At 55.6% G+C, this 68,418-nt stretch overlaps 3 protein-coding genes and 1 long non-coding RNA gene across 5 annotated transcripts; 3 read left to right on the top strand and 1 right to left on the bottom strand.

Moving 5' to 3' along the window:
- Positions 1–1,813: 1,813 nt before the first annotated feature.
- On the top strand, positions 1,814–13,311 carry TMLHE (trimethyllysine hydroxylase, epsilon). The gene is made up of 8 exons (XM_021544248.3): positions 1,814–1,938; positions 5,347–5,583; positions 6,516–6,692; positions 8,001–8,280; positions 9,300–9,419; positions 9,767–10,003; positions 10,667–10,805; positions 11,646–13,311. Exons 2-8 carry the CDS (start codon positions 5,421–5,423, stop codon positions 11,775–11,777), a joined length of 1,248 nt encoding a protein of 415 aa, XP_021399923.2. The 5' UTR covers positions 1,814–1,938; positions 5,347–5,420; the 3' UTR covers positions 11,778–13,311.
- Positions 13,312–20,737: 7,426 nt separating this feature from the next.
- LOC110477976 (uncharacterized) lies at positions 20,738–21,808 on the top strand. Its single transcript, XR_002466682.3, has 3 exons — positions 20,738–20,844; positions 21,061–21,133; positions 21,650–21,808. It is a non-coding gene; the product is annotated as an uncharacterized LOC110477976 (long non-coding RNA).
- An 8,828-nt stretch (positions 21,809–30,636) lies between these two features.
- LOC110477975 (tumor necrosis factor ligand superfamily member 10) lies at positions 30,637–37,893 on the top strand. The gene is made up of 5 exons (XM_021544247.2): positions 30,637–30,963; positions 33,152–33,298; positions 33,559–33,595; positions 34,122–34,229; positions 34,788–37,893. The coding sequence occupies exons 1-5, from the start codon at positions 30,688–30,690 to the stop codon at positions 35,219–35,221; spliced, it is 1,002 nt and encodes a 333-aa protein (XP_021399922.2). The 5' UTR covers positions 30,637–30,687; the 3' UTR covers positions 35,222–37,893.
- A 3,736-nt stretch (positions 37,894–41,629) lies between these two features.
- LOC110477961 (H(+)/Cl(-) exchange transporter 5) lies at positions 41,630–67,419 on the bottom strand. 2 transcript variants are annotated; one of them, XM_021544226.2, is made up of 13 exons: positions 67,334–67,419; positions 57,932–58,081; positions 52,363–52,514; positions 51,221–51,320; positions 49,703–49,887; positions 49,116–49,238; positions 48,478–48,684; positions 48,110–48,190; positions 46,366–46,908; positions 45,563–45,749; positions 44,042–44,440; positions 42,348–42,564; positions 41,630–41,998 (listed from the first exon to the last, which is right to left on the bottom strand). In XM_021544226.2, the coding sequence occupies exons 2-13, from the start codon at positions 58,062–58,064 to the stop codon at positions 41,908–41,910; spliced, it is 2,418 nt and encodes an 805-aa protein (XP_021399901.1). In that variant the 5' UTR covers positions 58,065–58,081; positions 67,334–67,419; the 3' UTR covers positions 41,630–41,907. The 2 variants fall into 2 exon arrangements, with proteins under 2 accessions (XP_021399901.1, XP_021399903.1); XM_021544228.2 differs by lacking the exons at positions 57,932–58,081; positions 67,334–67,419 and adding an exon at positions 55,306–55,412.
- Between the last annotated feature and the right edge of the window lie 999 nt (positions 67,420–68,418).

Here is a 68,418-nt window from a genome sequence, read left to right as displayed (position 1 = left end):
GGGGGCGAGGGGCGGCGGTGGCCACCGCCGGGCCAAGGCAGCCCTCCAGCGGGGACCCGCCGCCTGCCCGCCGCGCAGTGTGTGCCGGTTTGGATGCAAATCAGCGCTTTGTAACCCAAAAGGTGATGTGTGTATCCCCGGCACCGCATCAGCCGCAGCGGGGAAGAACCGGGACAGGGACAGGAGAAGGGAGGACCGTGACGGGGAAGGGGTAGGCAGGGACAGGGACAGAACAGAGATGGGAGCAGGGACAGGGACAGGGATGGGGCAAGTAGTAGCAGGGACGGGGATGGGGTAAGGCAGTGACAGGGATGGGGAAAGGGACAGGGACGGGCACGGGCACAGGGACAGAGACAGGGATGGGCACAAGGACGGGGACAGGGACAGAGACGGGGACAGGGACAGAGACGGGGACAGGGACGGGCACAAGGACAGGCACAGGGACAGAGGCGGGCACAGGGATGGGGATAGGGATAGGGACGGGGACAGGGATGGGGAAAGGAACAGGAACGGGCACAGGGACGGGGACAGGGCAGCGCCGCTCCTCTCGCTGTCCCTGTGCCCGCCTGCCCGCCAGGGGGCAGCACTCGGCCCGCTCCGTGCCCAGCCCGTCCCGCTGCCGCTGTCCGCACGCCGGCGGCGCCCGCGCGTCCCGGGGCGTGCGCCGCGCTCCGTCCCTGCCCCGAGCTCCATCCCCGCCCCGAGCTCCGTCCCTGCCCCGAGCTCCGTCCCTGCCCCGAGCTCCGTCCCTGCCCCGAGCTCCGTCCCCTGCCCCGAGCTCCATCCCCTGCCCCGAGCTCCGTCCCCTGCCCCGAGCTCCATCCCTTGCCCCGAGCTCCATCCCCTGCCCCGAGCTCCATCCCTGCCTCGAGCTCCATCCCCGCCCCGACCTCCGTCCCTGCCCCGAGCTCCATCCCCCGCCCCGAGCTCCATCCCCTGCCCCGAGCTCCGTCCCCCGCCCCGCGCTCCGTCCCCCGCCCCGAGCTCCATCCCCGCCCCGCGCTCCGTCCCCCGCCCCGAGCTCCATCCCTTGCCCCGAGCTCCATCCCCCGCCCCGAGCTCCATCCCTTGCCCCGAGCTCCGCTCCTGCCCCGAGCTCCATCCCCCGCCCCGAGCTCCGTCCCTGCCCCGAGCTCCATCCCCCGCCCCGCGTTCCATCCCTTGCCCCGAGCTCCGCTCCTGCCCCGAGCTCCATCCCCCGCCCCGAGCTCCGTCCCTTGCCCCGAGCTCCATCCCCGCCCCGCGCTCCATCCCCCGCCCCGAGCTCCATCCCCCGCCCCGAGCTCCATCCCCCGCCCCGAGCTCCATCCCCCGCCCCGCGTTCCATCCCTTGCCCCGAGCTCCATCCCCCGCCCCGAGCTCCGTGCCGCCGCGGCGCTCGGAACCGCGGTCTCCCGGCCCGAAGCCGGGGCGGTCTCGGGCGGCCCGGTCCCGTCCCGCCCCGTGGTTTGCGGGCGCTCCGCCCCGCGTGTCTCCATGCCGGCGGCGGCCCCGCCCCGGCCCCGCCGCCGCCCGCGGGCTCCGGGGCCCGGCCGCGCCGCTCCGAGGCCCCGCGGAGCCGCCGAGGTGCGTCGGGGGCCGAGGCGGTCGCGGTGCCCCCCGGCCCCCGAGCTCGGAGCGGGGCTCGGGGGCTGCGCTCGGGCCGCCTCGCAGAGAGACCGTTTGCAGCGCGGCTTTTTTCCTTGTTTTTTCCTCTTTACAGCGCCGCCGATAACGCCGCTTCCCCCCGGCAGCAGCGGCCGGTGTGCGGAAGCTCCGAGCGGCTTTCTCGGCCTGGTGGGCGCAGGGAGGCGGAGGAGGAGGAGGAGGGAGCGGCGAAGAGCCCGGAGCAGCGGCGCTGACCTGCGGGATTCCCTCCGGCAGAGCCTCCGTGGTCCCTGCAGCATCCCCAGCCCCGCTCCGTCATCCCGCAGCTCCGCCCGCGTTCCAGGCTCCCAGGTAATGCCCGGCCGGGCTCACACGGGAATTACGGTCCCAGCGAAAGGCAATGAAAGGCTGCAGCTCGTGGGCAGAGCTGTTTTCCCTCATTCCCTGCAAAAAAACAACCCCACCCTGCTAGGGAGAGCTGCCTGGCTTCTCTTTGCCCAGGTAGGACCCAGAGCATGGAGTGATTTAGCAATAGGAGTTTACTGGAGTAACTCCTCTGGGGGGGTTCTACCATCAGGGCTGGCTGCTTTGCTGATAAAAAAAAAAAAAAAAAAAAAAAAAAAAAAAAAAAAAAAAAAAAAACAGAATTAGAATTTGTTTCTGTTGAGCTGTGTGGCCTGGAAAGGCTTTGCTTGGGAGAAACGCAAACAGGTTCTGGGAATGGGATCTGGTGTCAGGTGGTCAGTGTGAAACGTGGGGTGAGCAGATAATTCCCTTTGCTTCCAGGAAAATGAAGTAGCTGTGAAGCTGGCAGTGCCTGGGATGTCTTTATTAGCTCCTTAATTTCATTGAAATCCCACGTGGGGAAGGTCTGGAATGGGAATCTGGTTCCTGACAGCTGAGATCTGATGGAGTTGTCTGCAGGGTGAGGGCAGGAGCTCAGCAGGGAACAGCCAGTCTGCTTTTTGTCTCCGTGGTAATTAATTGTAATTAACTGAGTCAGCTCAGGCTGTTAAACTCTGCATGTGTCCTGTCCAAGAGGTGCTGCCGTCCTGGGGGATCTGGTTTGCCACCTGGGTTTGTGCTCTTGGCTCCTCTGGCTCTGGCAGAGTCCTCAGGCCAGCTCAGCCTTTGCAGAATTCCTCTTTTTCTTGATGTTTCTTCACTGCAGAGAGAACTGTCAGGTTAAAGGATCCCAGAGGATCAAAAGCCAAATTCCTTTCCCTCACTTAGGACTGTTGTCCAAAGTCCCTCCCTGTTCCATGTGGAACAGTAACTTTGGTTCCAGCCAGGTGCTTCCAGAAGTAAAAACTGAGTGAGTGTGAGCAGCTGAACGTTTGAGGTGTTTTTAATAGAAAACACCACATTTTTTCAGAGGAGCTGGACAATCAGGCTGGAGGGCAGCAGGGTCATCCCTTGCCCCAAAGGGTTTAGCTAAAAGCTGGTGAAGGCCTCCAGATTTGTGGGGTTTCTCCTTTCTTAGATGTTCCCACTGCTGAAACTATTTGGTCACTCACATTTTCACCATCTCCTTTGCCCAGAATGGGGAGTGTGGCTTTTCCTCAGAGAGGTTAAACACGGTTTTGTTTCCTTAAAATGTTTCTTGTGAGACAAACTGCAGTGTTAGGGTTAGAGTTAACCCCTGAGAAATCCAGCCTTCCTTTGTGCTCCTTCCACAGCATCTCCTGTCCTTTCTCTCCAAAGACTGATGGGAATTCCTCAGAACACAATGGATTTGAGGTTTCTGCTTTTCCCTCCAGTACTGTTCTCTCCTTCACCCTGTGGGTCCTGTGTCACCCATGTGTGTTTATGCACTGAGTATTTAATGTCTGCTCCCTCCTGCCCTTTCCCTTTGAATTCCAAGGGAAATTTTGTCTGGAATTCTCTCATTTCACTGCTGCCCAGGTGTCTGGACATAAAGGATAAAGGTGAGGTAGCAGGAGGTGCAGGAAGAGAGTTTGCTGTTCACATAGCTCATCCAGCTGTCAGCTCTGGTAAAACAACAAAAATTATAAATCCTCCCTCATCATACAGATTTTTGGGGGTTCAATGCCTCTTAATTTTAGTATCTCTTGGAAAGATGTAATTTAAGGCTCTTACTGAGCTGCCTGTGGTGTTTTCTTCTAGGAAGAGCAACACAAGATCTCCCTGATTAGGTTTAATTATCTGGGTCACTTCCCATTACCTGTGTTAATTCCCTGCTCGGTTTTGATATTGGGAGAGGAGGAGATGAAAGAAATGTGTGTGGAAAGATCAAGGCTGGAGCTGCCCCAGGCACAGGCCATGTGCTAAGGGATCTGTGGGTGAGCCTTTTTGTGGTATTTTGGGTCCTGTTTGTGTGTGCAAACAAGATTTATTCTGTTTCCCACCCCTCACTGGGATAGTGGGTCCAAAAGCCAAACTGGACAGTTTCCCTCTCTCAGATAATCTTAGGCTTTGTGAGTCGTTGGTTCAGGGATTTAAATAATTTCTTGAAGATTTTAAAGCTGATAAACATTGGGGCAGCTCCTGGGTTTTGTAGCTGTAGGTTTTCTTCTCTTGGTTATGAGATTTGCATGTCAGATGGGGCTCATTCCTCTTCCTAGAGCAGATTTTCAAAGCTGGGCAGCAGGAACAGGAGATGGATATCTTGGAGGCTGGAGCAGGGGGTTTGGTCTCTTCTCCCAGGTACAAGGGATAGGACAAGAAGAAACACCCTCAAGCTGTGCCAGGGGAGGTTTCGATTGGATGTTGGGAAAATTTCTCATGGAAAGGGCTTTGTGGCTGAAGTGTGGCTCAAATGTTCTCTTCAAAAACATTCCCACTTTTTCTCACTAGGGATGTCTGCATTCTTTTATCCCTGCTTAACAAGTTGCTGGTTGGGAATGTGGCACCTCTGTGGATTTGGTTGTTATCAGCAGCTTTTGAGGTCTCTGCAGAGCAGAAGCAGCTTGGACAGCCAGAGCTCCAGTGTCTGGACTCTCCAGATAAGAAAATGAAGGAAAATCAGAAGTCTAGGATAAGAATTGCTTTCTGAGCCTGTGTCTTATCCAGAGAGACCACATTTTAGTGCACTTCAAAGTGCTGTTAAAATCCTGCTGAGTTTAGACCTGGCCCTCAGAAATTCATAAACATAATGGGCATTTAGACTGAGGCATCATCTCTTAAAACTTGTCAGGTTTTTGCCCTTGCTCTTTGCACTGAAGAGTTGTTACAAATGTCCCTCAGAGAAATCGCCTTCTAATCTCTATCCTAAAATTAATCACGGTGGTTTCTCCTCCATGCCAGCTGTGTCCTTCACCAGCAGCAGAGATCTTCCTCCTCCTCCTCATTGTTTTGCCTGCTTTTTCTAGAACTGACCTAATTACTGGGTTCCTCTGTTACTGATTCTCTAACCAAGGTCACTTTGCTTCCCTGATTGCTGCAGTTCCATCCAGGAATGGTGAATTCATAATGGGAATGCTGGAGGGGGGAGAAGACCTTCAGAGATGAGGCTTTGTCACTGCTTTGCACAAGAGTGTTGAACACAGCTGTCTGTCTCGGAATGGCTTTGCCTGGTAAATCACAGAATCATGGAATGGCTTGGGTTGGAAGGGACCTTAAAGCTCATCCCATTCCACCTCCTGCCATGGGCAGCCTTCCATGATCCCAGGTGGCTCCAAGCCCCATCTCCAACCTGGCCTTGGGCACTGCCAGGGATCCAGGGGCAGCCACAGCTGCTCTGGGCACCCTGCCTGCCCACCCTCACAGGATCCCGGCATGTCCTTTGTGTCTCCTCAGGGCTGTGTCCTGCTGGGGTTTAGGACAGAGGATCACATCTGAGTCACCTTGTCCCCTCTCTCCTGACTGCCGGGATGTGGTGGCAGAGGCTGGCGTGGCTGCGGCGTGGGAGCTCCGGACGTCGCTGGCCGTGGCTGCCCCGGGGCCCCAGGCCCATCCTGGCTGCCCCAGCACGCTGCCACCCCACGGCCCCGGCGTCCCCACAGTGTGCCTGGCAGCTGCACCCAGACCATCTCGGTAGGTGTGCTGGGGAGGGTGCTCCTGCTCTGCCTGGGGACAGCAGGGAGGGGTTCCACCCTTGTTCCCTGCAATGATGGATGTTTTCCTTCTGAAATAGCCCGTGTTAGAGGGATGCACACTGGGGGCTGTTTCATGTTCCCTGCTGGAATTCCCAAAGGCAGGATGGAGCAGCCTTGTCTTCTATGATAAGTGAGGCACTGCTAAATAAGTAATCAAAGCCAGGGATTCCTGAACAAAAACTGAGCCATGCCCTGTCAGGCACCATTTTCTGTGCCATGCTCAGGCACAGCCCCCTCAGCTCCGGTGTGTTCCCACCTTGTGCAGGGTGTTGGTGTTACAGTGAGCTCATGGGCACTCTGTGCCCCCTTCCCCGGGACCCTGTGACTCTGATCAGACAACCCTGGACCCCTCCTTCCTGCCCCAACGGGGCTGGGGGAGAGCCAGGGAAGCCCACCGTGTCCAAAGTCTGTATAGACCCCTGACATTTCCTGTTTGTCCTCTTTTGCCCTGCTCTCCCCTGGACACCACAGAATAAAGAGAGCTGAACCAACATACATCGGGGTAAGAGCCTCTTTTGGAAATCTTTGCCATTTCCTGATATTCCTCCCCTCACAGCCTCAGACCTCTGGGCTAGCCTGATATTCAGAGGGCTGTGTGAGGGGGGAACGTCATGTTGGCAGCTGTGGCCAGTGAGATCTCAGTACTCCGAGTCACTTGCAAGCAAAGGGAATTGCTCAGCATTTTTACACAGTGGCCCCAAAGCAAAGGAGTCGGGCCTTTGATCCTCTGCCATGTCCTCCTCACGTGACAATTTATGTCAAGGGGTACCACTGTAACTGGAATGATAAGGTGTGGGCTCTGGGCTTCAGTTCTTGCCTCTGTTTGTCCTTCTGTTGCCCCAAAGCCTCCTCTGCTCCCATCCCTGGCAGAGCTGAGGTACGGCAGCACCGTGATGCGCCTGGACTTCGTGTGGCTGCGCGACCACTGCCGCTCCGCCTCCTGCTACAACGCCAAGACCAAGCAGCGCAGCCTGGACACGGCCAGCGTGGACCTGGGCATCCAGCCCCAGGCCGTGCGGGTGGATGAGACCACGCTCTTCCTCACCTGTGAGTCCTGAGCTGCTGTGCCTGCTGATGGACAGCATTGCCCCCAGATCTGCCTGGCTGGGAAGATACTGAGCCATGAGCAGGTTTTAAACACTGCACTCACTCTGAACCCGTGCTTCCAAAGAAAGGCTCAGCAGTCTCTGTTGTTCAGTCTCAAGGCAGTTTATTGCAAGTTATCTAAAAGATTTTCTCCTTGGGCTGCTGTGGTTTGCTCAGCAGCTCAGGTAGAGGCACACACACACCCTGACATCCTCTCTGTCTGCTGTCTTCTTCTTCTCTCCCCCTACCCAGGGCTGCTGCTATCTTTTATATGATATATTACATGTTCCATGTTTACAGTTTTCCCCCAATACCTACTACCTATGTTACAAAGTGCTTTTCTACTCTAAACCAATCCATAAGTGCCAGCATCACCAAGAACGTGGAGGCAAGGAAGAAGAAGTATGAAGAACAGGATCAGCCCACTTTCCTCCATCTTAGAACTTCTGACTCCCATGTACAAAGTAAAAACCCCCCTGTACAGGTGCTAAAACCCCCCTGTACAATACTAAAAAATTTTCCCCTCTACTTTGTAACTACTTTTACTATACTATCTAACCCTTTGTGACTGCTTGTTCCACCTCCAAAGTTGGTAATTCATTCCATGGCTCAAACTCAAAATCACAGCTGTTTGCAGCTGCCTGCCAGGGTCTAAAATGCTTCTGACCAAGGCCTGGAACCTCCAAAAATGTCTGAGAGACATTTTGAGTTCCAACATGAATGCACCTCTGCATCAAAGTGGTGTGGTTTGCCTGCCCCAGCCCTTCGTGTGTGTATGTCTGGGCTGGTCAAACTCCCCCAGCAGTGCAGGTGGTGAACAGATGGAACGTGACATGGTTGCTTCTCTTTTCCTTCCCTGACTTGTGTGAGCAGCTGTCAGCCCTGCTCACCATGCCTGCTCTCTATCCTTTCTCCTCACTTTCCCAGCTGCTTTCTTCCTTTTGGTGGGGCTTACCTTGATTTGAGGGCTTGACTTCAGAGCTTTGATTGTCCTTAGAGGCCTGTCAACAAAAGCCAAAACCACTGCAGATGCAACAGTTGGCTGGGAATTTGGAGAGGGTTGCAGCAGCTGCCTTGGGTTTGGAGTTGTGGCAGCAATGACAACGCCTTTAGGACTCGTGGCCTTTCAGGTCACATTTTGGATGGCAGCAGAGTGCAAAGGACCCATCCCCAGACAGATGACAAGGGTGAGGCCTGTCCTGGGCTGACAGGTGCCACGATGTCGGGCTGGTCAGTGGGATTTTGGTGACTCTGTTGTCCCTGTGCCAGGGCCAGATGGACACGTGACACGGTACGGGCTGGAGTGGCTGGCGAGGAACAGCTACGAGGGACAGAAGCAGCAGGTCATGCACCCCCGGATCCTCTGGAATGCTGAGATCTATCAGCAAGCCCAGGTCCCCTCCATCGACTGCCGGAGCTTCCTGGAGACAGACGAGGGGCTGAAGGAATTCCTGCAGAACTTCTTGTTGTACGGGATTGCTTTTGTGGAGAATGTCACTCCCACCAAAGAGGACACGGAAATCTTGGCAAAGAGGATCAGCATAATCAGGTATTTGGGCTATCCTGAGAAGTATAAACTTGTTTTCTTTCTGTTTGGAAAGCTGCTGCCCCTTTGTCCTGTGTTTTGTGTGGCATGGCCTGGTGTGCAGACAAATGCTCTGGCTGCTCCCCTGGACCTGGGATGGAGGATCCCACTGTGGGATCCACCCTCCTTTATGGAGGAGCTGTGAATCACTCAGTCATTGAGCTGCCCCCGAAGCATCCGATGACTTTTGTGACAGTGGGACCGTGCAGAGAGGAGGGACTGAAGGAAGTGGCTGGCTGGGAAGAGCAGGGCTTTGCGAGGAGAGACATTTCCTGTTATGACTTTGGGGGTCATGAGGGCAGCCTGGCCCTGGGAGCCAGGGAGATCAAAGACCAGTTGGAGCTCTTGCTAGAGAAAAACAGTGAGAGGTGTTGGTGCTGGGTTTGTGTAAAGCACCACCAGCATGGTAGGCCAGGAGCTGAGCCTGGGGCTTTATCCAAGCTGTAGAAACAGTTTGATTTGCCTGGGGCTGTTGGAAAAGGAGGGATTCTTCTTAATGAACAGTCACTCCAAATAGAAACAAGGGACTCCAGGGAATATCCAGCCAGCTTTTGTCTTCAGGCACCCTCCCCCTGGCCTTACCTGGTGTCCCTTCCCTCCTGTGCATGTTGGAGGGGGGAGGCAGTGAAAACAGGATATTGGGAAGAAGAAATGGAATTACTGGGCAAACCTGTGTGGATACAAGTAAGGGCTGGCTGCACTTAGGCAAGTCCTTGTGTCACCTCCATGACTGGGCATGATGGTTGGTAGGAAACATCAGTGGTTGTGGAAGGGAAGACTCGTCACCACCAGCTTTTTGGGGAGGAAAGAGAGGAGCTGAACACAAGAAGAGGGATTGGAAGCACCAACCCTGATAATCTGAATTTTTTGAAGTTGTTCTGCTTTAATGACTGTACATTGGACAGAGGGGAATAACTCAAATGTAGGGGAGGTTGTGCCTTACCCAGACACTGACCTATAATAACTGCCCATCTCTTTTCCAGAGAGACCATTTATGGCAGGATGTGGTACTTCACCTCTGACTTCTCCCGGGGAGACACAGCCTACACCAAGCTGGCCCTGGACCGGCACACGGACACCACCTACTTCCAGGAGCCCTGCGGGTACGTGCTGCTGCAGGGACACCTTCACTGCCCCAGGCTGCTCAAAGCCCCATCCAACCCGTCCGTGGACACTTCCAGGGATGGGGCAGCCACAGCCTCTTTGGGTTTGGATTTTGGGTGACACATTGTGCTGCAGCTCCTGAAGTCCCCAGACTCGTTTCACTAGGTTTGGGAAGCAGCACAGGCAGCGCTGCCTCCTCACCCAGGAAAACGTGTGGGATTGGGTCTGGAGAAGCAGCAAGGATGGGGTGGTGCATCCCTGCACACACACTGTGCTCCTGGGGAGCACCTTGTGCCCGGGGGACAGGCAGCCAAGGCCATTCCTCTCGGATTCTGTCCCGGTGCAGCATCCAGGTGTTCCACTGCCTGAAGCACGAGGGCACGGGCGGGCGGACGCTGCTGGTGGACGGGTTCCACGCGGCCGAGCGGGTGCTGCGCCAGGCCCCGGAGCACTTCGAGCTGCTGGCCAAGGTGCCCCTCAAACACGAGTACGTGGAGAACATGGGCGGCTGCCACAACCACATGATCGGAGTGGGGCCGGTGCTCAACGTCTACCCCTGGAACAACGAGCTTTACCTCATCAGGTAATGGCCAGGAGGCCTCTGGGGTGGAGAGGGCGTTGTGGTGGTGGTTCTCCAGAACGTTCCATGGGCTGAACACCAGTGTATCTTTGATGAGCAGGGTTGTAGCCACAGGAACACACCCCGTGTTCCTCCTGCTTTAGAGGAAGCTTCAGCACTGCTGATACAAAGATGGTTGTCGGTGCTGAGCTTTGATTTTTTTTTTACTCCTGGCATTCTCTTTTCAGCTCCAAGCTCTCATCCCATTCTATTTGAGATGCAGAAGAGTTCATCCCTTCTCTGAAGAAGCCCCTAGAAACTATCCTGGCACTCAGGGAACAGGGAGAGTGCAGAATGATCCCTTGCAAAGGGAACTTGGGCTGATTTTTGAAACTCCAGTTTGCCTCAGTTCTAGAGGTTGTGCGGCATTGCTTTGCACTTTCATTGTAAGCAACCCTCAGTCTAGCCATGTCCTTCCATGGAAAACCAGGAAGAACAAGTGTACACTTGATAGTAAACTCCTCTTGCTCTCAGTGCTGTTTCCTAAAGTCCTGTGCTCACAGCACAGCCTCACGGGTCACCTCTGCAGCCTCCCTTAAATGCCCACTGATCCCACAGGCTCCTGAGGTTCTCTTGGAAGCACCTGGAGCCACGCTGGGCAGTCTCTTGTCTCTCCTCTCCATGCAGGTACAACAACTACGACCGTGCCGTGTTCAACACGGTGCCCCATGACGTGGTGCGCCGCTGGTACCGGGCACACCGCGCCCTCACCGCCGAGCTGCGCCGGCCCGACAACGAGCTCTGGGTCAAGCTGAAGCCAGGCAAGGTGGGACCTGCAGCTGCATCCTCTAGGACTGGTCCAGGGCGGCACTGGGGGCTGTGGGTTTGGCACAGGGAGAAGGGCAGGGTGCTCCGTGGGTGTGCTGGTGTCTGGGCACTGCCATATCCAGCAGTTTTCCTCGTTCTGGGTGCTCCAGGGTTCACAGTAGTGGCTTCTGCGTGTGTGTTTTCCTGCTGTCCTAAAGCAGTATGAGATCCCAGGTGAGGCAGAGATGTTTAGTTCAAGCTCTGCCTCAGAGGAAAGTTACTCCCAGTTTCCAGCCACTGAAATGAGAATCCTCAGGAGCAGAGAGGCCAGAACGCTTAATGTTCAGGCTTTCACTTCTTCCAGAAGAAAATAGAGTTCTGAGGTTATGTTTGAGCTCTTACATGGGTAAGTGACACCTCAGAGGCAGGTGGTTGGGGCTGCTCCCTCCCTGGAAGTGTTCAAATCCAGATTCCGTGGGGCTTGGAGCAACCTGGGATAGTGGAAGGTGTCCCTGCCCATGGCAGAGGGTGGAACAAGATGGGTTTTAAGGTTCCTTCCAACCCAAGCATTCTGGGATTCAATGATAAGTTGGCCACTGTCTACTGCTGGTGAACTATTTCGTCTCCAGTAGAAAGGCAAATCCCAAAATGTGTTTCTGGGCTGTCTCCATAAAGAGCTGGTGAAAGAGCTGTGCTGGATCCTGTGGAACAGCTGGCTGTAGCCTCACCAGTGCCAATGTGGAACAGGAGGCTCGTGCCCACTATGCTACACCCTTACCTGCTCTTCCAGTGTCCAGAGGCTCCTGGCCGTGCCTGCTGTGGTTGCTGTCCTCCTGATGACCTTTTTCCTTTCCTGCAGGTCCTGTTTGTGGATAACTGGCGTGTCCTGCACGGCCGGGAGGCTTTCACGGGGTACCGGCAGCTCTGCGGGTGTTACCTGACCAGGGACGACGTGCTGAACACTGCCCGCCTGCTGGGGCTGCAGGCCTAGCCCACCCTCCAGAGAGCCAGGCAGCCCCCAGTCCCACCTCGGGGAGAGGCAGGGCCCTCCCAGTCACACTTTTGGGAGATCCAGCAGCCCCTCAGTGCCACCCCTGGGAGAGGTGGGAGCCCTCAGCCCCACTCCACACCAGGCCAGGTGAGCTGGTGCCTCCCCAGGTGCTCCAGGCCCTCTGTGCTGGTGCCTCACCATGACACAGACACTGCAATACCTCAGACACCTCCACCCTCTCCAAGCAGCTCCCAGGACCTGCTCAGGCGAGGGGGCAGGTGGAAATCAAAGGTTGTGGTACCATTTTTTGGGACCGCACTGATTCTTTGAGCACAGGCAGCTCTTGCTGTCTGTGCTCCCAGCCAGGGTGGCTCAGTCATGGTTAATCCCACCACACTAAGTGCTCCTTCAAGCAAGTGCCTTCAGGATTCCCTGTTTGGCCTTTTTTTTTCAGCTGCCAGTTTTAGGGGACTTCTAGCAGAGCAGAATGGAAATCTCCGGGATCTTGTCTCTTATCACTGATCAAGCAGCCAAGCTGCCTGACAGAGGGCCTGGTGTACTTTGAGTGTTTCTGGGCAGGTTTAGGTTAGAGAAGGAAAAGGGAAGCACCAGGATCTGCATGTTGGGAAGCAGAGATGACAATGTTAGATGAGGGATGGAATTCCCACTTTTCCTTGACTTCCAGTACTGCCATGCTGCTGTTCCCTCTGCCTGTTTCACTGCACTTGAGGGCAAGGCTCAGCAACCCCAGGATTTCTGACAAACTTCCTCTTCCATCCTTTCTTAAGGCATTGGTGTTAGGTCATCATCATACTCTGTGGTGCACGAAACTCACTCTTTGGGTGCATTTTTTTTCCTAAAATTCTCCTCTAAATGTAACTCAGAAGTGCCTTTCAGCTCCTGGGAGCTGGGATCTGGCACGCTAAGTGCCGCAGGGTAAGGAACAAAAGCAAATCCTGCTGTTAGACATTTTTCATTCTGCCATATCTTTTGGGGTGTTCCCTCTGCTCCGACGTGACCTTAAAGCCAGGCTGTGTCCCTTCACCCCTGACTGTGCTGTGTGAGGTGCTCTGTGCCCTCAGGGCAGGGGCAGTGCAGGTGCACAGGTGCTGAACTCGCTGCTCTTGTTTAATCCAAACACTGAATGTAGAGATCATGGTGCCACGACTCTCCTGAAATCTGCTCTTGCTGTGGGCTGAGCTCCCCGGTGCTCCCAGTCCCAGTGTTCCCTTCCCAGTGCTTCCCATTCCCAGTGAGCCCCTGGGAGTCAGCAGGGCTCAGAGGGATTTCTGAGCCCAGGCTGGGCAGATGGTGCCAGGGCAGCTGCCCTCTGTCAAGTTAAGCTCCATTAGCAGTCTTGGATCCTGCTAGGAGCCAATTTTAAAACTTAGCAGGAAAATTAAGCCCCCCTCCAGCCAACCCCTTTCTGCAGTGGAAGAAAAACACTAGGAGAGGTTCTGAGTTGGAGTCACAATTTCCTGAAGAAATTGCAATGATCACAATGATATTAATAAAAGATTCTACGAAATGAGAATGGTTTGCCCACAGAAAGGGTGTTTACCATCAAAAAGTGTCACCAGGTCCCTGGGACAAAGGTGAGAGGTGGCGGCTGGGACCTGTGGGGAGACTCCCATTGGAGTGAGCCCAGCAAAAGAAACTGGATCCCTCCTCTTCCAGTTTTGGAAGGGGACAAAGCCACTCCCACAGCCAAGAAAGAAAAATGGTTCTGCTTGCAGTGTCAGAGCATTCCCTGCTGGAAATGGCCCTCCTCCCGCGGTGGGGACAGCGCGGCTGAATGTCCTCGGGCTGGGCTGAGCCACCGCGGCATCCCCCACTGCCCTCCCTCATCCCTGATCCCTCATCCTCATCCGTGTCGCTGTTCGGACCTTTCCCTGGCCACACGATGGCACAAGACGCCAGAAATTGGTGTCTCAAAAACCCATCCCAGGCGGGCTCGGGGCTCCCGGCGGTGCCGGTGCAGTTCGTGCCGCTGCTCTCTCTCTCTCTCCATCCCCCTGGAGAAGCCCAGGAATCGCTGTTCAGAGCCTCCGTGGCTGTGAACGTTTTTTAGGAGCGGTGGGATGTGGTGCCCGTCGTACCAGAGGGTGAAGCAGAGGGCGGGGTGATGTGGGAGCATTGGAGGCTCGGTCTGGGGACCTGCGGGACGCTGGGGCTGGGCTGAAGGCAGGTGAGGCCAGCGCGGCTGATGGAACCCGGAGAGAGGCTGGAGGTGTTGCTGTGGCCCGGGATGCTCCGTTCCCATCTGCACATCCCGGGTTTGGTGTCCTTTTTGGCTGGGGCTGTCTGTCCCTCACCTCGAGTGGGTCCCCTCTCCCACACGCCCAGACCTTCAGCTGGCTCCACTGCCCCGTCCCTGTTTGCTGGCTTGTCCCACAGGGACCCCAATTCCTCCCTTGGAACCCCTCCCTTTCCTCTTGCCTCTGCACTTCAGCCCCTCCTTCAGCGTTTGGGGCTCCCCAGAGTCCTCAGCCCTACAGTGAAACCAAGTCCTCCTCACTGACCTGCTGGCCACATTTTCCCTCCAGTATCTCCCAGAGCTTCCCATTTCCCCCCAGTGCACTCCAGAGCCCTTTGCTCACTCCCAGCTCTCAGAATTATGCAGGTGCAGCTTTCAGTGCATCGCCCTTGGTTCCCTCTGGTGCCACCGAGAGCCTCTGGACCTTCACAGGACTCGAATAAAACAGGGGGAAGCTGCTTCCAGCACAGCTGACAAGTATTTCCATTTTTAGCTTCCCTCCTCATTTGGGGCTTGGAGCAACCTGGTCCAGTAGAAGGGGTCTCTTCCCATGGCTGGAGGGTAGAACGGGGTGGGTTTTAAGGTCCCTCGCAACCCAAACCCGTCTGGAATTCCATTATTTTGAGACAGATGTAACCAAATTAGGTCCCCGGCTCCTGATTCCAGGAGCATCCCTCCCGTAAACTGAAATTTCCTTTGCAGAAAGCCTGTGGGACGTAGGTGATCCCAGCACACCTCACGGGGTGGAGGGAAAAGCTGCTCACTTTTTCAAGGTGTTTTAGAACCAGACTGAACCCCTGCTCCCCCCAGAACCGGGCTGGGGGGGGGGAGTTCCAATTCTGCTGCAGGCTCTGGGAGAGGTTGAGCTGTGGGGAAGGGATGGGGATAGATCTAATGGCCTCGGGGCATGAAAATAACCTGGGATATCCCCCGTAATTTTTATTCCTGTGGGAATAAAAATTCCCTGCCCTGTGCAGACAGAGCCCCGGGCGGCCCGGGAGCCGCCGATGGATCCGAGCGCGGAGCCGGAGCCATCGGCAGCTCCTTTTCCCCCGGGGGAACGGGGACAGGAGCGGGAGCTGCCGCTGCTGCCACTCCCGGCGAGAGCCTGGGAGGGGAATGGGCAGGAAAACAGGCTGGGAATAGCCGCGGCACCGGGAATCCATCCCAGGGCTGCAAAGCCACGGTACCGCCTCACCTGCTGCTCTCAGCAGAGCGCGGAATTGTGAGGAGATTTTTTTATTTTTGTTTAAAATCGGGGCAATCTGGGGCTGTTTTCCCTCGGCAGATGCTGCTGTGCCAACCCGCGGAGCTGCTGGGCACTGCCTGGGTGCTCCTCGCAGGTAAGAGGGGTCCCGGGCTGGGCTGGGCTCCTCGCCTCCTCCAAATCCCTCTGGAGCCGAGCGTGGGGAGCTCTGTGCCGGACTTTTTAAGTGGGTAAAATGTTTAACCTACAAGGCAAACGCGTGTTTGTCCAAGGAGAGAGGAGGTGGAAGAGCCACACACAGCTCCGGGCATTAAAAGTCTGCTGCAGCCAGATTTATAGTGGGGCTGATAGATGTACTCAGACATAAATATCAGTATATATGTTGATATCTGTGTTCGTGTTAAAGATGGATGTGTAAAAAATATTTGGTGATTTTAAACCCACAAATTTTATTTCAGTTAAACTCACGTGAGTATTTTCACTGTGCTCCTTTAAATAGCCACTGGCTGCCTTGAAACACAAATCATGGGATAACAGGAGGGTTTGGGTTGAAAAGGACCCTAAGTTCATCCCATTCCATCCCCAGGTTGCTCTGAGCCCTGTCCAACCTGGCCTTGAACACTTCCAGGAATGGGGCAGCCACAGCTTCTCTGGGCAATGTGTGCTAGATCCAAATGCACAAAGATTTTCAGGATGGGCATCTAAAATGGAAGCCCATTACCCTACAGCTTGATTTTGGGATGATGTCAGTGAGCTCTCAGTGTCTGTAGGAAGAGTTTTGGCCATTGCAGCTGCAGAAGATGGAGCATTTTCCTCTTTCCTTCAACTCATTGTTCTGTTCTCTGTAAATAGTGTTTTCTCAGCAGAAAAAGGAAAATTTTCAGAGAATTTTTTTCAGAGAATAAGAATTTTTAATCATTAAATTGTCTGAGGAGCAGGAGGGCATGAAAACAGCTGCCTTTCAAGGTTATAAGAGTTAGAAATTAAAATCACCTGATGAACTTGACTTTTCCTGGATTGTCACACTTATCTTCCCTCCCAGCTGTGCAGCACCATCCCCAGTGGGAGCAGCAGGAGTTTCCAGGGCAGTTTTCCTGGCAGGTGCAGTGGGAATGCAGGTGAACAGGTGCTTATCGGGGCAGGAGCTGGGACAGGGCCGAGAGCAAACACAGCCTGTGAGGATCCCTGGCCTCTGCCCAGCCCCGGAGCCACGGGGCCGGGGAGCCTCCCCCTGCCTCTCCTCTCTCCTGGAATCCTCTTTGCCAGGGATGGGGGGCTGGCAGCTGTGACCTTCCCACAGCAGCTCCTCCATAAGTCCTTGAGCACCTGCCTGAGCCCAAATTGTTACAAGCCCAGAAATTTTGGGATGGTAACTGCATCCTGCACTGTGGGGGGCACGTGGGCACCTTCAGCCCCAAACAAGACCAGGAATTTTGTGGCTGTCACATCCTTGGAAGTGTTCAAAGGCAGGCTGAACAGGTTTGGAGCAGCCTGGTCTAGTGGAAGGTGTCTCTGCGGATGGCAGAGCTGGCATGGGCCAGGCTTTGAGCTCCCTTCCAACCCAAACCTTTCCAGGGTTCTCTGAATTGGGAATGAGCCATGGAAATTAGGTCAGTACAACAAAACCTCAGAAGCTCATTCCGCTGCTCTGCCATGGGCAGAGACACCTTTCCCCAGAGCAGTTGCTCCCATCCCTACCCCTCTCCTCCCTCCAGGGCTGCTGGTGCTGCTCCCTCCAGCTCTGGGAGCTGTCCACAGAGCCGTGGCTGTGGGATCCTCGGTGCTGCTCCCCGGGCTGGATAACACCCACAGCGATTCCATGTGCTGGGAATTCCTCAATGGCACCGGTCCCCACCCCATCCTGCAGCACGAGGGGGGGACCCACACCCCAGCCATCCACGCTCCCTATGCAGGACGAGCTGTTTTCCATCCATCCAATGGATCCCTCCTGCTGGAGGATGTCCAGCAAAGTGACAGTGGCACCTACAGAGTGACTGTCAGCTCAGGAGACAGGAGGAGCCTGGAAATCCAGCTGGAAGTCCTCCGTGAGTGGTGGGTGTGGGAGGGAGGAGTGGGGTGATGGATCCAAGCACCATCTGTCTGTACATGGAGCAAGAGCCAGGGCAAAGGGGCTGCAGAAGGGATTTGAGCAAAGGCTGACAGGCCAGTCCTGAGCTTGTTGGCACCTGCCATGTGTGGAGACAGCACCGAGGGACCTTGCAAAGAGGTTCCCAACCTGTCCTGGGGGAGCAAATCTGGAAGTGCTGCCCAGTGAGACCTTCCAGGGGCCTGGCTGGGTCAGTGGGACAAGTCCCATCCTGGAAAGGCAATTCCATCCCTTGTTTCTCACACAAGGGATGGAGGGACCGGTGGGAGGATAAAGGGATGACAGAGTGACTGGTAGGATGATGGAGGGACTAGTGGGGTGATGGGGGTGATGGAGGGACCAGTGGGAGGATGGAGGAACTGGGGGGGTGGTGGAGGAACCAGAGGGATAACAGAGGGACTGGTGGGTTGCTGTGACTCTGCCACCTGCAGGGTCCCTCCCCCCAGCACTTTGCCAGGAGACCCCTGGCAGAGCCAATGGAGCTGAGGTTTCTGGAGAGTCACCACCCTCTCAAGGCCAGGCTGTCCTGTTTGCTCTCTGCAGGCACCAGCTGCCACCACAGAGACAAGAGGCACTTGAAACAGCCCACAAGTCCCTCCTCAGCACTGCTGCTAGCAATTCCCTTAATTTGCTCTGGCTTATCTCACCAATCATGCCATGGCCATAATGCCACCACGGCCCTTCATCTCCCACCTCTCCATCCAACCACACACAATCTGAGTGGGATCTGCTGCCTTCTCTGCTATTTTCTCATTTCCTGATGCATTTCAAAATGCTCTGTACTTACCCACATCCATTAAAGCAGTGATTCAACTGCAAAAAGCACAATCCTGGAAAGCACAGCAGCAGGATGGACTTCCCAAGGGAAAGGCACCGTGACCACACCGTGGCTGCTGCTGTGGTGGCAATTGCAGCCCAAGGGCTCATCAGGGATGCTCCAGGTCACATTCACTGGCACAGATTCCCAGAGAAGTTGTGGCTGCCCCATCCCTGGCAGTGTCCAAGGCCAGGCTGGACAGGCCTTGGAGCAGCCTGGGATGGTGGAAGGTGTCCCCGTCCATGGTAGGGGGTGGAATGGCTTTAAGGTCTCTTCCCACCCAAACCATTTTGTGATTCTATGTCTGAGAGAAGCACTGGGGTCTCTGTTCCCTTTCCAGAGCCTGTGTCCCGCCCTCAGCTCCGGACCAGCAGCCTCCTGGCTCGGGCCTCCGGCCAGGTTGTCTGTGAGGTGGCAGAGGGCAGAGTGGACACCATCACCTGGAAGAAGGATGGGCAGCCCCTTCTCCCAGACAGAGTTCCCCAGCTGTCCAGCAGCCGCAGTGTTCTGTACCTGAGGCCAGCCAAGAAGTCAGACTGTGGCTCCTATTCCTGCAATGCCAGCAACGGGATCAGCTGGCAAGAAACCTCCCTGGAGGTCACCATCGAAGGTCTCACCTCCCACTGCTCCTCCTGCCCTCCACCCTTCCCTGGGGACGTCTCAGTGGTTCCATCCGCTCCCTCAGCCTCCATCCCCGTGGTCTGGCTGGCCTTCCCAGGAGGCAGTGCCCACACGCTGCTGCCAGGAGCTGGCCATCTTGGGATGAGCAGCAGCAATTCCCTGCCTCTGATCCCACCAAGGCACAGTCCTTGGCAGGAGATTGGCCATTCCCTCTTGGGGCAGGTCCAAAGCTATGGCAGGACTTGGGCAGGAGGGTGGCTGGGAAGATTTGAGGAGCACCCACCCCAGGCTGGACATTGCATGGAGCGTATTTGGCCACCAGCTGGCAAATAATTGGAATCTGTCCTGGTGATGGAGGATCCCTGCGGCCACCAGAGCCAGGGGGTTGGTCCTGTTGATGTCCTGTCTCTTGCCCCTCGGGGTCGCTCTTTTCCAGGTCTCTCCCATCGCTTGAAGCACACCCTGAGGATTGCGGTGATCGCTGTGGTCTTCGCTGCTGTCTCAGCGTGGGGATTAATTATTCCCGTCTGCCAGTCCGAAAAGCTCAGGATAAGTGAGCTGGGGGGAGCGGGACCCCATTTCCCTTGTGTGGCAGGGGAGAGCAAAGAACATTGCTCTGGGAACCCCCAAATCCTGGGATATCCTACAGCATCTGGGTGGGGATGGACTGTGTCCCACCCTGAGGAAGGGGTGATGGCTGCCACAGGATTCCCAGGGGTCACAGTGGTCACCCCGCTCTGCTCTGGGTTTTTAGGGGGGGAGCTCTGGAGGTGGCTCAGCTCCTACACCTGTGGGCTGGTGTGCATCGCCTGCATCCTGGATGGCACCGCTGGCATCCTCTGGATGTGGGAGGAAGGTCAGAGGGGGCTGTGGAGAGGTTTGGAGGGAGGGGGGACAAACCCCATGGGAGGGTCCAGTGGGGCCCAGAGAGGAAGGCAGTGAGGGACAGGGGAGTCACACCACAGAATGTGGGGGACAGACCCATCCAGAGAAATACATGATCCATGTGTGGTGTCCATATGTGATCTCCATGTGTGCTCTGCAGGTCTGGAGGAGCTGGACCACCATGTGCATTACACACCCCCCTGGACAATTAATACAGTTATTCCCCTTTTCCCAGAGCCCTTTCCCAGGATGAGTCCCAGCAGCACAGTAAAATGATCAGAGAATGGAGAGGCTGCAAGGAAAGGCTGGAAGTCAGAGGAGGGTGGGGAAGGCATGTAATGCAGAGTTCCCAGGTGTTGAAGGGGGTGGGCAATGGAACATTGAGGTCTCTGCCTTGTCCTGTTGTCTTCCAGGCCCTTCTGTGGTTGTCATACTGCCCGAGATCACCCTGAGCTACCTCACCGTGGTGACCTTCCTGGTTGCCACCACCGTGATTTTCCAGCCTACAGATTTCAGCCACCTGAAGTGCAAAAAGGGTGAGCGGTCCCACCAAGGATGGACCAAACTGGTCCACAGGGAGGTTATTCTGCCCAAAACGTCATCCCTAACATTTTAAAATGAGAACTCCTGTGCTGACCCAGGCTGGTAGATCCCTCACCAGTGCCTGGGTGAGGCCAGCCCTGCACCCATACCTCATCTACATCTCTTTTTCCTGTGCACCTCTGCAGCACAGCGCACCATGGGCTACGCTGCGCCGGGGGCCGTGGTGGCCGTGGTGCTGAGCAGCACCTTCCTCATCAAGAGCATCTACCACCGCCACGGTGAGCAGAGACCCTCCAGGGACCACCCCAAGAACACAGCTCATGACATCCCCACATCCCTTCAATTTGGCTGTTAGGCCTCCAAAAACAAGCCCAACAAACCAGGAGTTTCGGGGAAGTGAAATCTTGGCAGGAGCAAAATTCGGTTTCAACATCCTCCACCTATTTTATTTTCTAATTTTTTTGTGTGTGTTTGTGCTTTCATGGTGGCAACCTGCCTTCCTCCTTTCCCTGCCCCTGCTGTTTTCTCGGGCAGTAGAAGAAGGATGCACGGAGTTCATGGACGTGACCATCCTGGTGTGCAGCGCAGCGGCCGTGTCGGCCCTCCCGCTCCTCGCCATTGGCCTCTGCTGTAAGTCTGCTCCTCCTTCCCCTTCCAGCCCCTCACAACGCCTCGGTGTCCCCACACCAAGCAGCAGCCACAGGAATTGTTTAAAAGTGGTTTATTTGGCTTTTGTGAAGCCCCCGTGTTAAATAGTTCCCACTGACTGTTTCCCTCCCCTGGGAAGTCCTAAATACAGCACCCCATCCTTGGTGCCTCTCACACCTTCTCCTGATTTGGGGACAGATTTGTCTTTTACACGTCACACGACTCAGGGCTGGAGCAAGGACTGTGATGACTGTTGGATGGACAAAGCCAGGTAGGTCCTTTGTTCCTATTTTCCACATAAATTCCTCTTTTCCACATGAATTTGTACATCTTGAAGCAAAAGAAGCAGGATATGGAAACTATCCTGTGTTTTAGGTTAAGACCCAGACCCCAAGAAAGATCCAGCCCAGCTGTGCCCTGCAGCCCCTATGTTCTTGCTGGGTTTAGGGGGAGGCTCTGGTGGGGTCCCCATCCAGCAAAGCACTTGAGAGCCCACTCAAAACTCCCACTTATGGCCTCAACCTGAAGTTTTTAAACCTTAATTCCTCCTGGATTCATGGATTAACAGAATGGTTTAGGTGGAAAGGGAATTCTATGATTATCCAGTTCCACCCCCTGCGCTGGGCAGGGACACTTCCATGATCCCAGGCTGCTCCAAGCCCTGTCCAGCCTGGCCTTGGACACTTCCAGGGATCCACAGCTTCTCTGGGCACCCTGTGCCAGGCCTTCCCACCCTCAGATGGAACAGTTTGGATGCTCAGCATGTCCTCCCTCCTCTTCCTTCCAGGTCCTTTGAAATGTCTCAGCCAGGCACCAGGGACACCATTCCCAGCTGAGATCCATGTGGGTGCCTCTCACTTGGCTAAGCCAGTCCAAGCCTTCCCCCAGGTTTAGGGGGTTCAGGGGTCTCAGTTTGGGTTCCTCTGTGATCCTCATAATAAATGTCCATTAAATTAACCTGATTCTGCCTTTTTTAGTAATAAATCAGACCCAGGGGAGGCCAAATAAATGCACATTTCCCCCTTTCTTTCTGCAGAAAACCAAAGCCTGAAGTAGAGAAGCCCCTTTAGCAGCAGCTGCAGGAGTCTTTCACTTGTTCATTTAATGTTTGTTTACAACAATTTAGAGCTATTTGTGTAAGATATACCTGAAACTAGCATGAAATAACTTCTCTGGGAGTAACCCTGTCGTAACTTTAAATAGATTCCAGCTTTACCAGTAGTAAAGGCAGAGTAAGGACATGAAGGCACAAAAACCATAGTGGGAGGAGGTGGATGCTGTCAACAGCTCTTCCTCAGGTCCATCCCAGGGCGTCTGACACACTCTGGGATTTATTTACTCAGAAAATCGTACTCAGCCTGTGCCAGTGGCTGTTTGTCCTGGCTGTCACAACGCACTGAGATGTTTCCTGCAGCCCAAAGGAGCCTTTTCCACCCACAAACAGCTGCTGAGCACAGCCCTGCACCCAAAGGCCCCCAGAAGAACCCCAAACCTCCCCAAAAAGCTCCCCTGGGGCAGCCCCGACCCAGCTCCTTGGAAGGCAGCTCAACCCAGGCACTGCCAGGGCAGCTGCCAGGCTCCCATGACTCAGGGAATGGGGCCAGGTTAAAAATACCCTCACCCAGACTCGGGGCAGAGCTGCTGGGCTGTTCTTAACCCCAGCTGAGTCCCTGAGGCTGTCACTGCCACAGGAGCAGGTGAGGGAGGGGATGGGGATGCAGGAACCCCACAAGGGGAGCAAAGGATGTCCTCAAGAGGAAGGGATCATCTCCCAGAGCTGGACGCCAGGACAAATCCAGCATTCCCAGCCCTGCCAGCAGCCACGCCCCACCAGGGGCTGATTCCTACCCCACTGCTACCCCAGGCTCCAAGGGGGCATTTCCCACCCCTAAACATCACAGCAATACCCTCTGGGATAACATACACTCTTTATTAGCAGCAACAGACATCAACAAAACACAAAGTCTCCAAAAACAGTCACAGACAACTCCCCAAAACGCTTAGAAAAGTATTTCTTGCAAAACGTGTGGCTACCTTTTACACCCTCAAGTGCAACAGAGAACATGACAACCTGCCCTGCAGCTTCCAACAGGGTTAGAATCTCACTGATTCCACCCAAACTCCTCTGCTTCCTTTAATGGTTCCACAAAGCCCCAGGCTGAGATGGCCCCTTGCTAACAGCCCCTGAATCCTGCAGAGATCCCTCCCACAATTTTCCAGGTTGCCTTTGAGAGGTCCCCAGCCTGCTCCAGAGGTGCTGGGGACTGGCTCAGGGAGGGCCCTGGACCTGGGATTTCCCCCTCAGATTAAAAGGGGGTGAAAATGTCCTGAGGTGACCAACAGTGAGGTCCAGCACCTGGGGTAGCATCCACTCCTCTCCAGGCTGGGGATGCCTGCTCTGCCTCCTGGCTCAGCTGAAGGAGTAACATCCCCTCCACAGCAAAGCCCAGGAGGCTGCACACCCAGCACAATCCTGGCCTTTCTCCTCCCTCCAAGGGTCACACGGAGCAGGATGCCCAGAGCCTCAGCCCCTGAGCCCCCTGGCAAACCCCTGACACAGCAGGGCACCAGGAAGCCCCAGGGAGGCAGGGCTGGCACTGGGGCACCTCCCAGCAGCCTCACGACTGTGAGTTTGCCCAGCAGGAGCAGCAGCTCTTTCCAGAGCCATGAGCCCATCCAGGCCTCTGGAGGAAGCCAGGAGGATGGAGGAAGGGAGCAGGTACATCCCTCTCCCCAAAGATGCACAACAGGAAGAGCAGGACAACATATAAAACCAAACCAGTCCAAACCAGTGTTAAAAAAAAATGTTTGCAGATCCTGGCAGCTTGAACACTTCACAGGCAAGCCCCGGAGAGGCTGGGATGGGATGGGATACTTGGCACTCCCAGCAGTATCCATCACCTGGAAAGGGCTACAGCAGGACTGACCCAGTTCTACTGCAAGGAGAAGAGAAGGCTCCAGTCAACAGCCTGAGTGTGTTTGTGGTCACAGAGAGGGAGTGATTTCTGAGAAAATCTCAAGAATCATCCGCTTCTCAGAAATCTCTGGAGTGTTCAAAAGCCCACCCATTATTCAGAGTTAAGGTAACCAGGAGTGTCAGGGTCTGGGTGGAAGAATTAGAAATATTTCCAGAGTGGGGATTAAATAGAGGGGACAGCAGGAGCCTCCAGGGTGGGAGAGCAGCCTCTTACCAGAGGCTGGAATAGCACCCTGAGCTCTCCTACTTCTCCAGCTCACTTGGATCCAGCCAAGGATAAATTTGGGCTTGTAGAGAGAAAACTTTGGCTGGAACAAGGGGGCTACCCCAAGAGGGGGCTGGAGGCATCTTACCAACAGTTGTCACATGAGTTCTCCCTTCTCTGGTACCAGACGAAGATACCTGGGGACAAAGCAGCAGCATCAGAAAATCCCAGAATCTCAGAACCATTTGGGTTGGAGGGACCTTCAAAGCCCATCTAGTTCCAACCCCTGCCATTGGCAGGAACACCTTCCACTAGCCCAGGCTGTCAGAGCCCCATCATCCACAGAGACCAGCATGACCTTCTTGGACTGGGGACACCCTGCTGGAAACAGCAGCTGTGACAAAACCCAACCCCTGCCCACGGGATGCCAGGGTGGGGAGCCAGGTCCTGGCAGGGATGTGCCATGTGGAACCCTCTCACCCATCTCTGGTGGCCACAGCACTTGCCATGGCACCCACCAGCCAGAAACAGGGCAAAGAGCCACCTCAGCACCCACCTGCGAGCGAGCCGATGACGACGCAGGTCAGCATCACAGGCAGCACCACACTGGTATAGTCTGCAAAGGGGAGAACAGAGCCTCTGCACCAGAGCAAATACAACCTGAATTTAACCCACCCACAGACTTCCAGGAGAGAGAATCCCTTTCTTCGGTGGTCCCCCCATTTTTCTCCTGGGCAGGGGAAGGAATGCACTCACGGTGAACCTTGAGCAGGAAGGAGGTCTCATTCTGGCTCACGGCGTTGCTCACCACGCAGGTGTAGTAGCCACTGTCGCTGATGGACGTCCGCAGGATGCAGAGCGTGGTGTTCTCCACAAACTTGATGCGCTCACTTTCCGTGAGCAGCACCCCATTTTTCATCCACCAGTAGGCATCTGCCTTCCCTTGCAGCACGTTGCAAACCAGTTTGGTGTTGCTTCCTGCCTTCACCCAGGAGTTGCCCACAATTTTTGGCTGGGACAGCGGCTCTGGGAGAGGCAGAGGCAGCGTCAGCAGTCAAACCCGTGGCGATCCCAGCTCCAAGCCACGGAGGAGAGCTGGCCGTGGCACCACTCACCCACAACGTGCAGATGGAACCAGGTGGTGGCCTCCTCCAGGGCCCTGAGGCGGTAGAGGCGGCTGTCCCCGCGCTGCAGCACCACCTGCAGCGACAGGTTGGACTCGTTGAACGTCACGCGTTTCTCGTAGAGCTGGGACACGTTTGGGGGGTGATGGAAACCATAGCTGAGGATGACACCGTCCTCCGAGCCCGCTCGGTACTCCCAGGCCACGGCCCTGCTGCCCCGCAGCGCCGGGGCCGTCAGCAGCACGGTGCAGCCCACGGCCGACACCAGGCTGCCCGCGGCCGGGCGCAGGTCGGCCGAGTAGCAGGGAGCGAGCGTGCGGGCTGGAAGAGAAAGCAGGAGTCACCCCAGAGCTGCAGGGATCCCACTTCATCCACCTGGGAGGTGCTGCAGGAGCCCTTCCTGCCTCGGCTGCGGAGGGAATTATTTATAGAATCATGAATCATGGAAGGGTTTGGGTTGGAAGGAACCCGAAGGATCGCTCAGTTCCATGGGCAGGGACACCTTCCACTATCCCAGGCTGCTCCAAGCCGTAATGTCTAACCTGGCTTGGGGTTAGAACACTGCCAGGGATGGGGCAGCCACAGCTCCTCTGGGAAACCTCTGCCAGGGCCTCACCTCCCACACAGCAAAGATCTTCCCCCAATATCCCATCTAACATCCCTCCGGCAGTGGGAAGGCATTTCCCCTTGTCCAGCCCCTCCATCCCTTGTCCCAGGCTCTCCTGGAGCTCCTTCAGGCCCTGGCAGGAGCTCTGCGCTCTCCCTGGATCCTTCTCTTCTCTGAACGCCCCCAGCTCGCCCAGCCCGGCCCAGAGGGGCTCCGTGTTCTCCTCCGGGCTCCCTGCAGCAGCTGCGGCTCGCTCCTGTGCCGTGCCGTGCCGGGCCAGCCCTGCAGCTGGGCTCTCACCTCAGGGCCCACCCGATGCCCCCTGCCCACAGCTCGGCGGGCCCTGCGGAGCTGCTCACCCCCCACACCCCAAACCCCTCAGCAGCGCCATGGAAATGCTCCCTCCTGCTCTGGGGGGCACGGACGGAGCTGCGGCACCCCCGGGCACAGCCCCCCGCCGGGAACCCGCGCTGAGAGCCGGGAAAAGCCGCAAGTCCCTGCCCGACCTTCCCCTGAAAGCTTTGCCCCGGGATTAAGGCGTGCCCGAGCCCCGGAGCCGCCGTCGCTCCGTGTGGGATCAGGCGCCAGGAGCGGCTCCCCAACGCCGGGAGCGGCTCCGTGAGGGCGCCCGGGAGGTGCCGCCCGCCTCCCCCGCGGCCCGGCTCGGACCTCGGGCACCCGGGCCGGGACCCCCCGGCCCCGGGGCTGACACTCGCCTGTGACCCCCGGGGCGGCCGCGGCGCTGCCGGGGGCGAGGAGGAGGGGGAGCAGGAGGGGGACGGGGAACATCTGCGGGGCCGCCGGGCGACAGCTCCGCCGCCAGCCTCGGGCAGCTCCTCTGGGCGGGACCGCGCGGGGCTGCCCGCCTCTCCTGCTGCCGCTGCCCTCCTCCCGTCCCCTCTGCTCCCCTCCCCTTCCCTCCTAACCCTCCCTTTCTTTATTGCCCTCCTCGCCTCCTCTCCTCCTCTCTTCCACTCCTCCTCCTCTTCTTCTATTTTCCTCTCCTCTCCTCTCCTCTCCTCTCCTCTCCTCTCCTCTCCTCTCCTCTCCTCTCCTCTCCCCTCCCCTCCCCTCCCCTCCCCTCTCCTCTCCTCTCCTCTCCTCTCCTCTCCTCTCCTCTCCTCTCCTCTCCTCTCCTCTCCTCTCCTCTCCTCTCCTCTCCTCTCCTCTCCTCTCCTCTCCTCTCCTCTCCTCTCCTCTCCTCTCCTCTCCTCTCCTCTCCTCTCCTCTCCTCTCCTCTCCTCTCCTCCCTCTCTCCCTTTTCTTTTCCTCCTCCTCTCTTCCTCCTTCCCCTCAACCCCTCTCCCCTTTCCAGGACTTCCAAACCCAGCACACACAGCCCCCCAAGGCACTCCCTCCCCCCGTCCGTCCTGTCCGTCCTCTACCTGTCACGGTGTAAAACCCCCAAATCCCAGCTCGGGGACACTGGGGGAATGGCCTCACCCTGTTCCCTCTGCTCAGGATCCAGCTCAGCCACAAAACCTGGGGGTTAGCCATTTCCTGGAGCAGCTCTTTCAGCTCCTGGCAGGGCTGTGGGAAGGACGGGAGATGGCTGAGATGCTGCTCTTGCAGGAGATTCACCTCGGAATGCTCCAGGCGGGATCGGAACAATGGTGTTTTCCTTCCCCAGGAGTCTGGGCAGTTTGGGAACTGTTGGGATCTTTGTGGCAGCAAAACAGAAATCCCATGGGGAGGCTCTCCAGGAGGAGAGGAGGACGAACAGGGACACAGGTGTGGCCAGGGTGGAGCCCACGCAGCCATCCCAATCCCACTAGAGGGAGCGAGGAGATCAGCTGTGCCAGGAGCCGCTGGGACCGGCGAGCCCAGCTCAGGGAAGGAGCTGCAGCAGAACTTCCCTCTCACCGTCTCTCATTGTCCTGTCATTGCCTGTCATTATCTGTCATTGCCTGTCATCCATCGCCGGAGCCGGGACGCTCCTGCCCGGGATGTGGATGTCTCGGGAGCTGCTGTCCTGCCTTGGGATGTTCCAGAGGCTCCTGCTCCTCATCCCTCCTGGGATTTATGGGGCTCCTCCACCCATCCTTTCCCTGCCAAACTCCCGCCAGCAGCGCAGGGAGCACCCCTGGGTCCCCACAGAGCCTTTGTGCTCCTCTTTTCCCTCTCTCCCTACACCTTGGCTCCCAACCTCCACCAGCCATAGGCCAGGAAGGGCTGTGAGGACCAGCTTGTGCCTGTCCAAGCCAATGTCCTGTCCCACCTGGGTGACCACCCATCCCTCCATCCTCCGTCTGGCACGTGTGAGGCTGGAGCAGCTCTGGAGCAGCTCCGATGCCACCGGGCAGGGAATGTGTCCACCTACTCTGTGCTAACAGGGACAAACAAACGCTGGCCCCAGCCCACGGGCAGGAGATAGCCAGGGAAGGGCTGGGGTGCTCTCAGGGTTGGAGGGAGGAGGTTGGATGCCTGACCCTCCCACTGGAAATATGGTGTGATGAGGAAGAGGCTTTTCCCAAAAAACACCTCAGCACAGGAACTGATAGATTCCAATCGAAAGATAATCTGAGGGCACATTCCAGGGAGGTTACGGCAGCTCCTGAGCCGCACGCGATGATTTCACGTCGCAGGGGTTGCTGTTTCCTCAGGGAGGACCGTGCGGGCAGCCCTGCTCCTCCGAGTCATCAGCTGCCGGAGCCAGCGCCGGGCTGGGCTGAAAGGAGCAGCGCGGGGAGCTGAGAGCCAGCCCTGGCACCTCCTGCACTGACCCAGCTCAGGGGGTCTGCCTGGGCCATCCCAGGAAACGTGGAAAACAATTAAAATTGCACGTTCCACCACCCTGCCTGAAGCAAAGTTAAGCAAATCCAAGGGACAGGCTGTGAAATCCCAGACACAGCTCCATGTCCGTGTCGGCATCTCCTGCCGAGTTTCCCCCATCCCAGCCTCACAGAGAGCACTGGGAAACCTTAGCAAGCCCCTCTCCTGCTCCCCTGCACTCGCTCTGCATCACGGGGCACTGAGGAAACAGATTTCCAGGCTCTGCCTGACCCAGCTCTCCCAGTACACAGACCAGGAAACATTAGAAGTGAAAAACAACTCCTCAGCCAGGACTGAGGCATGCTTTTCACCCTGGCTCTCACCCAATTTTCTCTGCACAGCTCCAGTTCTGGTCCTGCCCTGACTCACAGACAAACCTTCTCTCTCCAAGAGGGCAGCCCCAGGCTCTGGAGTTCTGATTGCTCCTGCTTTCCCTCTGCTCCTCAGCAGAGCTCAGCCATGCCCCTGTCCCATCCCAGGGAGCAGCACAGAGAGCTATGGTCCCAGGTTCCTTCAGCACCAACATTTATGCCCCAAATAGCAAATAATAGAATTGTGGAATGGTTTGGCTTGGAAGGGATCTGAAACCCATCCTATTCCACCCCCTGCCATGGACAGGGACACCTTCCACTAGACCAGGCTGGCAGCTGTTCCCCAGATGTGCCCTTTGCAGCTCTTCCCCCCTCACCTGGCTCGGCAGGTCCTGAGCCCTTTTCCTGAGAACAACCGGGAGAGTTGAGTTATCACAGGATTTTCTAGACATAATTAATCACCTCCCTGCCAGATCCCAGACTCCAAGGAAGACATCTGGCCTGGGGAAACATCTCATACCAGGATATTGATGGGGCTCTGGCACTGGGTAGACACTGAGCTGGCAGAGAGGCAGGGAAATCAGTCCTGGGCCTGGCAGATGCTTTGGATGGGAGATCCCCTGCTCTGAACCCCAGGGGCTCAGAGGAGCCCTGGCTTCATGGGGCTTCTGGGGACTCTGCAGGGTCGGTGGGGAGGGGATGGCCCATAGGGCAGCCACCTCCATGATGGTCTGGGGGCTGCTGAGCTGGCTGGAGTCTGGGCTGAAGCCACCCACCCTCCCCAGGGCCCAGGAGACAGGAGGGAGCGGCTCTGTGGGGAAACCAGTGCCTCTGTGCTTTCTCAGGTCTCACTTTCATTTCACAGGTAACAGCACCAGGAGCCACAGACTCACCTGAGTGCCACAGCAGCACCAGGGAACAGCAGCTTGTCCCACCTTTCTGCTTTCCAACCTGCTCCACACTTGGAGCACTCACATGGGAATGTGAGCCAGCAGCAGGACAGAGCCTGGGGCTCAGCAGGGATGGGCAGCCCTGTGCCCAGTCTAGGAGGGCAGGGGGGGCACAGCCCTCCCAACAAGGCCTCCAGGAGATGCTCAGCAGCTCTTTCCCCCTGTGCTGTAAACATGCACCTCTCTGAGCCTTTGCTGGTGGCCAGAGCTGACATGAGGTCCATCATCTAAACCCAGCTCAGGTCGTGTCCCTCCAGCCCTGAGACTCTCTCTTCTCAGCCCAGGGACACTGGGGTCACCCTAGCAGTTCCCACACTGTCCTGTGATGGTGGCGTGAAGCATATTCATAAACCATGGAATGGCTTGGGTGGGAAGGGACCTTAAATGTCACCCAGTGCCACCCCCTGCCATGGACCACCTTTCACTGTCCCAGGCTGCTCCAAGCCCCAGTATCCAACCTGGCCTTGGGCGCTTCCAGGGATCCAGGGGCAGCCACAGCTTCCCTGGGCACCCTGTGCCAGGGCCTGCCCACCCTGCCAGCAGAGAATATGTTCCCAAATATGTTCCAAACATCCCATCTAACCCTGCCCTCCGGCAGAGTGAAGCCATTCCCTGTGTCCTGTCGCTGTGTACCCCTGAAGCGACACTCTGGGGCTCCCTGGGGACACGCTCCGTCCCCGCGGCCCCGCTGCCCCCCGAGTAGCAACCCCGGGGCCACCATCGCACCCGGTGTCCCCCCGGTGGCCACGAGAGACGCCGCCCCTTGGGCCACAGGCCACCTCCCCAACCCCGCCCCCGGCCCGCCCCGCCCGTCCGTCCCGCCGCGCTCGGGCCCGGGGCAGCGGCACCGGGACCGCGGCACCGGGACCGGGCCGGGCCATGGCCCCGCACCCGCCCAGCGCCGGGCAGTACCTGCGCTCCGACAGCGGCGGCTCCGACACCCCGATGCTGGCCGAGGGTCCCGCTGCCGGGCCCGCTCCCGGTGACTGTCCCGGTCCCGGTGCCGGTCCGGGCGGCGGCCCCGGTGCGGCGCGGGGGCAGCGGCGGCGGCGCTGCGGACCGCTGTGGGGCAGCGTGGCCGTCATGGCTATCCTGGCGCTGCAGATCGCCTCCACCACCGGCCTCTTCGTCTACTTCACCATGGCCATCTCTAAGGTGAGCTTTGTCCCGGGACCGGCGGCGGGGCTGCGGCCCCGGGAGTCCCGGCGGCTGCGGGAGGGCTCTGCCCGCTCCCTCCCCTCGCACGGCAGCGACCGGTGCGGGCTGCGGGATGGTCACTGCCCCAGGGAGCCGCGGGTCCAGATGTGGATTGGGGGGTGGACACTGCCCCAGCTCCCCAGGGAGCCGCGGGTCCAGATGTGGATTGGGGGGTGGACACTGCCCCAGCCCCCCAGAGAGCCGCCGGTCCAGATGTGGATTGGGGGGTGGACACTGCCCCAGCCCCCCAGGGAGCCGCGGGTCCAGATGTGGATTGGGGGGTGGACACTGCCCCAGCCCCCCAGAGAGCCGCCGGTCCAGATGTGGATTGGGGGGTGGACACTGCCCCAGCTCCCCAGGGAGCCGCCAGTCCAGATGTGGATTGGGGGGTGGACACTGCCCCAGCTCCCCAGAGAGCCGCGGGTCCAGATGTGGATTGGGGGGTGGACACTGCCCCAGCTCCCCAGGGAGCCGCCGTTCCAGATGTGGGGTGGGGGTGGGAATTGCCCGAGCTCCGCCCGGAGCTGCAGATCCAGCTGTGCAGGCGTGGGCGGAGAGGTGGACACTGTCGCCGATCCAGATGTGGAGACACGGCGCCTTTGTCCTGGGCCCCGCCTGGAGCTGATGTTTGAACTGGGAGAGGGGGGCTCTGCCCTGGGATCCCACCGGAGTCTCCAGCCCCAGATGGGGGTGCAGGGGGACTTCCCTGGGCTCCAGGCCCCACTGAACCCTGGTTCTGGCTTCATCTCTCCCTCCTCCATTCCCATCTCCTTCACACTCCAGGACCCCCAAATCCTCCTCACCCCCTTTGTGAGACGCTGGGAACCCCATTCCAGCAGCTCTTTGCTTATTCCAGTGCAGCCCCACCAACTGTGCTGGGATCCCGCCATTCCCACCTCCCACGGGGTCAGGCGGGCAAAACCACTCCCAAACTTAGACGTGATGGCTCCGATCCTTTCAACAGCCTCGCCAGCCCCTCCCCTCCTCTGCTGATTCCGATCCACAACAACCCCTCAGCAGCGGGAGGGAAACGCCGGTCAGGAGATTTCAGGAGATCCATGGGTAGAGGGAAATTCGGGACTGGCAGCAGCTCCATGCAAGCCACCCTCATCCCTGAGGGTGCGCCAAAAAAAAAAAAGAAAAAGAAAAAAAAAGGAAAAGAAAAAAAGGGTCCTGTAGTGCCAGACATTCCATAAAACACACCAGAGACGGGGAAGAAGGAAAAGCCCTGCCACGGAATAAACAGCCTGTCTGGATCCAGCGGAGGATCCTCCGGAGTGGGCTCCAGCCCTCCTTCGGGCTTTGTCTCCATCCCTGGGTCACATGAGGTCCCGCTGTGAGGGATTTACATGAAAGGCGGGGAGAGGAGGGGAATGGAGGGACAGCCGCGGGGAAGAGGCGGAGGGAGGAGGAAACCACTGTAGTGGATCAATTTGGACTCATTTCAGCGGCCGGTGACTGCATGTGTGCTGGGAGTAGGGAGTCAGTCTCCTGCAGCCCCTTTAGGCCCTGGAAGGGGCTCTGAGCTCTCCCTGGAGCCTTCTCCAGGTGAACACCCCCGGCTCTCCCGGCCTGGCTCCGGGGCAGAGCGGCTCCCTCCCTCGGAACCTCTCCGTGCCTTTCTCTGGAGCCTGTCCAGCCGCTTCCCGTGCCGGGCTGGCCCCGGTTCCGCGGGCGGGCGCACGCCGCAGGCGGCCCGGCGGAGCTGCGCGGGCGGCGCTGCCCGGACACGCACCCGCCGCGGGCATCCCAAGGGAACAGCCCCATCCCGGGGGATGGATCCCCTGCCTGGGCAGCGCCCGGCACTCCCACCTGGCGGGCAGGTGTGTGCAGGATCAGCCTGCGAGCCCTCCCGCGGGGAATGGCCAGGGACAGGGCCGGCCGGGGGACCAGGAGGGCAGAGATGAACCCAGTCCTTTCAATATGACCTCACAGGATCGTAGTGGTCCTATGGATCCTGCGGATCCTGGCAGGCCTGTGGATCTAGAGGCTGAACTGATCCCAGTATCCTGGTTGTTCTCTGAGTGCCCGGGTGCTGGAGGAGCCGGGCTGAAGGCAGCTGCCCCTGCTCACACCCCAGCAGGATCCCCTGGGGCTGCTCCCTCACTCTGTCCCAGTTTGCCATCACTCTCTGTTCCCATCCCAGCTGAAATCCCAGGCTCCGGGCAGCGCAGAGGAGCTGCGGTGTCTGCAGGCGCTCAACCAGCAGCTCGAGGGTTCCAGCCTGGAGAAGCTGAGCAGCAGCCAAGGCTGCCTCAAGCTGGCCAGCACCATCAAAGACTATGTGGACTCGGTGAGCCTGGGACCAGGGGAGGATGGGAGAGATCTTGGTTGTCCCCATGCCTCAGTTTCTCTATCTGCCTCACCACAGCAGCGGGAGGGGGGAATAGCCAGGATGGTTCAAGGTGGGACTCAAGCCCTTCACAGCGAGGAGGTGGTGAGGCCCAGAGACAGCATGACAGGGAAGGTGATGGAGGCTTGGAGTAGGAGCTCAGGCATGGGGAGCCCCCGTGTCACCTTTAACCAGGGAACTTTCTCTTCTCTGTGGCACAGGTGACTGAGAACATCATCCGCAGGAGTGTGGTGAAGGGTGAGTCCCTCCTGGGCCCGAGCCTGATCCATGGGAACTGTGATCCATGAGAGCTGTGACCCATGGGAGCTGGGATCCACAGGAGCTGAGATCCATGGGAGCTGTGATCCAGGGAGCTGGGATCCAGAGAGCTGTGATCCCCAGGAGCTGGGATCCAGGGAGCTGGGATCAACAGGAGCTGGGATCCAGGGAGCTGGGATCCAGGGAGGCCAGCAGGGGATGGCTGGGGCAGTCACTCCTGGGGCAAACTCCGGTGCTGTAAGCTGGGGCAGGAGAGGGGAGAGCCAGGATTGTCACTTGCCGTGACAGGCACACGTTCTGGGAACGGGCTGGGGGACAGCCACGTCCGTTTGTCCAGAGGCTGGGGAAGCAGGGCCGTGGCACACATAGATGTGGTTGATGATTGACGAGACATTTCCATCCCTCAATAATCTTTTGCTCTGGTGGGTCAGTGGGGCATTCCCTGCCCTGGCATGGGGCCGGGTGTGCCCACACTGTTCTAACAGCATCTGTTCCTTTCCTGCAGAGGCCTGGCGGAGCTACTTCAACACCTCAGAGGGGCAACGTCCTCCCAGAATAACTGGGAAACCCTCAGCACATCTCACCCTCCGCCCACAGAGCCTGGCTCAGGATGGTGAGTTGGGGAACCCCTCTGGGCACTGCTGGGTCTCCAAGATGGGAACATGGGAGAGATCAAAGGGCAGGGGACCAGGATGGGGGCAGCTGATGGGGAGAGGTGTCTCCTGTTCAGTCCAAGACCACCAAGCTCCACCCTCTGAGCTGGAACCTACAGCTTCCTGAAGGGAGGTTGCAGACAGGTGAGGGTCAGTCTCTTCCACCGGGCAGCAGCTGGCAGAACAAGAGGACACAGTCTCAAGCTATGTCAGGGAAGGTTTAGGAAAAAATTTTTCACTGAAAGAATAATAAAATACTGGAATTGTCTTGCTAGGGAGATGGTGGAATCACCATCTCTGGATATGTTTAATAAAAAGACTGGACTTGGCACTTGGTGCTATAGTCTGGTTGTGGTGTTAGGGCATAGGTTGGACTTGCTGATCTTAGAGGTCTCTTCCAACCTCATGATTCTGTGATTCTGTGATGACTGGGAAGCAGTCAGAGCCACCCCCTCCCCTCTGTGTGACGCTGTCAGGTCTGTCAGGTCGCTCCCCTCAGTGACTGTCCCTTCCCTCAGGACGCTCCCAGCGCTCCGGGAACCTGTCCCAGTCGTGCCGCCACGCCATCACGCACTGGGGGCACAGCAGCCTCCTCTCGCACGTGCAGAACATGACGTACCGCGCCGGGCGGCTGCGCGTGGAGCAGCCGGGCAAGTACTACGTGTACTCGCAGATCTACTTCCGCTACCGCGGCGCGGGCCGCGACTCGGGCCCTCAGCTCGTGCAGTGCATCCAGTGGCAGCCGGCCCACAGCCCGCCCGTGCTGCTGCTCAAGGGCGTGGGCACCAAGTGCTGGGCGCCCGAGGCTGACTACGGGCTCCACGCGCTCTACCAGGGCGGACTCTTCGAGCTCAAGGCCGGGGATGAGCTCTTCGTCTCTGTCTCCTCCTTGGCCATCGACTCCAACGATGCAGCAGCCAGTTACTTCGGGGCCTTCCGGCTCGACCTGTGACAGCCCCTCCGCTCCCACCCGGCCCTGGGACAGCGGCAACACCCCGGGGTGGCGCAGGGCTCTCATGGCTGCGCTGTCCTTCGTGGTGAGGGATGAGCCAAGAAGGGCGCAGGGCAGCTGCTCCCCGGGGGAGGCAGCTGTGAACCAGGAAGGGTCTCGGAGGGCCCACAGGGGACATGCACAAGGAGGGACATCCTAGCCCTGGTGGCACAGCACCTCACAACGGCTCCCCGCAGCAGGAAAGGCACCAGGGCCACATCTGCCACTGCAAGACAAAGTGTCCCCGTGGCAGGGTGACACCCGTGAGTCTGACCCCACCTTGGGCAGGGCTGTGGGTGCCAGGACCGGGGGCTGGAAGCATCCTGGGGCACACCTTGTGGGGATGGGTGCAGTGTCCGCCGCTGGAAGGGAATGAAGGAGTTTCAGTTTGGGAGATGAAAGCCTGGGGCAACAGCACCAGTGGTTGCAAGGAGGGCAAAGGGCAGGACCGTGACACCACAGCAGCCACCAGTCCTGGCACCACACCCGGCACGTGGCACTGGGGCACGTGGTGACCGAGCCAGGCTGCACAGGACCAGGAGCTCAGCGTGGCTGCTGACCCAGCACCCCTTCCCATGTGGATTTTGTCCCTCCCAGCCCTCATGGACAGCACAGTCCCCACTTCCTCACACCTCCAGCCCTGGCAACCCCTGCAGGATTCCAGCTCTGGATGGGCTCCATGGTCACAGCAAGACCTTGGAGGGACCAAACCAGCCCTTGGGTGATGTGATGGAGCCACTCCAGAGGCCAAAGGTGGGTTCAGGCAGGGCAGAGCAGGGCCCAGCTGGCTCAGCCCCCTTTTCCAACTCCCCCTGTACTCTCTGTATCCTACTAAGCCTGGGGGGATTCACACAGTGGCAGCATGGGCTGCCACGGGCATGGGGCTCCCAGGGAGGATGGAATAAAGCCTTGTACTCCAGTACAGGTCTGGCCCCTTTGCACCCAGGGTGGGCCTGGAGCCAGGTGGAGCAGGGCTGGGGCACTGCCAGAGCTCCAGACAGAGCACAGCAAAGTCTCCTGCTCATCCTGCACCCACAGCACCTCTGGGGGCTCAGCACCTGCCAGCCCCCACTGCAGTCCCAAGGGGATGTGTTCCTGCTTCTCAACACAGAGCCTTCATTCCAGCTGGGCTCAGCTCCTGCAGAGACCCCATGAGATCTGAGCCCACCCCATCTCCTCCCCTGCACCCATCAGCTCCCAGGGGTTCCCAGCTCCTCTCTCTGAGTTTGGGATTGCTGAGCCCAGCCCAGGACACAGCCAGGGTCACCGATGGGCTGTTCCTGGGCAGCTCCTGCCATCCCTCCTGCAGCTTCCCAGGCCTGACTCCAGCCCTCCACATCCAGCCAGGGCTGGGGGCTGAGCCAGGCAGTTCCCACATCCCCCCCAGCCCAGCTGCTGGGCATTCCCACTCTCCAGCCCCCATCCCCTGCAGGCTCCCAATCCAGGGGGGTTGGTACAATCCCCACAGGGCACGGTGCCACCCTGGCACCTGCACACAAGCACCTGGACCGGCCCCAGTGCAAGGGAAGATTCCCCAGCTCATCCAGAATCTCATCCAAAGCCAGAGGGCACCAAGAGCAGCCTCCTGCAGCCTCCAAAGGGGTGACAGGGCTGATCCCCCCATGGCAGGGCTGCAGGGCCCCATTTTCCCAGTCCCCTTGGAGGGATGGAGGGAGCTGAGCTGACCCTTGGCTCTGCAGCACTTGGTCCTGGAGCACGCTGGGCTCTTGGCCAAAGCAAAAAAAACACTCCAAACCCCTCCATTCTAAACCCATCCCTTTTCCTCCACCTCTCATCCCCACTCCTGCTGTCCCAACCACCTCGGTGACCCACAACAGGGCTCTTGAGGTCCTCAGGTCTCAAACACCCCCAGGAGCTCGGAGCTGATCCCACCTCTGGCAGCAGCCATGGGAGAGCAGGGCTGAAGCAGGGACCTGGGTTTACAAGAAACGCAGCAGGTGGTTCCCAGATTTCCTTTGAAAGGGAGTTTAACGTGGACACAGCCCAAGGGAGCCGGCAGGGGCTGTGTTTGCCATGGAGGAAGCAGGGAAAGCAGCGAGTGGGGAGAGCCGGGCTCGGCGCCAGCGGGCAGTGGCCCACCCTGCTTTCCTGGAAAGGAGAAGGCTCATGGGTGGGTGGATGGGAGAACTCCAGCAGCATCAGGGTAAAGAGCAGCCTCACCCTGTCTGGAGAGAGCCCAGCTGGAATTCCTGACTGTCAGGAACTGGCACAGGTTACCCCGAGAGCCTCAGCAGCCCCTCTGCCTCCTCCATCGTTCTCCCTGTCCCGGTGCTTCCAGAAGAAGGGCTGGACACCCCCAGCCTGGCCAGGGCTGGGCTCCCACCTGGACACATGGATTGGCCACCAGCAGGAGAACCCAGCAGCATGAAAACCCAGCCTCCACAAAAACTGCCTGAGGCACCTGTGCCAACAGTACCTGTCCCAGGACGTGCTCCAGGAAAGAAAGAACAAAGTATGGAAAGACTTGGATGAGGACACACCACTTCTCTTTGACTAAGGAAACAAAATCTGCTGTGCAAATGGAGCAAAGTATTGAAGATTTCTCATAGAGCTTTTCTATTATTGTTAAAACTGTTTATTAGAAATAACAACTCACTATTTTAACTTGTGCATTGCTGACAAGTTCACTGTAACCTCTGCTAGAAAGCAAAGTCAATGGTCCCTAAACCAACCCTGCAGCCCCTCACACAGCCCCCTCTGCCAGCACCTCCCTCAGGCTGGGGAGAGCCACAAGAATAAACAAGTCCATTATCCCTTTGTGACCCTGTCCCCCAAAACTGAGGGCTCCAGCTCCCCAGGCAGCACATCCCTACAGTGTCCCTGCAGTGACCACTCCGGAGCCTCCTGGCTCTTCCCTAACACCTCAAGCTGAAGGAGGACAGGGTAAGAAGGGATAGTGGGGAGAAATTCCCTGCGAGAGAGGTGAGGCCCTGGCACAGGGTGCCCAGAGCAGCTGGGGCTGCCCCTGGATCCCTGGCAGTGCCCAAGGCCAGGCTGGATGGGGCTGGGAGCAGCCTGGGACAGTGGGAGGTGTCCCTGCCATGGCAGAGGTATAGCCAGACAAGCTTCATGACCCTTCCAACCCAAACCATTCCAGAATTCTGTGATTCCCTCCTGCTCTAACCCAGCCTAGGACGTGGGGAGGGTGACTGCAGCACTAATAAAATCTCCACACTGACCTGATTTCCCATGGCCTCGCCCTGCGGATTCAATCCAGACAAAAAGTGCTTCCTGCAGCCGCTGCCAAAGGACCCTCTTATCTCCATTGCCGAGGAGCTGCTTCTACCTCAGCCCCAGGGCGTTCACGGCCCTGAGCCTTCATCTCTAAATAAATCCTGAGCCAAAGGCTCCTTTTTTTCCCCTCTTTGTTGTCATAAACCAGCTCATTGCTACTTCCAAGTCTCAATCCCTGCCCAGACACGATCTCGTTTTACTTTCAAGTCCTCAGCCTGGCTCGAATTCACAGAAGGGAGAGGAAATCCACACCGAAATCCACGTCACCCCGGCAGGAAATCATTCCTTGGGACACTGTAAATAAAGCACACAAAGAGATGCAGCGGGGTGTGCTGTGAGCGCCCCTCGCTCTGCCCCAGGGCACCTCACCAGCCACAGCTCCCCCCAGGCAGGAATTCAGCCTGGAAAAAAAGAGAGAAACAAAACAGAAACCTCTTTCCTACAGCACAAAGGATTCACGGAGCCGTGGGATGCTCCTTAAACCCTCAGGAAAGCATTGATGCTGGGGCGCTGTGAGCGAGCAGGAGGCTCAGCTCATCCCTTGAGGAATCCCGGATGGTTTGGGTGGGACGGACCTTTAAAGGCCAATTTAGTGCAATCCCATCCCAGCTGCGCTGCTCCCAGCCCCTTTTCCGCGGCCCCACGGAGAGCCCAGGGGAAAGAAGGGGATTTCTCTCCTTTCCCGGTCAGCCCGTGGCTCCCCGCAGCAGCGGGGCCGTTCCCCCGGTTCCCTCCCGGTCCCGCAGCCCCGGCTCTGCCCGCGGGCTGAGCGCCAGGGAAGCGCTCAGCCGGGCCTCCCGCACCGCTCACACACGCCTTTCTTCTCCTTTTATTCCCCCGTGAGACTAGCTGGAGACCTCGGGAAGGAAGAATTCCACATTGAAAGAAAATACCTCATTTTGTGTCCTGTTCAAACTCCCTGAACTAGTCCACAAAACTAAGGAATCAGACTGGTTTGGGTTGGGACCTTAAAGATCAGCTCAAAGTCGGCTCCCTCCAGTCCCATCCTGCCCTTCCAGCATCCCACTGCCTTGCCCCAGAGAGGTCCCCAAAGTCATGGGCCATAAATGGGATATTGCAACCCCCTCTCAGTCTTTCTGGGCCACTCATCCAGTGGATGGACCTCCCTAGCTCCATCCATCCTGCATCCCTGTCTGTCTGCCCAAGAGAGCCGCAGGGCTCCTGGAGTGAAGCAATGGAAGAGCAAGAACTGGGCAAAGCCCTCCTCGGGAGCTGGAAGTTTGGCACCGTGTGGACCCCAGATCCTGCCAGCACACAAAGTGAGCCTGGCCCTGCTGGGCTTTTCCTGCCCTTCCCACTCCCACCCTCCTGGACTGGACTTTGTCCGGACAGCATCCCCAGGAAACCTCTCCCACGGTAAAAAACCATCCATGGGACAGACAGCAGCAGCTGAGGAGAGCCAGGAGCTGCTGGGCAGGTGTTTGCTGCCCAGGGCTCCCATCTCCATTTGGCAGAGCAGCTGCAATTCCCTGTGACAGCTGCTCCCTGCCCTCCTTCCCCAGGAGCAGCTGGAATGAACCACCAGCCAGCTGCGATGGTCCATCTGGGAGAACCTTGCACACGGGTTTTGCTTTTGGCACCTTACCTTTGCACTGGGCTGCTGCAGCCTTCCCACAAGGAGAGGAATCCTCTCATGGATCATAGATCTAATTGAAGCAGGATCACATTTCCCAAGCTGGGACCCTCCTGAGGATGGTAAGGTGAGCAGAAAATTGAAAAGCTTTGTGTTCCTGGTATCCCAGGTATCACAGGAAGAGAAGCATACAGGACAGGCATTCCCAGAAAAGGAGCTCCCAGGAGATTGGGAGAAGGCAACTTCTTCCCTGAACACAGCCCCAGCTCCCAGGAGCATCCACCTGCCCTCCAAACAGAACAAAAAAGGGCATTTAAAGGCAAAGCTGCTGCTGGCACGGGCTGAGGTAAAACATGAAGAATTCCAACCATCTCCTGCTGCACAAAACCACCACAGACCACTCCAGGCATTTATTTTCCAAGCAGAAAGAACTGGATCCATCAGTGACATCTCAGGGTGAAGCAGCTTTGAGCTGTACAAGGATTGAGACATCAGGTGGAAGCAGCAGAGCAGAGACTGGCTGCTGGATGGCTTTGGAAGATCAAGAATCTGGCTTCTGCTCCTTGGAAAGACAAGGAATTTGTTTGTATCGGAGAGATTTTGAGAGGGACGCAGCCAAGTCAAGCCAGAAGTCCCCACTCCCCACAGACATGAAACTGAGGCCAGGATGAAGAGATCAGTCTCCCAAATCCAGAAGCCTCCCAGATTCCATTAAATGGGCACAGTTTTATTAACAGGAAAATCATTAGGTCAGCACTGGACAGGGACTGAGGAGCACAGGGGGCTGTGGTGGAAGGGGTTTCTTGCATAGTTGTTGGCTAAAGGAGACCTGGGAATTCCCTGCTGGGAATCCTCCAGCTGGGATGCAGGGACAGGAGGGAGCATCTGTGTCCCAGGCATTGGGCTCTCCAGTGGGACAGGATGAGGAGGAGGCCACCTGTGCCATGTCCAACACCACCGGGGTTTGGGGAAGGGCAGGAATTTAGGATTCAGCCTCTGGCATTTTAGTGACATGCCCTGGGGAAATCAAGGAGGAGGAATCCTTGGGAACAGATCAGAGAAAAGGAGCAGGATGGGAAGACACCTGTGAACTCTTCCTACCTCCTCCTTGGGGTTCTCCTGACAAGGAAGTGGCAGAGTAATTAATACATTCACTAATTAATCAAAACCAACATCTTCCCCATTAGAAACTGCGCCAAATTTTAAGGAGATCTGATTGGGGCGGGAGGGGACGACTGGACATGTGTGGTTTGCTGGGGATTTTTTTTCCTTCTTTCAGCCAAAAAGCCTCAGCCAGACAAATTTTTTTTTCTATCCCCTATTTTTGCTTCCCAAGGTTGTGATTTTTCCCAAGTGGACAACTGGGACCCTGAGCTCAGCCCTGTCCCTCTGCCACCACCTGAATGCTGTGTGCAAAACCATCCTGCTCCTTCCACACCTCTGGAAGTGCACAAATACCTTGGCTTTTCCTCCCCATGTTCGTAACAGCAGTTCCAACAAAAGAAGAGGAGGAAATACAATTCTCTAACATTTTGCTTTTACTCCTTCATGGAATCTTTCCAATGCAACTTCACAAAAGCAATGTAAATAAAGTCTCTTTTTTTCTTCTAAAAAGAAGATCATGTTCCACAGATTCCGTAGTGCAATTCATTATCTGGTAGAAAAAAACTATCTTCTTCAGCTCCATGGAGGAAAATGCTGGAAACAGTTCCATGGTATCAATAAAAATAGGAAAGTCTACCCAGGATGGGCTAGAATGTTCCAGGTATGTGGGACACACAATCCCTACAGTCTGCCTCTAGTTGAAGAGGATGGAATCAGGGTCCTGGTTGGCCATCTGTGCAATGTGCTTTAGTACATCCTTTTTGGTAATGATCCCCAGCAGCTTCCTGGAAAATGAAAAAACGCTTTTAATGCGCCAACACCATCAGAAGGGACCCCAGCAGGGCTGCTTGAGCCCCTTGCAGCTGCTGAAGAGCCTTTTGGGATTCCAAGTGACACCCCACAGAAAGTACTGCACCCTCTGAGGGTGGTAAAGCACTGACACAGGCTCTCAGAGCAGCTGTGACTGCCCCATCCCTGGCAGTGTCCCAGGCCAGGTTGGACAGGGCTTGGAGCTGGGCTTTCACAGGTGCCTTTGCCAGGCAAGAACTGCTCCAGTATCCAGCCCCAGCTGGATTCCAGTCCCCTCTGCCCTGGGAGCAGAGCAGTTCTGACCCCAGGCCCCAGGGCTCCTACCCATTGTGAGTGACCAGGCACTGGCGCAGTCCCAGCTTGCGGAAAATGTCCACCACGATCTCCATGGGCGTCTCGTCTGTCACCGTGAAGGGACTGAGGTCCAGGATGCTCCTGAGCTTCAGCACAGACGGGGAGCTCGGAGGCAGGGGGGGACAGTAGTCAGTGAAACAAATAACTGAGGTGCTCACGATCCCATCCTGCTTCTTCCGGGCGTTTTCTGCAAAGAGAAGTATCTGAATCAGTATCAGCACTCTTTTCCAAACAGAGGAGTGTTCCCATTCCTCAGCTCACATTTAATGGCCTTAGAAGTCCTTTTCTTCCCTTTGTCAGAGCTGTTCCCACCCAAGAAGGGTATGATGGATTTCCAGCCTTTCTTCTAAGGGAATCATGGAATCATTAAGGTTGGATAAGATCCTTAAGACCATCCAGTCCAACTGCTGACCGGCACCACCACCATGGTCACCACGAACCCATGTCCTAAAGTGCCACATCCACACTTTTTTTTGAACACTTCCAGGGATGGTGACTTCAGGACAGTCTCTGCCAGGACTGGACAACCCTTTCCATGAAAAAAAATTTCCCCAATATCCACCCTAAACCTCACCTGGGTACAACTTCAGGTCTTGTCCTGCCACTCGTTACCTGGGAAAACCTCCAAGATCTCCCAAGTTCCACTCCAGGACCAGCACATCAGTTTTGCCCAAAGCCAAACTGATTGTTGCATCTCACTGTTCTCTGGTCAGGCAAATACAAGTTCTGGAGACCTTTTAACTTTCCAGTTTTTAGACGAGGTAAATAAAATGCGTTGTACTTTTATGACTCACTGATTTGGGTCCCATGCAGAGCAGCTGAAGGACTATTTTTAAGCATTCAAGGACTGGCACAGGCTCCATGGACATCATCAGGGTGAGGAATGGAAAACAAGTCAAGTACTGGCCATCCCTCAGACCTTCACAGAGGTACTGTGGGTACCTGCCACACTACAATCTGGTATCAGCATTCCAAGGCTTCCTGGGAAGGGCCAGGTCTGGCAGCCCAAACACCAGGCTGGATGTTCAGAATACTTCAGAATATTTGGGATATGTGATCATGAAAACCCAAATCCCATCCTGTGCCTCACTGTGCACAGCTTGGGGACAGGACCATTCTTAATGAATCCCTGGAGATTCCAAGGAACCTAAGTGAAGAAATTCATGTGTGCCACAGAAGGCAGGCAATGCACAAAATATCCTGATGTCCTGGTTCCTGTATTTTATTCCATACTGTCCCAGACAAGCAGTGACAGGACAAGAGGACAGTCTCAGGCTGTGCCAGGGGAGGTTCAGGTTGGACATCAGCAGGAATTTTTTCACAAGAAAGCTTGCTAACATTGGAAGAGGCTGTCCAGGGAGCTTGAGTCCCTATCCCAGGAGGTGTCCAGGGAAGGCCTGGATGTGGCACTCAGTGCTCTGGGCTAGTGACAAGGTGGGGATCGGACACAAGTTGGACTCAGTGATCCTGGAGGGCATTTCCAACCTAAATGATCCTGTAACAAGCCACCCGGTCCTTCACATCCAAGGTAAGCAGAGCCCACCCACACTGCTCAGGGATCACCAGCTGGCCCAGCCACCAGCACCAGGAGTGTGTGACCTGCCCAGGTCAGTGACAGCTGGCATTAATGCCAGCACCTTCACCCGGGCAGTGCCACCCCTTACCAATGGAAATGATGAGGTCTCTCCTGAGGACAAACCCCACCAGGCGCTGGGACGTGCGGGACACCACCACGGGGTAGCCGCTGTAGGTGGTGCTGCTGACGATGGTCTCCACATCCTCCACGCTCATGGAGTCCTGCGTGATGACCGTCAGGGGAGGGTCGTTCTTGCGCGGCCGCATCACGTCCATGGCCCGTGTCTTGTGCGAGAACTCCTCCTTGGCCTCCAGGAAGGGGTACCCGTTCAGGCGGATGTGGGCGTCGTAAATCCCCTCCCGGCCGATGGCGTCGGCCACCCACTTGCTGGTCATGGCTGCTGCCATCAGGGGCACGATGTACTCCAGCCCCCCGGTGAGCTCGAACATGATGACCACCAGCGACACGGTCATCCGGGTCACCCCCCCTGCCAACACAGCACGGCTCGGGTCACCCTGGCACAGTGGCACACCAGTCCCCACCTCGAGAGCAGGGTGGTGCCAGCACAGCTGGACTGCCCCGTTCGGCAGCACCAAACGCAATCAGAACAGCACCAAAACTCTGGCCCTGCCGCAGCAGCAGGCCCTGGCACGGAGCTCAGGGTCTCTGCAGGGTTTTGTCTTGCATGTTTTAATTATGCTTTTGAGATTCAAGTCCTAAAACTACTCCCAGATATTTTACAGGAGGTTTGTTCCAATATCCTTTCCCCAAAGGGGCACAGACCATTCAGTGCTGCCCAGCAGCAAATAGAACCATTAATGAAGTCAAAGTGTATTTATCTTCCACCAATTACATGCAAACAATTCCAGAAGGGTCTGGGTTTGAAGGAAGCTTGAAGTCTATCTCATTCCAACCCCTGTCACAGGCAAGGACACCTCCCACCAGACTGGGTTGCTCAAAAAAGGTGTATCCCCTCTAAAAAGGCCAAAGATGGGGTTTGTTGGCATGTTTTTAGAGGAGAGTTTCTCCCCATAAAATAGTCCATTAGGACTCCTGTACTATTCCATGGATGAGGGCACTGGGAATTGTGAAAGTGAAGTTCAGTCACATGCACCCAGTCTCTCCAACTCGGCCAAGAGGAAGAAGTGTTACCAAAAAACAGAGCACTTAAAAGCAGAATTGCATCACAAGATTTAAGGCCAGAACAGGAAGTAAAATGAATTAAAACCCCACAGGAAAACTCAAGTCCCTGGGCAGCCTCAACTATTCTGGCTCCCACTCAGGAGCTCCCCCCTGCAGCTGCCGTGCCCAGCACTGGCTGGAGATGGCAAAAGAACACCAGCAGGGTGAGGAACACATGGCACATTCTGTTACAGCATTTCCTGGGGTTCCTGAGGTGACACCAGCTCTGATGGTCGGCCACAACCACAGCTCTTCAGCCACAGAATCACTACAGGTGGAATGAGATCGTCTTTAAGGTCCCTCCCAGCCCAAACCATTCTGTGGTTCCATGATTAAGGCAGGGGTAACCTCTAAGATCAGGGAGTCCAGCCATTCACCCACCAGACCACCTCTTGACGTGGCCAACCAAGGCCCAGCCCCAGCTTACCCAGACAGGCAGCGGCGCCCACCATGGCATAGAGGCCAGGGGTGATGCAGTCGGCCCCCTGGCTGCACCAGCCGCTGAAGATGGGCCAGTCATGGTGGTAGAAGGCCAGCTGCTCCACGGCCACCCCCAGCAGCCGGCCCGCGATGGCCCCCACGGCCATGCTGGGGATGAAGAGCCCCGAGGGCACCTGTGGGAACACGGGGCAGTGAGCAGCAGAGCCCAGGGACTGCACAGAGGAGTAGTGGAACCTCAAACCAGAGTGAGGCAGAGGCTTTGATGGAGCTGAGATGGAAGGAACGTTTGAAAAGTCATCTAGTCCAACCCCCCTGCAATGAGCAGGGACATAAAAACTGTCCATCAGCTCCATCCACTGCAGGAAAGCTCACACCTGGCAACTACACCTGCAGCTCCAGAGGCTGCACCAAACACCTTCCAAACCCTCTGAGCGAGAACGGCTCCAATTATGCATTAACAAATTAAAACACTGATTGCTTTGCAATTAGCTCTTTCATCTAAATAGCATATTTGTCAAAAAAGCTTGAGGCAGGACAATTTAGGAGCATTCTGTATCTGGAAAATAGGAGGTGGAGCCCTGAGGCACCAGTTTTGTGACTGCATTTGGTGCCCACAGTCAGGCTGGAAGGTTTCTACTGCCCTCAGATCCAAGCAGCAGGACAAACAACTGCAGTCTGTCCCTTTCTGACAGAGCTTGGGGGACACACGTCTGGTTAGGGAGGAAATAAAACTTTAAGGGTCCTGAAGAGCATGGGAAGGACATGAGCTCCTTTACAGGCAACCCTCACCTTCATGCCAAAGGTGAAGATGGTGATGAAGACCTTCATGATGAGGGCCAGTGCCAGCTGCCACATGGCCGTGTACACGCCGGGGCCGGCGGCGCGGTCGGGCAGATCGTCCCCCTTGGTGCTGTTGAAATCGTTCACATACTCGCAGAGCTTGGACGAGTCCAAAATCCCACAGTCGTTGAAGAGCTCCGAGATCAGCTCGCTGGTGCTCATCCTGGTGTACTCGTTGGGGAAGGCCAGGATGGCCGTGATGGCCGTCACCACGAACACCTCCAGAACCGGGTACTTGCCCAGATGCGTCGTCTTGCGCCGCCTGCACCAGGCAATGTTGCTGCGGATGAAGAAAGCTCCCCAGAGCCCACCAAATATTCCCAGCAGGATGAAGGGCACCAGCTCCAGCAGATGCCATGGCATGTGGAACTCCACGTAGAAGAGCACGAGGCGGCTGTTGCCAAAGGGGTTGATGGAGCGCAGGGTGAAGGCAGCGACCAGCGCAGCGAAGAAGGAGCGCCAGAGGGTCTTCAGGGGGAAGTAGTAACTCACCTGAAGAGGAGAACAAAGTACATTTGGTCACTTTGAACACTTAGCACGACCCCACTGCAGGGAATAAAGCCAGGACAGAGATCCATGAGCACTGGCTCATTCCCTGCTCTCCAGCCAAGCACCCCAGGCTTGCTCTGGAGCTCCAGTTCAATGAGGACTTCAGTGAGTGGGATGCGTCCTGGCCTGCAGCACGTGCATGTGTCCTCTGTAATCCCTGGAGCAACTCACTTGGGTAATAAAACCTGTTACACATCAGCCATGAGCTGAATTGAGAGAATTCTGTGGCTCTACAAGGTCCAAAGTACCAAACAGCTGTGCCTGCCATCATTGCCACCAACTAGTGCTCAGCTGAGCAAGTCCATCCCTGCCTTCCTCTGAAATCCATTCCAGCCTCCTCTGAAATCCATCCTGGTACTCCCCTGAGCTAAACAGCAATGGTCCTTTCACATCCAGATCAACAGATTAAGGATTAGGTGGTCCCTGGGAAGAAGAGGATTGATAAACCAGAGAAGTTTGTTCCCATGTGTAAATGAAGAAGGGATCACAAGTGACCTCACCCCTGATAAACCACAGTTGTACTAATTACCAAAGAAGAAGAACAGCCTTGCCCTTAATGGGTTGAAGCTGCGACTAATTAGGATAAGTATGATAAAAGGGGTGGGTTGGGCAGTCAGGGAGAGCCTGGAGGAAGAGGAGCTACAGGAAGAAGTCCTTGAGGAGATAGAGGAGCCCTGAGGAAGAATAAAACAAGGAAGAGAGTTGCTGCTGCAAAAGATCTGCTGTGAGATCAGTCTGGGTCTGACAGACTTAGAGCCTGCAGTCATAGTGGAGCTAGGTAAAAGCCTGTGGTCAGAGGCAGCAAGGAAATACTTGCAGTCATATTCCAGCAGGAAATAGCCAGCAATCAGTCTGTCAGAGAAGCCAACGGCAGAAGTTTGCTGTAGCCAGAGTCAGGATGGCTAAGCTGTAAAGAAGAATAAACTGGGACCCTTTTCATGCTGTTAAATGAGAGCCTGTGTCTTGGCTCATTTCTACCCCCTAACGAGAGGTCTGCTGCAACACCCAGGTACCCTGGGACATAGCTGTCAGGAGAGTGGACAAGGGAAAATGGCCTCAAGCTGTGCCAGGGGAGGGTCAGGTTTTACATCAGGAGGAATTTCTCCATGGGCTGTGTTTCTAACCCACAGCATTCCGAGGTTACCTCCTCCAAGCTGAAGAGCACTCCTCCAATGGGAGCTCCAAAAGCCACAGACACACCGGCGGCAGCAGCTGCTGACAGCACCTGAGGGACAGACAGAGGCACTCAGACTTCTCAGCCCTCCTAACCACCCACCTTTTTTGGTTTGTCTTCACTTAAATTTGCACAATATTTATCTACAGCACAGTCAGCTAGGTCAGACCTACTTTAAGACAGCAGGGAAAAGGTGTGGAGTGAGCAAATTCCACAAGAAGGAGCTCCAAAAAAATCAGTCAGCATAACAGGACCATTTACCCCAAAACAGAACCATTTACCTTCAGCCCCAGAGCCCCAAGCCCACCTGACCTCCCCAGGCTGGTGTCCCCACGCACCTCCCTGCGCTTGGCCTCGTTCTTGCGGTACTTGGTGAAGAGGTGGCACAGGATGTTCCCACAGCAGCAGGCCACGTGGACCAGGGGCCCCTCCTTGCCCAGGCTCAGCCCCGAGGACACGGCCAGCACCAGGGTGATGGTTTTGATGACCAGCGTCCACTTGCCCAGGTAGCCTCTAATGATGAAACCACTTAAGATAGTTTTGATCTGGAAGTCAAGCACACAAAGCTCTACAGGCTTTCATTCAAGCCCTGGTCAGAGCTCCTGATTTACTGAATGTTCCCAATCCTGCCCTTTCCTACAGCTTTCAAGAGTGCCCCTGAGCTATCAAAAGTGAGAGTCCATAAGAATATCTCTCCACACAAAGGCAAGAGCAGCCATCTGAGTCCTTCCCTGAGGGCCACTATCCCTGCTGGAGGAACACCTAAGCAGTACCTCCTGCAGCAACAAGAAAACATCTCATTTTCCAAGGGACTGCATGGAGACTTTAGTATTAGACACGTTTCAAACAGCTTGGAAAAACACCTACATATGAAGCCATCATCTAAAGTGGAATATCTTATTCCATAACATGTGTAAATTTTGGGTGGTGGATCCCTATGCCACCTGAAGAACAACCCACTCTTGTTCTCACTCACCTCTGGGATCCCTGAGCCACAGGCATAGGGAGCAAAGCCCTTCACCAGGAGCACAGCAAGGAGGGAGAACATCAAGGCCCAGATAACGTACATTAAGTAGTTGAGGATATATGCAAAGGCCCCCTGAAACACAGAGGAAATTGCCAAAATCAGATGGTTTCAACTGGTTTCAACTGCAACCACATCAGACCTGGGCACTGAAGTGAGCACAGGGAATCAGCAGGACACCACAGAGTTATCAGCTAAAAATGGAGAGACCTGCCCTAAGTCTGATATTTCAAGGCCGAGTTCCATTTGCTGGGTTAGCAATCATGACATTCCCCAGAACAGGCAAAATACCCTCCAACAGCACATCCTGGACACACCAGTGGCACACTGCACCTGTACATGTGGCAGTGTTTTGCCTTCCACATCCCCTCCAAGGACAGCACCCACATAAGCTGTTTATTGACACCCCTTTAGGGCCCCAACAATGAACCACTGAACCACCCAGAGCTTGGAATCCTGGCATCCACATCACCCCACGGATGCTACAGGCTGGGCAAACAGGGAATTCAGCAGTAAAAGCAGTTCCAGGTGCCCATCACCTCTCCATGGCCCAGGATCAGCTGGGACCAGCTTTTCCACTCAGGACACTTGTCCCTGTCGGTGAAGGTGGTGTTGGATTTCCAGCAGCAGTGCTCATGGTTGAACCAGAACCCTGCCAAACACACTCCTTCCTTCAGATCTGTCATCCAGTGGGCAGAGATGTCAATCAGACCTGCCAAGGAACCTGGTTTAAAAGGAAAAAAAACCAAAATCATTTAATGAGCAGACTAAAACACCTGAAGGTCACAGTCTGCCCCACCAGTTTTGGACTCACCTCCCAACACATAGAGCAGTGTGGTATTTCTGCCTACAACTCACTTTTATTCTATGGAGAACTAAATGAGAGGATTTGCCTAGTTTTAAATAATTTCAATATATTGAAAAGAGCAAGTCGGGAAACAGAGCGTGGCTGATGATGTTTCAAAGGTTGACTGTGTCCAAACCCCCCCCCTGCATCACCAGCAATTAATTCTTCTCAGTCACTGTTTGTTAAATACAGCACAGCAGCAGTGGCAGGGCAGAGAGGGATGTCCCACATTCCTGGGGGACTCAGACAAAATGTGTCACCAAGATCCAGGAGCTGCACCACCAACAGTAACACTTTGACAGGAATAACTCTGAATTTAGAGAAAACATTTCCAACCCTAATTTAAAAAAAGAAAAATAAAGGAGGGGAAAGTTACAACTGTGCCAAGTAAAACAAGGCAAGCAGAGCCAGCACAGAAGGGAAGTCAGATTTTAAGGGGAATCTTCAAGTCACTTTTGTTAATAACTCCTCCAATCCCAAAACCCCCACATCAAGGCAGAGGCCAGGGACCTCTGATCCACAGAAGCAAGTGGCAGCACAAGCTCCAGAGGCTGCAATAAACATGCAGCAAATCCCCCAGTTAATGACCAACTGGCCAGCAGCCTTCCTGGGTAAACATTAACACAAGATTTCACTCCATCCCTCGTGACAGATGCTTACTGCTTCCTATCGGGAAGATTTGTATCCAAGTGATTTATTTCTGCTGCCCTGGGGCCAAAGTTTGCTTCTAAGTAATATAAAAGGTCTCAGCCAGCTGAATTCTGAAAGACACCTGATTTCCAAGCAATACCTCTCCCTTTTTATATCTAAGTATAGATGGAAAAACCTCAAAAAATAAGAAATTCTTGCTGGCAACCCTTGGCATTAATCCCTTCAGTACCCATGAGGAGCATTCAGCACAAACATTTCCAGTGTTTCAATCAGCTCTGCTTTAATGAATGTTTTTTATTCATTTCAGAGTTCTATGCCAGCAGCAGACCCAGAGCAGCATCCAGGACATCTCTCAGCCTCAGTTCTGTATTTTGGTTGCACAAACATAGGCTGAAAGCACTTAAAAATAATTCCCTGTGAATATACAAGGCAGCAGCAGAAGTCAGCACAAGTCCTCACTCCAAAATCCTACTGCTCCAAGGATCAGGCAGGCCTTGGGGAGGAATGGAGCCTGATGCTGCAGTGCAGGAATTAGTTTTACCTGGAGGTTTGCCCTCACCTGCCAACAATCCAATAAGGAGCATCAACAGCCAGCCAGAGAAGGCGTCGCTCACGCTGTGCAGCAGGGCCCAGGTGGACTCTTTGCTTCTGTTGGTGATCTGGGAAAGGGTTTGCAGAAAGAAACAAAAACCTGTGAGGACTCTGATCCACTGTGGTGTAAATGCTCTAAAACTACTTGGTGACACCGTGACTGTGCTTTGAGGAGGGAGAGAAAAAGCACCTGACAGTGGCTGCTCCTACGGCTGCTGCAGCTCAGGGTGTGGGCAGGGGAATGGATCAAGGATCATGGAATCACAGCATGGATTGGGTGGGAAGGGACCTTAAAGATCACTCAGTACCACCCCCTGTCGTGGGCAGGGACACCTTCCACTATCCCAAGCTCCATCCAACCTGGCCTGGAACACTTGCAAGGATGGGGCAGCCACAGCTTCTGTGGGCACCTGTGCCAGAGTCTGAACGATATGGACAGAGATTGGGGTCGCAGATTTAATGCCAGCAGAGAGGAATGGTCCAGCTGGGAAGTGGGCACTGGTGGCACTGGGAAGTGGGGCTCAGCCCTGTCCTAGAAGCCCAGGATGGCTGAGGCCTGTCAGTCTCACTGCTCCTGACAGGCAGACAAAGGATGACAGAACAGCCATTGTGTGCCCAGCTGCCTCTCCCAAGGGAAACATTCCAGCTCACCACTGTTATTCCCTGTGATGCAGCAAGGCAGGAGCAGGCTGGGGACATGGGTGTTTAGCTAAAACCCCCCTTGCATTCTGAACAGATTCATTTAATTGCAGAGTGCTGAAGTCCTGGGAAGGAATTCTGGAAGAATTGAACTCTGTCTCCTCAAACAAAAAAATTCCAATAGAAAGAGCACCATTCCCCAGTGCAAATGTGAGAGCAGAAAACCAGGCTGGTTCTGTTCTCCAAGCTCCCATTTGGAATAAATCAAAGCCTTCAGGAGAGAAGCAGCAACCAAAAAACTACAACATGTTGGATTTAGTGCTGTTTTTCCTCAAACTGAACTCCCAGCCCCCATCCTAAGGGCAATCCCTCCATCCCAGGGGTCTCCAAGAAGAGCCTCCCTACCCCAGCAAGAGTCACACATTCATTCTCCTGCACTCAGAGCCAGCGAGGAGGAGGAGGAATTTTTACCTCCCTGTGCCTGTCTCGATCTCTGGACTTCTCTCGCACCCAGTCTATGGTGTTAAAATCTTCGTAGGTGCCCACACCAGGAAGAGGCTCCTCCAGGAAATCCATCATGGTGCTCGTGCCGTTCATCCCTCCTCCATTATATGAGGAGAAACCTGGTGGGGGAGGAAGGGGGAAAATTGAGCATTTCTTAGTTTTTCCTCTTTTTATAAAAAAACCAAAACTCGTATAGGAGGAAAACCAAAGATTTCAATGGAAATAAAGAGCTACTGAGGTGATGTTCCCAGGTGATCTGTGCCAGGCACACCCTCCCCAGCTTCAGCAGATCACCTGGAGATGGGGTTGCTCCTGGAAATGACTGTTCAGAGCAAAGTAGATCACCACCAGCATCTAGATGGTGCCTTTTCCCCAAATCCAGAACTCGCCACGAGGATATTTTGCTATGTGAGGCAAGGAGATGGGAGATGGAGAGCAGAAAAGGAATATATAAGATTTCCAACAGAGCTGAAGGGTATCCCAGGTGGATCTGGCAAGGATGAGAGCAGGATGGACAGGAAAGCATAGATGGGAGCAGGGATACAGGGAAAGCAAAGCAGCCAATGGGGCCTGGAAATCAGAAAGTGGTACCAAATGGGGGCTTGGCAAAACACCAAACTGGGACTTGCAGCCTCCCTCAGGTGAGAACTCAGCCAAACCACTGGGCCTCCAGTTTAACCTGCTCCAGCCCATGGAAAAAATGCTTAGCTTGGGTGTACATTCCCAAAATTCTGGTTCTGGAAGACACTGAGCGTTTGCAGTCATTCAGAGAGAAAAACAGAAGAGCAAAAATTAAAACCCAGCCAAAACTGGAAGGTGGGGGGAAGAGGAGGGTTAAAACTCCCAGACAGAAGGATAATGGTTGATACTTGAGCATATTTAGCTTGCAGATATCATGGGGGCAAAGGTGTCTCTAAATGGGAAAAATAAGGAATTTAAAGAGCTGCCCTCTGCCCCATCACCTGAAGCAGGAAGGGAAAAGAGCTGTGAAGTCTTCTCAAACCCATCTCCCAGATTGCCACAGCTGCAGGAAAACAAGATGAGTCATGTACAGAACTGACAACCACCACAAAATAACCCACTTAAAACAGCTCCTTCACTTCACCTGAAACAAATAAAAAAAAGGTGGAGTTCTGCAGAGCTCTTCCAAATGCTGAGTGCACAGGCTGTGAGACCCAACTGCACTGCAAGGAAAATGAGGCACATTTTCCGTGAGGAATCCCTGGTTCTAACAGCATTTTTGAGACCAGAAGCTTGGAAATGCAAAATTAGTATTAAGGCTTCCAGAGATTTCCCCAAGGAAATATCCCTGCAGGAAATCTTAGATGCTGCTCTCTAAATCTGATGGATCAGAACCTCCTGGAATAAACCATCCTGACAGCAACATGAGCAAGGGGAGAACATGGAACACTGAAGTGCCTGGAACTCCTCCTGGCACCTGGCTGGTGCTGCTCCAAGGACATGAGAGCTACCTGGCACAGGTATCCAGGGAACAAACAGAGGCCTCGTCCTGGCCACCCAAACAAATCCCACCTGCAGCCCACAGCAGGAGCTGGGTTTGCTCCCACAGGAATGACCACCTCTTCCAGAAGCACCCCAATCATCTCTGACTCTGTGCTGCAGACAGCAGACTCTCTCTGGTTATTCCCTTTTTTTTTTTTTTTTTTTTTGCCTAGGCACCAAATCTTTCCTAAAGATAAAAGATAGAGCTGTCCTAAAGAAAAGTGTTAATGAAGGAGAGTTAACTAAGCTGATAGAACACCCTGAGAAGTATTTTCTGCAATTTTTTCTGCAAGAAGATGAGATCAGGCACATTCCATGCTCACTCTCCTGGAATAACAGGGGACTTTGAGCTGTCCTGGGAACACTCTCCCAGCTCAAAGGTTGCCCTGGAGCACCAGGAACCAGACCCTGAGGCACAATGCAAGCACAGAGCTGCAATGACAGAGGGGCTGCAAGTCCTGGTACCCCCAGTAAGACCCTGATGGCACCTGCAGGATCCCTCAGGCACAGCCCCTGTGAGCCCATCCACAGCCCCAGTGAGCCCACGGGCAGATGGGATGGGCTGATCCCACTCCAGACCAGGCAGGTGCAGGTGGGAGCCTGATCCTGCTCTCCAGGATCCCTGCTCAGCCCAGCCTGCCCTCCTACACCACCACGATTTCTATTCCCAAAGGAGAATCTCGAGGTCTCCAGCTACACACAATTGTTTATTTGACAGATGATAATGAGAAAACATCTTTATATTTTTTTTCAGGGGTAATCTAGAACTATGAAATGGCTGACAGCCATAAATATTTATAAAGATCATGTTTCCTGCCTCAGCTTGCTGCAAATCAAGGCTCCTAGGATTCCCAGATAGGAATAAAGGAGGAAAATGAGTTCCGTGATGCCCTGCCAAAACACTTCCAAGATGATTGCACAGATCTCCCTGCTTATAACATCCAGATTTCCAAATCAGAGACAGTGAGTGAAAAGTGACCCTGTTACAGCTCATTTCAAACAGATTTCTCAGTGTTCTGATCACTCCCCGGAAGGGGTTAATTAACGCTCCACTTCAGACCCTGCCAGGCTTAGGAAAACCAGGCTGCACTTGGTGAAGTTCCAGGCTGTGCCATGTGCCACCCTACAAAAAACCACAGCGTTTGCTGACTGTCCTGCCAGTGGCAAGGGGACAGCCACGGCACCTGGACAGCTCTGTGGCTGCTTCCCTGCTCCAGCAAATCCCAGAAATGCAGGGGGTTCACAGGGACAGTGAACAAACAACCATTACACAGCAGAAATCCCACAGCCCACCCTGCTGGATCCACCACCCTCATCCTGGCTCTGCTGCCCCACAGCGTGCACGGACACCGAGACACATTCCCCGTGGCTCACATCTCCTTTTCCTCCCTGGAAGGGTCTCCTCACCCCGGCTCAGCCGCTCCCCATCCCGCAGGAGCAGCCCCGGGGGTCTGGCCGTGCCGTGGGGACATTCCCGGGGCTCACAGCGGGACCTGGTGCATCCTCCTCCTCCTCCTCCTCCTCCTCCGGGCGATCCCGCAGCGCTGCTGAGCCCTCCCCGCCCCTGGCGTCACCGGCACCGTCACCAGAGCCAGCCCCTGCCAGGGACGCTGTCACCAGAGCCAGCCCCTGCCACTACCAGGGACACTGTCACCACAGCCAGCCCCTGCCAGGGACACCGTCACCAGAGCCAGCCCCTGCAACCCATCAGGGGAACACTGTCACCAGAGCCAGCCCTGCACCCCACCAGGGGACACCATTACCAGAGCCAGCCCTAAACCTGCCAGGGGGACACTGTCACCAGGGCCAGCCCCTGCCACTGCCATTGGGACACTGTCACCAGAGCCAGCCCTGCACCTCACCAGGGGACACCCTGGACCCACTCCGTGGCTCCAGCTCCTTCCTCTGCTGGGCCCCAGGGCTGGGGCAGCTCTGCAGGTGAGGTCTCACCTGAGCAGGGCAGAATCCCCCCCTTCCCCGCTGCCCATGCTGGGCCATCAGCCCAGGGGGTTTCCAGCATCATGGCCAGGGCAAGCTGAGCTTCTGATCCACCAACAGCCCCAAGCCCTTCTCCTCAGAGCTGCTCTCCATCCATCCTGCCCCAGGCTGGATTTGTTCCTGCGATTACCCTGACCCAGGTGCCAGTTCTCTTCATCTGACAGCCCAGCCCCAAAGATCCACCAAACCCGACCCTTAACCATGGAGGGACACCCAGCACTCTGCTCACCATCTCCTACATGGGACGCTCCTGGCAGCCCAGCCTGGGACACTCCCTGCTCTGCAGCCCATTCCCAAAGCTCTGCCCCAAGTCACGATGTAGCACAGGAAAGCACATTTATCAACAGTGGTGGGTCAGTCACTGATGTACTGACAGACAAACCCCTTTCTTTTCCCACCCAGCAGACTTTTTCCTTACTTAATAACTCCCAGGAATGCTCTTTGCTCACTGTTTTTCCAGCAGGCAAGCACTGGATTTTCCTTTTGTCCTCTGGGCACAGTCAGACTTCAAAGGCTCTCCCAACACATGAGCAGCCTTTATCTCACCTTTATTCAATGCACACAGAGCTCAAAGGGGCTGGTGATTAAGTTCCTCGGGCTCCAGTTTGCTGGTGATAACTTGTCATTCGAGCATTGTCTGGGAGGCTGAAACTCTGCACTCTCCCCACATTGACTTTGGTCTCCCTGATAAAAGCTCTGGGGTTCTCTGTGAGGTCAAGGAGGAAGGCGGGTGAAGAAAGCAGGGAAGATGAGCCAGATCAAGGCTCCCACTTCAATTATAATTTCATTTTTAATTTAAGATGGAGAATAACTCGCTGTTAAATCCTGTTTGTGATTATAAGCACCAGGGAATTATTCAGGGTAAACTGGGCACTCAGACCTCTGATCATGGAGTTGCAGACAGGTTTGAGTTGGAAGGGACTTAAAGCTCATCTCATCCCACCCCTGCCAGGGGCAGACACCTTCCACTATCCCAGGCTGCTCCAAGTCCCAGTGTCCAGCCTGGCCTTGGGCACTGCCAGGGATCCAGGGGCAGCCACAGCTTCTCTGGGTACCTGTGCCAGGGCCTGCCCACCCATCCAGGGAATAATTTCTTCTTAAATCTAACCTCAGTGTTTCCTCTCTCAGTTCAAACCAATCCCTGTCACTACCTGCCTCAATTCTTGCCTTAAAAGGAGAATAAACCTTTTAAAATGCTACAGAGAAAAGGAGACCTTCTACCACTGAAACACTTCTGAGTCTTCCTCTGAATAGAGGAGAAAACCTCGGCCACCACCTCCTAGCTGGGCCCCCACATCTTCAGGTTTCACACTGGCACCCCAACATCTGCCAGCAAACATCTGAAGTCAGCAGGGGAAGTTCACAGAGAGAACTGAAACTGGCATTTGGGCAAGAAGCTCTTCCCCCGTTAAAATTTCCTCTTTTACTTCAGTGTCACCCTCCCCTGAGGATCTGAGCACCTTGTCAACAGAGAGAGCCCCATCCAGGGGAAGCACTCCTTAGAGTTCAGCATATCCATATGGATTCATCCCTTCTCCATTAATTTCACTGTTCAGACTCCAGGAGAAGAAGCAGACCCTCTGGCCAGACAAGGGGTGGCAGGGGAAGCACCAAATCCTCTCTGCTGCCACACAGAATGATTCTCTCCATGACAGAAAACCCCCAAAACTACAGATTAGCAAGAAAGGAAGGGAGGGGACAGTCTGTGCTCATATCACAACCCTCAGTGCTGCAATTTCATGGCACCCACATCCCTCCCTCCTGCCACTGCCAACTCTTCTCCATAACAGCTACTTTGAACAACTCCAGGAAGGACTCTCCTGAAGCTGGAGGACATGCTCCATGTCACAGCCCAGGAGCCACACAGAGAGGGACACAATCCAACATGGAATCCTGCAAACTCTTCACCCTGGTGCCAGGAAACACCAGATCCATCCTGGGCAGAGGCCAGCGGGACCCACACAGCAAATATTCCCATTAAATCCTATCCAAAGCCATCAGCAAAAGCAGAAAGGGGAGAACACGTGGGTGTTACCTCCCATCTCCCTGTCAAGTGGTGGGTCATCATCTGCCATGGAGAAATCCATGGATGCTCCAGCTATTTCCAGCATATCCTCATCGCTGGTGGCACTCTGGAAGCTCCCCCGACGATAGCCCTTCTGATCCATGGCCAGAGCTTCCAAACCTGCAAGCAAAGGGAAGCTTTTTAGAGCACAAACAGGAAAACTCATTTTCTAACCCAACTGGACTGACACTTGATCCTGGAGACCCAGAGGCTGCACTGCTCTTCCTATGGGAAGGCTGGATGCAGTGATGTGACCTGAAGTTCAGGCTGGAATTCCAGTGTTAGCCAGGGCAAGTGCCACTCTGATGTATTTATCAAATAATCTCCACACATGCTCTCAACAGGTTTGCAATGTATTTTTTTTTTGACCCCACCAATCTTGAGGAGCTGCCCATGCCACACCATGGCAATTGTCTCTCCTCCTCTTTTCCAGGACAGCAGAGGAACTACAAAAGCACAAGCTCTGAAAACATAATAACAAACTAAATAGAGGGGAAAAGTCATATATGAGCCTCGAAAACAGCTCTTGCCACATGGAAATAGGAATCTTTGCATCTCCATGAGAAGACAGAACCACAGAATTATTTCAGTTGGAAAGGACCTCCAAGACCATCAAGTCCAAACAGCACCAAATTCCCATCTGTCTCCATCCCAGAGCACTGAGTGCCATCTCCAGGCCTTCCTTGGACACCTCCAGGGATGGGAACCCCAAACCTCCTTGGGCAGCCCCTTCCAATGCCACCAAGCTTTCCTGTGAAGAAATTCCTCCTGATGTCCAATCTGAACTTCCCCTGGCACAGCCTGAGGCTGCCCTGGTCCCGCTGGCCACACTGTTCTTGATCCAGGCCACGTTGCCTACCTGGACTCACTGCTGGCCATGCACACTTTGCTTTTGCAAACACTGATTTTCTTCCAGAGAATTAAGAGAGAAACCAACTACATAGCTCAGAGCTATTCCAGGAAGGGAAAACGCCAGCCAGCACTTCCCAACAGGCTGAGTTACACACTGCAGAAAACACTTCCTATTACACAGAAGGAGCCATCACAGCACACACAAAAAGCCTTGGCACTGCACAGGGTGCTCTCTGCTGAGCCCTACACTGTGGAACATCACGTTCCTTACCTTTTACGCCGTGTTTTCTCACTAAGCTGCCACAGAAGATCCTGGAAAGGAGGGAGACAAGGGGAGCTGGGTCCTTGGGAAGGCACACGAGCAGCTGCACACCCTGAGAGCACACAGACAGTGTGGCCCAGAGAGCCGGGGGGCAGCAGAAACCCAGGAATTCAAAGTTATTTGCCACTAACAATGAAAATAATTCAATGGCATTGAAGTGCTGTGATGCTCTTCCAGTAAACTGCTTCCAAGGAGCACAGAAGATCCAGCTCCCAGCCTGGGAGGCAGGGATGGCCCAGACAGCCTGGCAGCGAATTAAGGGAACTGTGCTAGTGTGTCTCAGGGCTCATTTGCAGCATAACATGGTTTTACAGGGATTTTCCAGCAAGACTCAGTGAGTGTAAATATGTGGGAAATGGGGCTAAAATATCTCTGTGTTTGTACAATCCCAGAATGGCTGGGGTAGGAGGGGTCTTGAAGTCCACCCCGTTCTACCCCTGGCCATGGGCAGGGACACTTCCACTGTCCCAGGCTGCTCCAAGCCCCATGTCCAGCCTGGCCTGGGACACTTCCAGGTATCCAGGGGCAGCCACAACTGCTCTGGGCACCCTGTGCCAGGGCCTGCCCCCCCTCACAGGGAGGAATTTCTCCCCAGTATTCCACCTAAAGCTCTCTGCTTTGCTCAGAAAGCAGCACTTCCTGCAGCACAGGCAGAGCAACAGCACCTCCTGCTCCCCTCAATCCCTCCCTGAGCTGGTTCTCATTGACAGCTTTAAAACCCAAAAGCACAGCAGCAAACACGGCACCTTCCAGCCACAGCAGAGCCCAGGGAACACTTGGCAGCACAAGAAGGACACACAGGAGGATAACTCCACGCTCACTTCTCCTGTCACATCGAGACAAGAGGTTTAAGACACTTTTTCTTACCAAAACACTCCCGCTACAGTTGCTTTCCCAGGCACAAGTAAATAAGAAACAGACCGTTTTCATGCTTATCTGGTTGTTCATTTACCCAAATTCTCCATCAGGCAACAGCTGCCTCTTTGCACAGGCCCTGGCACTGCCAGAACCCCCAGAGCACTTGTACATACCCCAGGACTGCTGGTGTCCCCAACGTCCGTGTGACCCCATCCTCCTCCAGCTGCTCCCATCCACCTCCTCTGCCTTTCTACTCCGTCCTGGTGCTCCCCATGGCAGTCAGAGAAAGGGAAGCAGCAAAGCAGAACCCAGCAGGGTCCCCAGGCCACCGCCTGGAAGTGACTCAGTGACAGCGCTGGCAGCAGGAAGCTGGAGCCTCTCTGCCATTTCCAATCCAAAACCCAAGCATCCCGAGGTTTTCTCCTGCTTCCAGGCTCTGTGTCACCCAGATGGGCTCCCTCAGTCTTGCTGTACCACCCATCCCAGCACCACCGTGGCACCACCATGCTCAGAGCAGCCCTTCCAGCACACAGGCTCGAGGGTTTCCCTGTCACAGTATGGAAAAAGCTCCCACAACATTTTTAACTCCCTGTCAGAGGAGAGGCTCGACCCCAGCTGCAGCAGCACCACACGGACATCACACCAGGAGCACCCCGCCAGGAGCAGGCAGCAATCCCAACCAGCCACCTCAGGAGCCACTCCTGCAGTGGGAAGGAGCCAGCTTACCACCTAGTGGCCATTTCCACTGGGAAACCAAAAACCTGGATCACAAGACTGGGGCTTCTTTAAAGATCAGCAAATCTAAGCTGAGCTTTGACAACTCAGGGCTCTCCTTCCTCTCCAGCCCCACGTGGTTCTCAGCCACATCCCTTCCCACAAGTATCAGACCACTGGCATACAGACTAGGAAAAAACTGCAGAATAAGCCAACTTTAACTGAATTTAAAAAAGAAAGGAGAAAAAAAATTAGCATTTGGCTGTTGGGTCAACACTCGTGGTGCCTGGCTGGGAGCCAGCAGTGCCAGGCTTACGTAGTCCTGGAATGGCTTGGGCTGGAAGGAACCTTAAAGCTCATCCCACCTCTGCCATGGGCAGGGACACCTTCCACTATTCCAGGTTGCTCCAAGCTCCATCCAACCTGGCCTTGGGTACTTCCACGGACAGGGAGTCCACAGCCTCTCTGGGCAACATCATCACTCTACAAGCTCCCACCAACACTAAAAAATCCCCACATTTCCCATCCTGAACAAAGGGACTCCATGAGGGTGAAACTCCACCTGTGTGAACTGAGAGAGCTGGTTTGGATTTTGTTGTGTTCCAGCCCTCAAGACATGGAACCCTCTGCAGAAGGAGCTGAACTCGTGCACAGCTGTGCTGCCAAATCAATACCTCGGGGAGAGGCCAGCCCTGTGTCACCATGCTGTGACAAAAGAGCTGATGATTTGCCACAGGCAGTTTCCAAGACAAGGCTATTTTTTCAAGCCATTCTCTCTTCCAATTCCCTGTGCTGTCTGAAGTGACCACAACCAGCCCCAGCTTCAGTAGAGAGGAAACTACACCAAATTTCCAAGGGCCTGAGTGACAGGACAAGGGGGAATGGCTTCACCCCTGCAGAGGACAGGGTTAGATGGGATATTGGGAAGGAATTCCTCCCTGTACAGTGGGGAGGCCCTGGCACAGGCTGCCCAGAGAAGCTGTGGCTGCCCCATCCCTGGAACATTCAAGGCCAGGTTGAACAGGGCTTGGAGCAACCTGGGATAGTGGAATGTGTCCCTGCCCATGGCAATGGATGGTCTTCAAGGACTCTTCCAGCCCAAACCACTCCAGGATTCTAGGACAGCTCCATCCCCAGGGTGGCCACAGAGGACAGTGCTCTCCCAGCCTCCCACCAGTGCAGGAGCAGGATCCTGGAGAAGCTGTCCCTCCTGGGCCAGGACACAGAGCTGGCCCTGGCACAAGGCTGACCTCTCCAGGCAGCCTCTCGCCCTCGGCAGCTGCTCCAGCACAGGCAAACACATCCTGGGAATGCTGCCTGTGTTGGGCCAGGGCTGTCCAGCCACGCCAGCCCGAACAATGGGTTTGAGAGAAACTGGGAATTCTACCAACACAGGCTGAACACAAAGACTTGCATTGTTTTAAGGCTTGTTTGGGGCTCTTTTTCTGTTCTCTGAAGCATACCCTCGTGGACCCTGGAGCCGATATTGCAGGCTCTGCTCTGACATCCCCCCAGCAAGGTAAGGGGCCTATCTTACATCACCAGTCATGGCAGAGAGCAGCACATGAACCCTGTGGCAGTTTGGGTTTTCCAGGCACTCAGGTTCACAGGGTGTTGTGATATCTGCTGCCATCCCGGGGTGTACAGACACACAGAGCCCTCATCCTTCCATCCACACCAGGACCTCCTCTGGAGCAATCCACCATTCCACAGAGCTTCTGCCCCTCAGCCCAGGACACTGCAATACTCAAATGGAGGCAAACAGCAACACAACCATCCCAAAATCACCCCAGCAGCTGCTCCAGCAGCAGGTACAGACCGAGGTGAGTGCACAGATGTGCCCAAAGCACTGCCAGCCCTGTTCAGAACCTGCACCAGTCCTCCAAAAGCCAAAATAAATGCTATTTAACACAAGTCCAGCTGAGCTGGGAGCACTGGTACACCACAACTCTGAATCAGGAACACATCTCAATTATTTATTCACAGTTACCTGCCCTATCCATTAGTTTCACCACAAAACCTTTTTTCCTCCTAAACTTTCCATCATTACCATTTTAGCTCTCGCTTAAAAAGCCACAATCTCAGCTCAGCCACCTCTTCCCAGGAGTTTCCTCACAACTACTGCCACCTTCTTTTCCTTTTTGCTTAACGTTTTGACTAAAAGCAGCCCAACATGAAAATTACCAAGACCAAATTTACAGGCAGCTTGTGACCAGTTGAGGGGAGGTTGCCACTGGACTCTAAACTGTATTTTCCAGACTAAACGCAGTTGTTTATAGCAGCTTCCATACTCAAACACAATAACAGCTTCTCTGCCATTCCTAGCCTCTTTGGGAATCCAGGACAGTGTCACAGCTTCGTGTGGGAGGATCACTGCTTGCCCAGCATACCTGTGTGGTTGGTAAGTGATGCCTGGCAGGTCCGTGGGCACCCTGGCTCAGCACACCCTGCACACTGCCAGCCCAGCCAGCTGGCACCCGCTCCCCAGCCCTGGGGCACCAGTGTGACCCACACAGCCCCAGGGGGGAACAGTCCCAACAAAGAGGGCTGGTTTTCATCATGGAGCACCTGGGACAGGCCCCCAGTGTGACCCACACAGCCCCAGAGGGGAACAGTCCCAACAAAGAGGGCTGGTTTTCATCATGGAGCATCCGTGAAAGGCCCCCAGTGTGACCCACACAGACCCAGGGGTGAACACCCCAATAAACAGGGCTGGTTTTCATCATGGAGCACCTGGGACAGGGCCCCGAGGGTGCAGCCCCAGACATTCATCCCATTTCACAGCAAAGTGTGAAAACAGGCCCAGCACATCTGCCACAAAAACAACTGGAAAACGGCCTGGGTGCAAATGAGATGTTAATACCTCGAACCAGGAATTCCAGAATGATTGGGGTGGGAGGTGACCTGAAAATTCATCTCCACCTTCCACTATCCCAGGTTGCTCCAAGCTCTGTCCAACCTGGCCTTGGACACTTCCAGGGATGCGGCAGCCACAGGTTCTCTGTGCAACAAATAAGAGAATTTTCTACTTCCCAAATAAGTACGTTTCTGGTTTGTGGATTTGTTCTGTAGTATTTGGTAAGCTCATTTCCACTTTCCAGGTTGTAAATGTCTCTGCTGGAGTCACTGTCTGCTCACCACCACAGAGGATCCACACCTTTGGATCATATGCCTTACACTTATCCCATTCTTCCCATATCTGCTATGTTTAGTTAATCTCCTGGAATTCAAAAGGAAAAAGGATCTGCTGTTACAGATCTAACAGAGAAAGCTGATTACCAAAACTGTGCCAGACAGAAAAAAAAACAAATAACCACTGATAAAATACCATCTCGCCTCCAACACCACCTCTTTTCACATTTTTCTTTCTCCTTTAATTGCTTTAATGACTACCATGGCTACAAAAGCAAGACTTCAACAGATACTTTCAATTATATTTTATAGTCGATTTTAGAGTCATACTTGCATCAAGTTCCAGCCAGAAATCTGTCATTCCATGCTTTGTGAACACCCAGCTGGATCTCTTCCAGCAGAACACCTTCCCCTTTGTTCTTTTTAGGAGACACTTCTCAGCACACCCCAAAATCCAAACACCACCACATGGAACCAGCCCCAGACTCATTCTAAGCCCTGATGAGAAAACCCCCACAATACCGAAAATGGGCTACAACACGTTTAACAGGGGATTTTCAGGGGCACAGAGAACACAAAACACCCAACTTGCACAAAATCCTAGGAGAGAACAGGCTGGGAAAGCCTCCCTGAGGTGAGGGAAAGGGGAAGAGAGGCAGAGCCCAGGCTGGGGCTGCTGCTGAGCCTCTGGGGATGACCCAGAGCTGCTGCCAACTGCAGTGGGAATCACACGGTGAGTGCTGAGCACACCAGGTACCTTTCCAAGCCCTCCCTCTCCACAAAATCCATCCCAGCTGCTCAGCACACAACATGGAGATGATTTTAGACATTTTTATCAAACCACAGGATCTCATTCCACTCACATGCACCTCCTTGACCTGAACTATAAACTCTCCTTCCTTGACAATGGTTAAGAAATGAACAGAAGTTCCTGAAGAAGGAAGGAATAAAAGCAGCACTTTGGAAGTGCTGGATCACAGCCCAGCAGCTCTGAACCCCACTGCACTGAGGCAGAACAGGCTGGCACAACAGCACAGGGCCAGCACAGCACTGGAGTCACTCTCCAGGCTCATTGAATTTCCAGGGATGGTTCCAACCTCCTCCCAAAGCATGACACACATTCCAACCTCACCTTCCACCCAGCAACAGCACAAACTGGGACATCTTGGGTCCAAGTATTCTGGAGGAAAAGCCATGAAGAGGAAAAGGGACTATTAAGAAGAAAATCCAGGGGTATGATGGAAATATCCCATCCCAAAATGCCACCAGTTGCTCTGTCAGACCAAAGTGCTCAGCTAGGCTTGCTCCTCTCCTCAAACTCCAGGGACAACTAGAGCATCCCTGTTCCAACTAAAACATGTATTCATCCACAGAGAGCAAGGAATAGTGGCTTAAATTAAGAGAGGGCAGGGTTATGTGGGATACTGGGGAGAAATTCTTCCCTGGGAGGGTGGGCAGGCTCTGGCACAGGGTGCCCAGAGAAGCTGTGGCTGCCCCTGGATCCCTGGAAGTGTCCAAGGCCAGGCTGGACACTGAGGCTTGGAGCAGCCTGGAGTCCCTGTCCCTGGCAGGGGATGGGACTGGACAGACTTTAAGGTCCCTTCCAACCCAAAGCATTCCATGACCTACAAAACCAGAGCTCCCAGTCCCTCACAAACACCTGCTGTGAGGCTGTGCTGCAGCACCAGGAGGGGGTTGTTAACCCAGAGGAAACAATTAAAGGCCTGATGCACAGAACCATTCCCACCCATCCTGTCACCTCTGCACTCACACCCGAATCCAAGCTGCTGGACAAACCTGCTGGATGAGTCCCTGACCAGACCATGGCATGGTCAGTCAGTGCCAGCCCTCACCAGTCTGGGCAGCCTGGGGCTGCAGACATCCTGCCCAACTCCCAGAACACCCAAGGGATACTGCCTGGATGAACTCTGTGTGAACATGCTCCAGGTGAGAAACCTGGGGGCCGACTTGCCCTCCTTTATTTGCACAACAAGGAGGGAAGAAGAAAATGAGAGACTGTGACAGAGAGAAAGAAATCATCTGAGATTTTGGGAAGGTAGATGCAAAGTACAGGAGCACAAATCCAAATCTCAAAAGATATTTTGGTGCAGCCAAGTGTGAGGTCACACCCCCCACCCCATTCCCTGCCCCATGCACAGGGTGGGGACCATTCCCAAGGGGGCACCTCAGCACAGCCAGAAGATGATTTGGCTGCTGCATCCCAAAGAATTAAAAACAATTCTCTATTCTGCACAAGCACCACCCATGAAGCCTGTGAAAACAAAAGCAATCCTGTTTTTGAGGCCTTGTGGGGAAAAAAGGGAGTCACAAGAGCTGTAGTGTCTGCCAGCCATGTCTCCACAGCCTCCCAGGTGCTCCCAGTCCTTTCCTATGGACCCCTGAGCCTGGAACAGAACCACCAACACCTGGAAAAGTGTGCATTCCACAAACACCTGTTCTGAACACATGTAAAGAGTTGAAGCATTAATTTCATTCAGACTGCAAAAACCTGAGGAACAAGATCCAAGATTAAGGAAGGCTTTAAAGCCTGGACAAGCCAAAGCGCACAGCACCCAGAGGCTGGGAACACAGAGTGCCACAGGATTCCCAAATTCCAGCTGCTCTGTTTCTCACCCTCTAAATTCCTGGAGGTTTCTTCAGAGGGGAGTTTTCCTTGAGCACCCAAACAGACCCAGAGGGACACCAGTTCCACCCTGTGTATTGCAGCAGGGACAGACAGGAGGGAATCCCATCCCTGTGCTGCCCCAGCAGCAGCATTCCCCCCAGAGAGGTCAGCAACCATTCCAGAGGGTCATTTATCCATCCAACAAGCTGTGTCAGTACCTTCTACCAAGGACCTGTTCCTGCCACCACTCTAACAGCTCCTGGAGCTGATGGATGACAAAGAGGGTTTCAGGCAAGGAAGCCCAGCCAGGACACATGGCCCTCCCCAGGCTGAACTGTGGGGCAGGGCCAGCCTGCACCTGGAGCAGGGGGACTGCTGGCACTTCACACAGGGAAGTCACAGAAGGGCTTGGGATGGGAGGGACCTCCAAGCCCATCTCCCACCCCTGCCATGGCAGGGACACCTCCCACTGTCCCGGGCTGCTCCCAGCCCCAGTGTCCAGCCTGGCCTTGGGCACTGCCAGGGATCCAGGGGCAGCCACAGCTGCTCTGGGCACCTGTGCCAGGGCCTGCCCACCCTGCCAGGGGACAATTCCTGCCCAGAACCCCAGCAGCTGCCAGCCCTGCCTCCGGCAGTGGGGACTCCCGGACTCCTGCCAGGCACGGGCACGTCCCTGCCCGACACGGGACCCGCAGCCCCGGACCCGTCCCTGCCCCGAGCTCCCCGCACCGCCTTCCGCAGAGCTCCGCTGCGGCGGCCGCGGCCCTCCGCACCAGGCCCGGGGCAGCCGCACACACCGGAGAGGAAGAGGACGCGCTGCTGCCGCCCCCCGAGCTCCCCCGGCTCTGCCCCGGCCCCGTTCCCGTACCTCGGCCGCTCTCTCCGGCCCGGCCCGTCCCGGGCCCGCCGCCCGCGGCCCCTCCGGCGGCTCCTCCGGCGGGGCGGGCGGAAGGGGCGTGGTCTGTCGCAGACACGCCCTCCGCATGCGCATTCGAAGCACGGGCGGACCGCGCCGGCGCCATCTTGGGTGAGGGCACCGCGCTCTTAAAGCGGCAGCGGCTCGTTCGGCACGGCGGGGATACCGGCACCGGGACCTGCCTGCTCCCTCCCATCGCTCGCACCCAACCTCGGACCCCTGTCACTGTTGAGCCCCACCCTCAGTCCGCCAGCAGAGACTGCCCCTCACTGACCCCTACATTGCTGCTGATCCCCCAGCACTGACCCATCGCTGACCCCCCATTACTGACCCCCATCACTGACCTCCACTGACCCATCCCTGACCCCCCATCTCTGATCCCTCCCTGGCTTCCCTAGAAGAGACCCCCAGAAGTGATCTCCCCTCCTTGTCCCCCCAGCAGAGCCCACTCTCTGTCCCCAGTGTCGCCCCAGTGTCCCTGTGTCCCAGCACCGCCCCAGTGTCCCCAGAGTCCCCAGTGTCCCTATGTCCCAGCGCCACCCCAGTGTCCCCAGTGTCCCCCGTGTCCCCGTGTCCCCAGTGTCCCAGTGTCCCCAGTGTTCCCAGTGTCCCCGTGTCCCCGTGTCCCCAGTGTCCCCAGTGTCCCCAGTGTTCCCGTGTCCCCAGTGTCCCTGTGTCCCCAGTGTCCCCAGTGTCCCCAGTGCTGCTGATGTTCCCTGTGTCCCCGTGTCCCCAGTGTTCCCGTGTCCCCAGTGTCCCCGTGTCCCCAGTGTCCCCGTGTCCCCGTGTCCCCAGTGTCCCCGTGGCCGAGCTGGGCTCACCAGAGGGCGGCAGAGGCCCGGGCAGGAGCAGAGCCAGTGCCGAGCATCCCGGAGCTCCCGTTATCCCTCCGGGTTTCTCCCCCGGCTCCGCAAACCGGGCCGGTTCCTGCTGGGAGACCACCCAGAGGAGCACGAAGCCCTGGAGTGATCACAGATCCATGGAATTTTGGGGGGTTGGAACCCGGGGCCACCACTAACCCATGTCCCTATCTGTCA

Source organism: Lonchura striata, chromosome 14 (genome assembly GCF_046129695.1).
Source record: "Lonchura striata isolate bLonStr1 chromosome 14, bLonStr1.mat, whole genome shotgun sequence".
In the NCBI taxonomy this organism is placed as follows: domain Eukaryota; kingdom Metazoa; phylum Chordata; class Aves; order Passeriformes; family Estrildidae; genus Lonchura; species Lonchura striata.
Note: the sequence above shows the minus strand (reverse complement) of the source record. Positions and strands in the feature narration are given on the sequence as shown.

Bases quoted from the DNA above. Each gene is read 5' to 3' on its own strand.
- LOC110477975 (XM_021544247.2), top strand. From the start codon at position 30,688: ATGGCCCCGCACCCGCCCAGCGCCGGGCAGTACCTGCGCTCCGACAGC. The intron at 30,964-33,151 runs GTGAGCTTTGTC...TTCCCATCCCAG, and splicing joins TCACCATGGCCATCTCTAAG to CTGAAATCCCAGGCTCCGGG. The intron at 33,299-33,558 runs GTGAGCCTGGGA...TCTGTGGCACAG, and splicing joins TCAAAGACTATGTGGACTCG to GTGACTGAGAACATCATCCG.
- LOC110477961 (XM_021544226.2), bottom strand. From the start codon at position 58,064: ATGGATCAGAAGGGCTATCGTCGGGGGAGCTTCCAGAGTGCCACCAGC. The intron at 48,685-49,115 runs GTGAGTGAGAAC...CTTGACTTCCAG, and splicing joins GTGGCTCAGGGATCCCAGAG to ATCAAAACTATCTTAAGTGG. The intron at 45,750-46,365 runs GTGAGGGTTGCC...GTGTTCCCACAG, and splicing joins TCTTCACCTTTGGCATGAAG to GTGCCCTCGGGGCTCTTCAT.
- TMLHE (XM_021544248.3), top strand. From the start codon at position 5,421: ATGTGGTGGCAGAGGCTGGCGTGGCTGCGGCGTGGGAGCTCCGGACGT. The intron at 5,584-6,515 runs GTAGGTGTGCTG...CATCCCTGGCAG, and splicing joins GCTGCACCCAGACCATCTCG to AGCTGAGGTACGGCAGCACC. The intron at 10,806-11,645 runs GTGGGACCTGCA...CCTTTCCTGCAG, and splicing joins TCAAGCTGAAGCCAGGCAAG to GTCCTGTTTGTGGATAACTG.